The following is a 72,089-nucleotide window of genomic DNA, read 5'->3' as shown; positions in this document are numbered from 1 at the left end:
CAATATACAGGAGATTGCAATAGCATGTATGTTTTTATTACTTAGTTGCATATTTGTAAATCTCTTGTGTATGATAGAGGAATACAGAAGGAAGACCTAGCACTTAGACTTTTTTTTTTTTTTTAAGTTTTTGGCTGGGGCCCTGTTGGAACCACCACCTCTGGTATATGGGGCTGGCGCCCTAAGACCTAGCACCTAGAAAGCAGCACATTAAATATAATAAAAATAAATTAGAAAGAAAAATTTAAAAACCAAAACCCACAATAATGGATAAAATTGAATGTCATAGAATACAACCAATTTATCCAAATCACTGCCTAAAGTTATATAGATTTGTTAGGAATGGTGAAAGAAAACAAAGAATTTAAGACAGCAGAAAGTGCCTTGTTGAAAAGTCAGATTGCTGGTGCAAGGAAACCCCAACTTTATATAATAGTTCTTTAGACTTGACACTCAAATTTAGAAGCACTGTAGGAAAACCACAGTAAAGTCCATTATATACACTTTTCTTAATAGATTGTCTCTTTGGAGTAAGTTTCATATTTGTAACAAAACTGATCAGAAGGTACAGAGATTTGCCAAATATTCCCTGCCCTCATAAATGCACAGCCACTCCTGCTATCTACCATTATCAAAATATACCCCAACAGATTTGTTACCATTGATGAACCTACTTTGATATAACATTTATCACCCAGAGTCCACAGTTCACATTAGGGTTAACTGTTGGTGTTGCATAGTCCATGGGTTTGGACAAATCTATAATGACATGCATCCATCATTATAGTATTATACACTGCAGTTTCACATATAATCTTTTCATATCTGTAATTTTAATGTTTATGCTAAAATACATGAAAAATCTAGGTACATGTTTATATTTGGTTGCTATGTTAAATTGTCCTTTTTTTGCCCAACATTTTAATTTTAAACTTTCTTTGAAAAATTGTTTTTCCAGCTGCTGTTGGGTGGTATAGTTCTTCATATGATCATTTCCATGTGCAAATATTATGAGACCACAAAGATTTTGAATTTATGAACTATTATTTTTTTACTAAATGTTGATGAAAAATTATAATTAGATACTAAGTAGGTAACTCCCTCTGCAACCACACCCCAACCCTAACACTTTTGTGTGAAATATTGACCTGTGATCTTGCCAACCACATAAAATGTTAGTAAGACAACATACAATTCACTAGGAAAACTAGAAAGAGCTCTGTGTTTAATGTTTCAAGAATTAAATGACATTTCTTAGATTTTAGTTATATAATTATACAAATTAAACACATTTTAATAAAATAAGATGTTTAATTTGTGTCTGTAATTTATTTTGAATGGTTTAAGAAAATCTTGCATATTTCATTTTCAAAATAGTAATATACAATTAATGGCCAACCTCAGCTTGAAGTATGTTTAAAAATGACTCAAAAATAAAGCACCATTTATCATAAAATGTACATGGGACAAATGTATTTAGTAGCTTTACCCAGAATGATTAAGATGGAAAAGAAATGGAAAATTTTTAAAAGGAGAAATACTATTCAGCCCTTAAAATAGACAGAGACTTTATGTCCTTTATATAAACCTGGATGGAAGTGGAACATATTATTCTTAGCAAAGCATCACAAGAATGGAGAGGCATGAATCCTATGTACTCAATTTTGATATAGGAACAATTAATGACCTAGTACATGGTGGGGTGGGGAAAGGGGAGAGCAGAAAGAGAGAGAGAAGAAGGAAGGGGATAGGGGAAAGGAAGAGCAGAGAGAGGGAAGGAAGGAGGGGGGTAGGGGTCTCAGTGTGTGACACACCTTTTGGGGGCAAGTCACAATTATAAGAGGGACTTTACTTAACAAATGCAATCAGTGTAACCTGGTTTCTTGTACCCTCAATGAATCCCCAACAATAAAAAAAAATAAAAATAAACATTGATTATATTTTACCCTAATCTATTGTATACATATTTACTTGAGGTCCTTTATAATTAACAAGATTTTCTTATTGATATTGATATAGCCATGAAAGAAAAACAGTGAAACCAGATACACCTATGGGGAGTTAGGCTTAAAGAAACCCAGGAATGTACCAAAAGATGACATTGTTGGCTGTAGATCAACAGTTTAATGAATTTGGAATTCAGAAATGAGATTTGGGGGTAGGTATCAAAGTGAGCAATTTATTTAAAGTACAATTAATGAGATAATTTTAAAACTTGGAAAAATCTAACAAATGCAACCAATGTTAACATAATCATTTGTACCTTCATATTAATATGGAATTAAAAAACAAAAAGAAAAACTTGGGAATGCAATAAAATAAGGGTAAAGGACTTCTGTCTTCAAATCACGTACCATCTAAAGTGATCTGCACTTTGAAGGGTATTGCAGAGTGTGGTAGGTGGACACAGAGATAACGAAATTTAGTCTGCCGTGCATATTTTCCACCCTAGCTTTTTCCACCTCTCTCATTTAGCATCAGCTTGCTCTGTTAAATTTATCTCAATTCAGAGATAAGTAATAATTATAAGTGTATTAAAAATTTCCACAAAGTATTAAAATGCAATGAGACGGGGTAAATCATAAACCAACAAGCAAAAAGATCAAGTATTTCGGTTAGAACAATCGCACTTGAAAATTTCAAAAAATATTTCTATCATCTCAAAATAAGCAGCATAAAAAATATTTTAAAGGAAGTAAAAAATGACACATGAATAATGAAAGAAGAAATAATTACTCTAACAGAAGAGAAGTTTATAGTTAAAATTAAATCTTTTCAAAAATTAATGCCACGGGCAGCACTCGTGACTCAGTGGGTAGGGCACCGGCCACGTACACCGAGGGTGGCAGGTTCAAACCCAGCCCTGCCAAACTGCAACAAAAAATAGGCGTTGTGGCGGATGCTTGTAGTCCAGCTACCTGGGAGGCTGAGGCAAGAGAATCGCCTAACACCAAAAACTGGAGGTTGCTGTGAGCTGTGGCACTCTACTGCAGGCAATAAAGTGAGACTCTGTCTCTAAATAATAATAATAATAATGCCACAATAGGCCAGGCAGGGTGGCTCACACCTGTAATCCTAGCACTCTGGGAGGCGGGAGGCAAGTGGATTTTTGAGCTCAAGAGTTCAAGACCAGCCTGAACAAGAGAGAGACACTGTATATACTTAAAAAATAAAAACAACTAGCTGGGCATTGTGCCAGGTGCCTGTAGTCCCAGCTACTCCAGAGGCTGAGGCAAGAGGATGGCTTGAACCCTGAAGTTTGAAGTCGCTGTGAGCTGTGACACCATGACACTGACACTAACGTTCTAGCCTGGGGCAACAGACTGAGACTTGGTCTCAGAAAAAGAAAAAAAATAAGGCCACATTAGAAGGAAAAAAGAAAATATATTCTGCTGAAAATTGATCTCAGGGGCATGGATAAGAAAAGTCACCTTAAATGAAATAGACGAAGACCAGGCATGGTGGCTCAAGCCTGTAATCCCAGCACTTTGAGGGCCTGATATATAAGAACCCCTTAAACATAGAAGTTCAAAGCTGCAGTGAGCTATGATCATGCCACTGCCGTCCAGCCTGCGTGATAGAGAGAAACCATGCCTAAGAAAGAACAAAAATAAATAAAAATTTAAAAAACACTAAAGATTAAAGCATTTTATGCAAATATACATGTATATATGTAAGGAGATCTTTTCTACATAATTGGCATGTCTATATCAAAGAACAGAATTGAAGAACAATTTTAAAATAATTGTTTTCTTAAAGAATAGAATATATGCATCACAATATACAACGTGTGCTAGGAAAAAATCACTAATGAATAATTCTCACACGTTTATATCTTGGTAAATACTATGAACCTCAAGACAACAAAAACAAAAAAGATCCCTGGTCAATGTAAAGAGAAAACAGGTTGATTTCACCCTATTATAAGAATTGCTCACTAATAGAAGAAAGTGTAACTATGGCTGTAAAGTTTTAGGAAAAAGAAATGCAATCTAAGTGTTTTAATGTTCATATATAAGAACTAACATGTTAGTCGTAAAAAAAATATTCAGCAAATGAAGAAATTAATCAAAATGAAAGACTTGGGAATGGAGAAGTAGAGTTAAAAAGAAAAATAGCAGTGAACACCAAACCCTACTGATTAAAACTAAGACTAAACAATGGAGGAAATTATTAAAAGAATCTGGAAATGTTCCAAACCTGAATAGGGTAAATTTAGAGTAAAGATGACAAATAGAGGTAGATTGAAATACAAGGGTTCAAATTTCTTCCGTTTTCATAGTGAAAAGTTAGTATTTATTAATTAACATAGATTTAACTACAGAAATACAAATTTTAAGTATACTGTTTGTAATTTTGAAAAATAAGAACTATAATCTATATGCTTTCTAAAAGCATATTATTAAAAACATAACACAACATAGCTTTCCCAAAAGATAGAAAACAATCAACAATAAAATACAAAATTCAATTATAACAAAATAAAAAATCAGAAACAATCTTATCTGCAGTGTTTAATTTTTAAAAGACAACATTAAATATCTATCTTAAAAGAGATAGAAAGATGTTTGCTAAATCTAAAATATTTAAAATGTTAATTGCACAACTTTGGTAATGAATATATGGGCATTCAATGTATAATTTTTAAAACTTTTGTGTACATTTGAAAATTTTCATAGTAAAATGCTAAAAAATTACTTAAATTGTTATACTTAATTATTACATAAAATCTATTCAATTACATAAAAATAGATGAAATGTGTAAACATTGAGGTAAAATATAGAAGGCCAATAGGAAATCATGAAGCATTATGGCGCCTGTGGCTCAGTGATTAGGGCATGGGCCCCATATGCTGAGGGTGGCGGGTTCAAACCCAGCCCCGGCCAAACTGCAACAAAAAAGTAGCCGGGCGTTGTGGGCACCTGTAGTCCCAGCTGCTCGGGAGGCTGAGGCAAGAGAATTGCATAAGCCCAGAAGTTGGAAGTTGCTGTGAGCAGTGTGACCTCATGGTACTCTACCCGAGGATGGTACAGTGAGACTCTGTCTCTACAAAAAAAAAAAAAAAAAAAAAGAATTATTGAAAAGATAAGAATTTTCCATTCATGGGACAGAGCACAGAAGCCATGAAAAAAGTGTGAAGAATTACCACTTCAATTAAAACAAAAATTGCATGTAAAAATATATTACAAATCCTATTTTTGTAAAGTAATATTATTGAAACATGAGAAACTATTAATACAGTTAATATGTAATACTACCTTATAAATTAGTAAGGAAAACAACTAACAAGTCAATAAACAAATCATCAAAATAGATAAACTGACAGTTCAATTAAAAGTATAAAATTGACTAACAGAGAAAAATTCTCAATCTTACTCCAATGTAAAGATTTACAAATAAAAATGCAGTTGGAAACTATATTTTCTCTATTATTTTAGGAAAGGTTAAATAAATGTGATAATGCCCATTTTAGGTGAAGGCAGGGAGCAACAGGCACTGTCTTACATTGCTGACAGAGTGTAAACATGTCAACTTTGCCAGAAAATTTGGCAGTCTCTGTTGAATGTAAACTTTTTTTTTTTTTTTTTAAATATGGAACGCTTCACGAATTTGCGTGTCATCCTTGCGCAGGGGCCATGCTAATCTTCTCTGTATCGTTCCAATTTTAGTATATGTGCTGCCGAAGCGAGCACTGAATGTAAACTTTTTATAAGCTCGTTCTGGGAGTTTACACTAGAAAAAAATTACACCATTGTGTAAAGATACTGATTGTAGCACTGATTATAATAGCCCATTCTTAGAAACATTTAATTTTCCTTTCATTAGAGCTATGTTAAATGTGGTTCATTAGGTATATCACATACCTAATGGTTCATCATATATGTAAACAATGTGCAATTAGAAAATCAATGCCTCAGATACAATTTGGCAGTATCTATAAGAGATTTATAAAGAAAACAATAAAGTACTGAACAGAAAAATGGTCATGAACAAAGTAAGACCCCAATTTTGACAACAGGGTGCAAATACATCCTAGACTATTCATAAAACATTTCTGGCAGTATATACAAAAATAATACTAAAAACAATATTTTAGGTATGTGAGAGAGAGAAATGTAATTTAATTCTTTTTACCATGTGCACTTGAATTGGATACAAGCCTTGTAATTTTATAAAGTTTCCCTGATAGTTTTGTTACACCACTGATAAAGATCAGTAGCATATGCCAGTATTATTGAACAATTTGGTCACAAAGGGTTTTGAAAGATTTCAGGATGATCTGAAGCTGGGGGTTCAAAAAAATTATGCACCAGGTAATAACAGTTTTTCAGGAAAAATCAATGCTCTGGGAATGGGAATGCAGGAAGTTATCAATTTTCAAAGAAGAAAAAGACAAAGTTAGTATGTCAAGACATTACGGTGGCACAAATAAAGAGTAAAAAACAGCTACTCAAGAATCAGTCTAGTGATAGGATATTGCTCTACATTCCTCTGGTTAAAAGAGAACCCAACATGTTTTTTGGTTAATATGGAAAGGGACTATGACAATAGGTATATTATCATATAGTTGATTCTGATTCTATTTGAGACAGGAATAAGAAGCTATAGTTATGAATGTGTGGTTATTGGGGTCAATAATTTTTAGCCCAGTCTTTCAAACTGAGATTCTGGTTAATATTAATTTTTTTTTTCTTTTTGCAATTTTTGGCCAGGGCTGCGTTTGAACCCTACACCTCTGACATATGGAGCCGGCGCCATTGAGCCACAAGTGTCGCCCAATATTAAATGTTTGATAGTATATTTTTTAGTTCAATTCTCAAATTAGCCAGACTTATCTCTAATTCTGTTGTAAGGTTTGTCCTACTGTCGACCAAGGACCTCTCGTTGCCTGAACAATTTACCCATACTCACCCCTATAAATTTTAGCATCTAGCAAGTCTAATTATTATTGAGAAAAATTATATATTGACATAGGAAGTTAGAACCCCAAACTGGGGTCTGGCCTGAAGGCCAACTGAGTTCTTGTCTTCACATAGGAAAGAACTCAAGAATAAGCTGACAGGGTAAAGAAAAGCATGCTTGCTGAAGTGACGAAGAAGCAGAAGGAAGGCTTGCTTGTACGCACAGAAGAGGCTCCCAGAACAACAGAGAACAGCATTTTGTGAGTTTGGGGGTCTTATTTTATAGCTACTTTTAAATTTGAGGATTATTCATAAGATTTCTGGGAAAGGGGTACAGATTTCCCAGAATTGAGGATCCCTCTTCTTTATGCTAAACTTCTGGGCATTGTCATTCATTAACTGCATGTCTCTGGTGAAAGTTTCTTTTAGGGTGATCATACATTATAAGCAGGGTATAATGGGCAGTGAGAGTAACCTGAGGTTGTTTTCTGTATGGAGAATCCATATGGCAGAAGGAGGGTGGGCATAAGGCAGGATCTCACCTAATGTGCACATTGTGAGGGTATATAACATGCTCCTTGGGTGAGGGACTCTCCTACAAATAGAACTTTACCCTGGAAGTGAGAATAATGTAACCTAAATATTGTACCCTCATATTAATTTGAATAAAGTTAAAAAAAATGTGGAAAAAGAGGATCCCCTTTGCATTGTTTATAGAGTGTAAATTGGTTTGGCCATCTCAAAAACAATATGGAAATTCCTCAAAAAATTAAAAATGGAGCTATCCGGGGGATGGAGCAAGATGGCAGACCAAAATGATCATTCAGGTGAGTCTCCTAGTACACTGGGGAAAAAAGAAGAACCCAGCCATACCTGCCATGGGGACTGTACCCAGAGTTAAAGCTCAGAGAGCACACAGAGGAAGTGGTGAGATAGACAGAGCATGTGTATAGAAGGTGGAAATTTGACTCAGTAGGTGAATAATTGTGAATTGCTGGGATCAGTCAGCCACTCCACGGAGTTTCTGGATTGCACAAAACCTTTACAGAGTTTTCAGTTTTGATGAGAAGGTAGGTGTTGAATGGAAAGCTTAGAAGAGTGGGTGAACTCAAACAGTATACAGCAACCAGATTAGAACACTGGTTGAACTAGATTTGCCATCTGCTTGGTGTCTGGCAAGACAGCTACACTGGGAAAGCCTCAGCAGGAAGGAGATTGCCATCTTGGGAAGGTTGTGAGAAGGTTTGAGCAGGGGCCTAAACTACAGCTGTCTTAATTATGCCTGCCAGGATTAGAATTCCACTCCTGGGACAAGCTGAGGGACTCCCACACCCTACAGGAACTAGTGTCAGGGCGCACTATCATAACTGTCTCTGAAGGATTCTGGAAAGAATTAAGATCCCAACCCAGGGTCTGAATGCTGAGAAAAAAATCAGGCGATCACCTTGGGCAACTAAGTTAAGAATAAGAATGGCAGAGGTTGCCAGCTGCTTTCTCTGTCTCCTAAAAACCACAGCACCACCTGCTGTCCGGGTGACATATTGCAACATATATATTCCTATTAAAGTTGGTCCCTTCTGCTATATAAATATATATATGTGTGTGTGCATTATATATATATATATTATTTCTTTTTTTTAGCTTTTTATTCTTTATTATTATTTTTTTCCTTTTCTCTTCTTTTCTATGTTGCTGAGGTAGCTGCACATTTTGGCTATTTGAGCTATTTTGTTTTGGTTTTGTTGTGCTGTGTTTTGTTTTTGCTAATTTATTTGTTGGTTGTATTCTTAACTTCCGTTTTTATTTTCATCAAGAGCAAGAACTCCTGTAATTTTTGTCATGGTATTTTAGCCTGATTTATTGTCTCCCTCTATTTTCTTCCTCTTCATTCTCACTTCTAATATAGACTCTTCTTCCTTTCTTTTCTGACCTTTCCTACTTAAATCACTTATGCAGCAGCTAAGATATCACCTCCCTTTTTTTGTTCTTTCTTCTTTCTTTTTCCTTTTCCCTCACTCTCTGTTAATTGATACAACTGTATCTTTAATTATCTTTACCTATTCTTATTTGATTATTATGATTTTTCCTTTTCTTTTTTTCCTTAGTGTTGGGTGGCATGACTGTGGTCTGACGGGGAGGTCACGGCAGTAGTTTGGCTCAAAGAGGAAGTGATCATGGTATAGCAAGCCCTTCTAGCTTTTCCCTGTGAAGACGGTATTGGCAACTCCACACTGTAGAATTTTTCTGTTTCTCTTTCAATTTTATTTATTTCTTCCTTCTCATTTTTAATTTTTGCACTCTTTTTTCTCTTCCTATTTTTCCCAGAGAAAGAGTCTGGCTTTGCATGGGCTGGTAATGAGCTCCTGATTTCATGGAAACAACCAGTCCAGCCTCTCAAAATCCTTCAATTACAGGAGTGGTCTTAACATTGTGCCAATTGATACCATTTCTTCTACCATTCTCATTCTCTCCCATGCTTCAATGCTTTCCTTTCATCTATGTTCTCTTTTTTTAATTTTTATTTTCTCTTTATATTTCCTTCTTTTTTCTTCTTTCTTTCTTTTCCTCTTGTTTCTCCCTCCTTGCAATTCACCCTTCTCTTCCTTTTGATCTGAACCTGAGCAAGGTAATTTGAAGCAAAGGAGTAAGTGAAAAGGAAAAGGGAGGACAAGGAGGTGAACAAGAAGAAAGAACACATGAGGAGGAACCAACAGAAAAATTTGGGTAACAGGAAAAACCAAACAAAGCAATACCCCCAAGAAACCATGAGGAAACTACTGCAAAAGACTCCACCTATAATGAATTAATGGATTTGAGAGAAAGCAAATTTAAAATATGGATGATAAAGACAATAAAAAGAATGGATGAGAAAATGAAAGGACAGAACCAAAAGTCAGATGAGAGATATATAGAATATGGAAAGGATACAGGCAAACTTAAGGAAATTAAGGAAATAATCAGGGAATGTAAAGATATAGTAGAAAGTACCAAAAATAAGCTAGACCATAGACAAGAAAGAATCTCAGAGCTAAAGGATAAAGTTTTTGGGTTAATCCACTAGTCAAAGAGGCAGAAAAGAAGAGAGAGAAAGCAAAACAGTCACTTAGAGAACTATGAGACTCCATGAAGTGTTCAAATGTATGAATAATAGGGATCTCTGAAGGGGAAGAAGATTATACCAGAGGAATGGAAGTCCCACTGGTGACTATGATATATGAAAACTTCCAAAGTTTTGATAAAGATCCTGATACTCCTTTCAGATGGATTTCAAACCCTAGGTCATCTTAACTCTAATAGAGCTTCTTCAAGATAGATTTCAATGAACCCATCCAAAGTAAAGATGAAAGAAACAATTCTGCAAGCAGTCAAGAGTAAGTGCTAACTGACTATAGAGTCAGATCCATTTAGATGACATCAGACTTTTCAACCGAAACTTTCCAAGCCAAAAGAGAATGGTCATCCACCTTCAACAATTTTATTTTATTTTTTTTTTTTTGAGACAGAGTCTCACTGTATCACCCTTGGTAGAGTGCCATGGTATCACACCTCACAGCAACCTCAAACTCTTGGGCTTAAGCTATTCTCTTACCTCAGCATTCTGAGTAGCTGGGATGACAGGTGCCTGCCACAATGCCTGGCTAGTTTTTGGTTGTAGTTGTCATTGTTGTTTGGCAGACCCAGGCTGGGTTTGAACCTGCCAGCTCTGGTGTATGTGGCTGGCCCCCTAGCTTCTGAGCTACAGTGGCTGGCCTCTGAACTACAGGTATGGAGCCAACCTTCAACATTCTTAAACAAAAACAATTCAGCCCAGAATTGTGTATCCTGCTAAATCAGGGGTCCTCAAACTATGCCCTGCGGGCCACATGCAGCCTGCCGAGGACATTTATCTGGCCTGCAAGTGTTTTTGCTGAAGCTGCCTGTCCTGCTTAGCAGCTGACTCATCCCGGGCCACAGTGCACGTGTGTGGAATGTGCACCTCACTCTTCGACTCCCCTTCTTCTCTTTGTCTCCTCTCAGTTTTGGGTGTGGTCAAACTAGTCACCAGCTTGCCTGTGCAGAGCCTGCTACTGCCTGAGGACTGTGGTAAGAATGTTAGGATTTTTTTAAAGTTAGGAGGTCTATTTTTTCTTTTTTTTTTTTTTTGCAGTTAGTAGGGCCTTTCTTTGTGGTTAAGGGGGGCCTTTTTTTTCTGAAGTTAGGAGGTTTTTTTTTTTTTGCAGATGGAGGCTCCTTTTTTTTTTTTTGAAGTTAAGAGAGCCTTTTTCTTTCTTTCTTTTTTCTTTTTTTGTAGAGACAGAGTCTCACTTCATCTTGGTAGAGTGCCATGGGATCACAGCTCACTGCAACCTCCAACTCCTGGGCTTAGGCAATTCTCTTGCCTCAGCCTCCCGAGCAGCTGGGACTACAGGTGCCCGCCACAATGCATGGCTATTTTTTTTGTTGCAGTTTGGCTGGGGCTGGGCTTGAACCTGCCACCCTCAGCATATGCGGCCAGCACCCTATCAACTGAGCCACAGGTGCCGTCCAGAGAGCCTTTTTTTTAAGTTGGTTAGTTGGTTGGGGATGGTTTCTAGGGCTTGCATAACAGTGATAATGCAAATAGTCAGCACTCAGTGATAATGCAAATTGTCAGTACTCAGAGGTAATGCAAATTGTCAGTGCTCAGAGATAATCCGAATAGCCAGTGCTCAAGGATAATGATAATTGTTAAGTGCTCAGTGTTAATGCAAATGGTCAGCACTCAGTATTAATGCAAATTGTCAACAGTCACTGTTATTGCAAATGGTCAGCAGTCAGTGTTAATGCAAATCGTTAGTGCTCAGTATTATAACATGGGGACCCCAAACTGGTAATCTGCCTAGGGCCCCATGGGAACTTAATCCAGCTCTGAAGACAGCTGTGGAGTAGGAAACCCAATTTAATTGACAGTAAGTGCATTTATATTCTGATTGCTATTCAGTTGTGTATTATGTTGTATGTTGTGTGCTGTGTAAGCCCCAGTTCATGCTTTTGCGTTCTCTCAAGCATATACTTGTATGGCTGAACTTGTATTAGATTCAGAAGAAAAAAGGCATATGTGCCTTCTTTTTTCCTGCAGTGGAATCTGATCACATGGGTCTTCTCACCTATGAGATCAGATTCCTGTGCGAGTGTACAGGTTGCAGTGCGGTTCACACAGGGTAGTGTGTACTGGAAAGGTGGTGGAAGAACTGGCTCTGTAATCATGCTGGTTACCACACTGCACTAGGGTGAGCCTGAGGTAAAAGTGGAGTTCCACCAACATGGGCACTGGTGAGGCTGAAATGATGTGGACTGGCAAGGCTGCGCTGATGGACACTGATCAGACTGCATTGATGGGCAATGCAGTCTATGTGTTTCTGTGTGGGCAAAGTTATTGCTGGTATATTGTTTTTGGAGCAATATATATATATATATATATTAGTATTTTGCTAATAGCAATTTGGAATCCCTAGGAAACAATGATATCAAGAAAGAGAAAAACAATCAGAGTGTAGGATATTCAAAGAACAGTGGACTTATGATTAATTTTTCATGCAGTACAACGGAAGTGCTGTGTGTTTGATATGCCAAAATATAGTGTTTGTGTTCAAAGAATACAATTTGGGTCGACACTATAAAACTCAACATAAAGATAAATATGATTGTTTGGTCGGAGAAGTGAGAAAAGATAAAATATTAAAACTGAAAAATACATTGACAACTCAGCAAAATACTTTTGTAAAGCAGTAGGTAAATATTTCATCACTGCAAGCAAGTTTTCAAGTTGCCAAGCTAATAGCATGCATTGGCAGACCATTCATGTACAGAGAATTTGTTAAAGAATGACTTCTTTCTGTTGCCAAAGAGATGTGTCCAGAAAAGGCCAATTTATTTAGTGCAGTGAGTCTTTTAGGACCTACAATTACACGAAGGATTGAAGAAATGGGAGATAATTTGTAACAGCATTTGCAAAACTCCACAAAAAAAACTTTCCTATTTTTCCTTGGCACTCAATGAAAGTAATGATGTTTGTGATTCTGCACAACTTCTCATTTTTATTCATGGGATGAATGACTATTTCGAAGTCACAGAAGAACTTGCTGCACTGCAAAGCATCAAAGGAACAACTACATAGAGAGGATATCTATGAAAACGTTTGCCAAACTGTGAATGGTTTGGAGCTAGACTGGGCTAGACAAGACTGTGTGACAACTGATGGTTCTCCTAGCATGGTGGGGTCTAAGAAAGGAGTAATTTCTGGGGTGGCGCCTGTGGCTCAAAGGAGTAGGGCACTAGCCCCATATGCTGGACGTGGCGGGTTTAATCCTAGCCCTGGCCAAAAAACAGCAAAAAAAAAAAAAAAAAAGAAAGGAATAATTGCTAGCATTAACCAAGAGATGGACAAACATAACCATTCTCATCCAGTAGCCATACACTGCCTCATCCACCAACAAGCGCTGTGTAGTAAATCACTGAAGTGGTACTCTATTATGAAAATTGTGGTATCTGGTGTTAACTTCATTAGAGCTAAAGCACTAAACTAAAGACAATTTCAGAAATTTCTGTCCAAGCTAAATGTTGCCTAGAAGTCCATGGGCTGAGTTGAGGGAGAGTTTTGAAGTATTTCTATGACTTACTTCTACAGATTACAGCTTTTCTGCTTTCAAAAAACAAAGAAGTACCAGAGCTCAATGATTCAGAATGGAAATGGCACCTTGCCTTTCTGACAGATGTAACAGAGCTACTCAACAGTTTCAATGTGCAACTTCAAGGAAAGGGGAAGATCATCTATGATATGCAATCCCATGTGAAAGCATTTGAAGTAAAATCAGGCCTCCTCATCAGACAAGTGAAGGAGGAAAATTTCTGCCATCTCCCCACAACTCAAAATCTGTTAGCAGAGAAACCATTGGTTGCGTTCCCAAATAAAACATGTGTGAGATGTGGAGCAAGATGGCAGCAGAGTAACAGCATCCCTGCAACTGGGTACAGTCAATCTGGGAAGAGAAGACTCCAGGCATTTCTGGCTGGTGGGCCCTGCCTATAATCATCCCTTTGAGGATACAGGGAGTCAGCAAGGAACTTCTGGACCCCAAGAGGAGGACAAAAACAGTGGAAAACTGGCAAGTGGTTGTGTGTGTTCGATTGACATAATCCCCCTACAGCCATAAGTACAAGCAGCAGTGAGACTGAAAACAGGAGGGGCCTTACCTGTGAACTGTTTCCATGTTTTTGGACTTGGCACTCAGTTGAACTGCCTTGGGGAGAGCTTGAGTGGAGTGCGGGGAACTTTGGGCATTGTCTAGGGCCCCAGACTGAGCTGCTGAGCCGGACAGAGCTGATAGTGTTCAGCTGTGGGCTGCAGGGAGCCATTGTGAGAGAACTGCCCCAACAAGCTCTGCCTTCAGGGTTGCAGAGCAAGGATTAGGCGGGAGCTAGTAACCCAGTGACTGAACAGCCTAAAGGCGGGGACTGAGCTGCCTTACAGCCTTAACCCTCAGAGGAAGAGTGAGACTGGTTTTGGCACACTGGAGCCTCAGGCTGTTGCCCTGGGTAGAGTGCCGTGGCGTCACAGATAATAGAAACCTGAAATTCCTGGGATTGGTGCCGCCTGGACCTCCATAGAGCTGTGCTGCAACCCTGACCCTACCAGCGCCCACCGGGCTTGCACATGCCCTGACCAGGAACCGCGAGAGCCACACAACACTGTGTCCTCCCTCCTGTACACTCACTGCCTCCATACCGGCCCACTCATCTGGCCAGGGACTCTGGTAGCCGTGTGCCCTCTGGAGCCATCCCTGCCTCTGTGTAGAGCCCTTGTCCTGCCCAGAGATGGCTAGAGCCTTGGGCTCTCTGTGCCAAAGTCATAGGGCTCCAGGCACTCCTAGGACCATGTGCACTGCCTCCCGTCCTGTTGCTGGACCCAGGTGTGTCAAAATCTGGACCTGCTTCCACAACCAGAACTCCCTGGCTGGGGCAGGCCCAGAGGAACTACACAGTGTCACTACGCACAAAGATCCAGCAACAATAGAGTGATCCCACTGGGGTCTAATCTTGGAAAGACATCTCCCCAACTCTGAGGACAGCCAGAGACAAAAGGGAAAAATAATCATGAGGGGAAATCAACAGAAGAACTCTGGCAATATGGATAATCAGAGTACATCAACTCCCCCAAGGATCAATGGGGCAGACACAGCACAAGATCCCATGCACAAACAAATAGCTGAGATATTAGAAATCGAATTCATAATTTGGATAGCAAATAAGATCAAATTAGAGTTCCAAGCAGTAACACAAAAGATATCTCAAGAATTCAACGAATTCAAAGACTAAATGACCAAAGATTTTGACACATTGAGACAAGAAGTTGCAGTCCTCAAAGATCTGAGAAACACAGTAGAATCCCTCAGTAACAGAATGGAGCAAACAGAAGAAAGGATTTCTGACATTGACGACAAAGCTTTCCAACTCTCCCAAACTCTCAAAGAGGAAGAGAAATGGAGGGCAAAAACAAATCACTTTCTCAGAGAGCACTGGAATAATTTGAAGAAAACCAATATTCATTTTATAGGGATCTCCAAAAGCGACAAAGTGGCTTCAAAAGGCACAGAGTCTCTTCTCCATGAGATTATGAAGGAGAACTTTCCAGACATGCCAAAAGATTCTGAAATTCAGATAACAAACAGTTTCAGAACTCCAGCATGACTCAACTCAAATAAGACATTCCCCAGACACATCATAATCAATTTCACTAAAGTTAATATGAAGAAGAAAATTCTGAAAGCAGCCAGACGAAAGAAAAACATCACCTATAAGAATAAGAATATTAGAATAACTGCAGATCTCTCTGCTGAAACGTCTCAAGATAGAAGAGGATGGTCATCGACTTTTTATCTCCTAAAACAAAATAATTTTCAACCCAGGATCCTGAACCCAGCTAAACTGAGTTTCATTTATGATGGAGAAATTAAATACTTCAATGACATTCACATGTTGAAGAAATTTGCCATAACTAAACCAGCTCTCCAGAATATTCTCAGACCTATCCTCCATAAAGATCGGCATAATCCTCCACCACAAAAGTAAACCCATCCAGAAAATTGTGATCAAATTCCAACTTCCACAGTGGCAAAAGGATTAAAAATGTCCACCGGACTCTCAAAAGGCTTATCAATATTCTCAATTAATGTGAATGGTTTAAACTGTCCTCTAAAAGGGCACAGGTTTGCTGACTGGATACAAAAACTCAAGCCATATATCTGCTGCATACAAGAATCGCATCTGGCATTAAAAGACAAACATAGACACAAGGTGAAGGGATGGTCATCTATACTCTAGGCAGATGGAAAGCAGTAAAAAGCAGGTGTTGCAAACCTATTCGAAGATGCAGTAGGCTTTAAACCAACCAAAATAAGGAAGGAAAAGGATGGGCACTTCATATTCTCAATATGATGAGATTTCAATTATTAATATTTATGCACCCAACAAGAACTCACCTCAATTTATAAGAGAAACTCTAACAGACATGAGCAACTTGATTTCCTCCAGTTCCATAGTAGTTGGAGATTTTAACACCCCTTTAGCAATGCTGGATAGATCCTCCAAAAGGAAGCTAAGCAAAGAAATTTTAGATTTAAACTTAACTATTCAACATCTGGACTTAACAGACATCTATAGAACATTTCTCCCAACAAAACAGAATACACATTCTTCTCATCAGCCCACAGAACATACTACAAAATCGACCACATCCTAGGCCACAAATCTAACCTCAATAAATTTAAAAGAAAATAGAAATTATTCCTTACATCATCTCAGACCATCATGGAATAAAAGTTGAACTAAATAACAACAGGAACCTGCATACCCATACAAAAACATGGAAGCTAAACAACCTTATGCAGAAGGATAGATGGGTTATGGATGAGATTAAGAAGGAAATCACCAAATTTTTGGAACAAAACAACTACCAAGACATGAATTACCAGAACCTCTGGGATTCTGCAAAGGCAGTCCTAAGAGAGAAATTTATAGCACTGCAAGCCTTCCTCAAGAAAACGGAAAGAGAGGAAATTAATAACTTAATGGGACATCTCAAGCAACTGGAGAAGGAAGAATACTCCAACCCCAAACCCAGCAGAAGAAAAGAAATAACCAAAACCAGAGCAGAATTAAATGAAATTGAAAACAAAAGAATTATACAACAGATAAATAAATCCAAAAGTTGGTTTTTTGAAAAGATCAATAAAATAGGTAAAACTTTGGCCAACCTAACCAGGAAAAACAGAGTAAAATCTCTAATTTCATCAATCAGAAATGGTAACCATGAAATAACAACAGACCCCTCAGAAAATCAAAAAATCCTTAATGCATACTACAAGAAACTCTACTCTCACAAATATGAAAATTTGAAAGAAATCGACCAATACCGGGAAGCACGCCACCTTCCAAGACTTAGCCAGAATGAAGTGGAAAAGTTGACAGGCCTATATCAAGTTCTGAAATAGCATCAACTATACAAAATCTCCCTAAAAAGAAAAGCCCAGAACCAGATGGCTTTATGTCAAAATTCTACCAAACCTTCACAAAAGAACTAGTACTTATATTACTAAACCTCTTCCAAAATATAGAAAAAGAAGGAATATTATCCAACACATTCTATGAGGCAAAAATCATCTTGATCCCCAAACCAGGGAAACACCCAACAAAAAGAAAATTATAGACCAATATCGCTAATGAATATTGATGCTAAAATACTCAATAAGATCCTACAAACAGAATCCAGCAACACATCAAAAAAATTATACACTACAACCAAGTGGGATTTATCCCAGGGTCTCAAGGCTGGTTCAATATACATAAACATGTAAATATAATTCAGCACATAAACAAACTAAAAAATATGGACCATATGATTCTTTTAATTGATGCAGAAAAAAGCTTTTGATAATATCCAGCATCTCTTTATGATCAGAATACTTAAGAAAATTGGTATTGAAGGGACATTTCTTAAACTCATAGAAGCCATCTACAGCAAACCCACAGCCAATATCGTATTGAATGGAGTTAAATTGAAATCATTTCCACTTAGATCAGGAACCAGGCATGGTTGCCCATTGTCTTCATTGCTCTTTAACATTCTAATGGAAGTTTCGCCATCGCAATTAGGGAAGAAAGGCGATCAAGGGTAGCCACAAAGGGTCAGAAGAGATCAAACTTTCACTCTTCACAGATGACATGATCGTATATCTGGAAAACACTAGGGATTCTACTACAAAACTTTTAGAAGTGATCTAGGAATACAGCAATGTCTCAGGATACAAAATGAACACCCACAAATCTGTAGCCTTTATATATACCAACAATAGCCAAGCCAAAACAACAGTCAAGGACTCTATTCCTTTCACAGTGGTGCCAAAGAAGATGAAATATTTGGGAGTTTACCTAACAAACGACGTGAAATGTCTCTACAAAGAGAACTATGAAACTTTAAGAAAAGAAATAGCTGAAGATGTTAACAAATGGAAAAACATACCATGCTCATGGCTGGGAAGAATCAACATTGTTAAAATGTCAATACTACCCAAAGCAATATATAATTTTAACGCAATTCTTATGAAAGGTCCATTGTCATATTTTAAAAATCTTGAAAAAATAATACTTCATTTTATATGGAATCAGAAAAACCTCGAAAGACAAAACATTACTGAGCAATAAAAACAAAGCAGGAGGAATCATGTTACCAGACCTGAGACTGTACTATAAATCGATAGTGATCAAAACAGAACGGTATTGGCACAAAAAACAGAGAAGTAGATGTCTGGAACAGAATAGAGGACCAAGAAATGAATCCAGCTACTTAGCATTATTTGATCTTTGACAAGCCAATTAAAAATATTCAGTGGGGAAAAAATTCCCTATTTAACAAATGGTGCTGGGAAAACTGGCTGGCAACCTGTAGAAGATTGAAACTGGACCCACACCTTTCACCATTAACTAAGAAAGACTCTCACTGGATAAAAGATTTAAACTTAAGACATGAAACTATAAAAATACTTGAAGAAAGTTCAGGGAAACTCTTGAAGAAATCGGCCTGGGTGAAAATTTTATGAGGAGGACCCCCCAGGCAATTGAAGCAGTATCAAAAATACACTACTGGGACCTGATCAAACTAAAAAGCTTCTGCATAGCCAAGGACATAGTAAGTAAAACAGTCCTCAGAATGGGAGAAAATATTTGCAGGTTATACCTCCGATAAAGTTCTAATAACCAGAATGCACAGAGAACTCAAACATATTAGCAAGAAAAGAACACGTGATCCCATCTCAGGGTGGGCAAGGGACTTGAAGAGAAACTTCTCTAAAGAAGACAGACGCACAATCTACAAACACATGAAAAAAAGCTCATCATCCTTAATCATCAGAGAAATGCAAATCAAAACTACTTTGAGATATCACCTAGCCCAGTAAGAGTAGCCCACAAAACAAAATCCCAAAACCAGAAATGTTGGCATGGATGTGGAGAAACGGGCACACTTCTACAGTGCTGGTGGGAATGCAAACTAATATGTTCCTTCTAGAAAAATGTTTGGAGAATACTTAGAGGCCTAAAAATAGACCTCCCATTCCATCCTATATTTCCTTTACTAGGTTTATACCCGGAAGACCAAAAATCACAATATAGCAAAGACATCTGTACCAGAATGTTTATTATAGCCCAATTCATAATTGTTAAGTCATGGAAGAAGCCCAAGAGCCCATAGACCCACAAATGGACTAGCAAGTTGTGGTACATGTATCCCATGGAATATTATGCAGCCTTAAAGAAAGATGGAGACTTTACCTCTTTCATGTTTACACGGATGAAACTGAAACATATTCTTCTTAGCAAAGTATCTCAGGAATGGAAGTAAAAGTATCCAATGTACTCAGCCCTACTATGAAGCTAAATTATAGCTTTCACATGAAGGCTATAACCCAGCTATAGCACAAGACTAGGAGGAAAGGGCCAAGGAAGGGGAAGGGAGGGGGGAGGTTAGGGTGGAGGGAGGGTAATGGGTTGGGCCACACCTACTGTGCATGTTAGAATGGGTACAGGCAAAACTTACTAAAGGCAGACTATCAATGTCTACATACAATAACTAAGAAAATGCCATGAAGGCTACATTGAACAGTTTGATCAGAATATTCCAGATTGTATATGAAACCGGCACATTGTACCCCTTGATTGCACTAATGTACAGAGCTATGATTCAACAATAAAAAATAAATAAATAAATAAAGTGTGAATTCACTGGAAACATTGCAAAAGGTTCCAATTTAGATTTAAAGAGCTTCATCCCTATGAACAGGACATACCGCTTTTCTGTAACCCATTTTCTATTGACATTGAAAATGTGGATACAATTTACCAAAAGGAACTGGGTGAACTGCAGAATTGTGACTCTCTGAAAGATGCATTCAAGTCAAGCAGCCTTCCTAATTTCTATGCATCTCTCCCCTCTGAGACATATCATAATCTCAGGAACCATGCACTCAAAATGGCAGCCATCTTTGGCAGCACTTATGTATGTGAACAGACTTTTTCCAGAATGAATCATCTGAAATTTACAACCAGATCTAGACTAACTGATGCACACTTGCATCACTTGTTATGACTAGCAGTGACAAATATGGAACCGGACATTGACCATCTCATTAGCCAAAAGCAGGCCCATAGTTCCCACTGAAATACTGGTAAGTTTGTTGATTTAACTTTACTTGTTCTTCATTTTATTTTATTTATTTATTTTTTTAATTTACACTTTTTTTTTAATCTGATGCAGAACATCATCAGGAAACAACCTTCATTCTAGAGTGGAATCCAAAGTACAGAAATCAGTAGCCAACTATGCCCAAGGACAACCTGTCACAGAGTAAAGTTTGGGCCACACCACCCCTAGTGATGTACATGTATCTACTGAAAGGCTTCTGGAAGTGCACATCTCACCACTACAATCAGAAAATAACAATCGAGATCAGCACCCCAAGGAGATGACATTTGTAGTTCTAAAAAACAAAAATAAGAAATGGAGCTCCAGAAAGGAGATTACAGACCAGTCACAAAAAAGACAGATGGCTGTCAGTGGGCAGACCTCTACTGGGTCTCAAGGGAAATCTGTCACTGGGGCCACCTCACCCTGGCAAGATGGGATTGGGTCCTGGAAGGGGACTGATTGGATCAAAGCATGGTCTGAATGGTGGGAATCGGCTGGGGGTCTCACCAGGCCTTGGGATGAGTGAATTGATTGGGTCCCCAACATAGAGAAGAGTTGGCCTTTCATCATATTCACCCCCATAATTCCTGGAGGAAGGAGGGAACTGGGAGGAAAGGGCCTGAGGTATCAGGGGTTGGGATAGAATGGAACAGGGTGGGGCAGGAACATCGCTTGTTGCCTCTGGACTTCTTTTCTTTGTTTGTGTCTCTTCCTGTAGAGTTCTTTCCAATCTGTGTCTCGAACTCTGACAGTGTTATCTCGAAAATCCCGCAGATATAAACACCTCCACAGGAGTGGGTCATTTGAAGCAATGAACAAGTCAAGACAAAACGCAAAGACAGGACAGAATGGACATCCAAAAGTTGGAAGATCTGTAGTTTTAACTCCAATGGGAGGAAACCAACCCAAATGTGTCTGGCAAGTTCAGTGCTTGTCCGGTAAATGCCAAGAGAGGATACACCAGCTGGTCCTTAAAGAGGCGGGAGAGCTTCGGAAGATCTTTGTAAATCTTGGCTACATTTTCCCCTGGTTCCTCTTTGCAAACAAAAGATTCTGGCAGCAGCTGCAATCTTTTCACACTTCTAATATCATTGTTTATTTTTAGTGTAGTGTTCACAACAATCAGGTTTCCCAAAGGCACACAGGTGAGAGCAGCAGAGCCACCCTCACAGAGAGGATGCAGGTACTGCAGCTTATAGACCCCACTTGACTTCCACTTCTCCATCATGGACACAGCTTTGGCTTCGGTCCCCTAAAGTAGGTAACCTGACTCCAACATGAGAAGATGTATCAACACTATCAAGGCATCACTGGAGTCAGAACAGTCAGCTGATTGATACAAGGTCTCCAAGGAATGTGGCACTTGCCCTTCCTCGGATTCACTGCAGAGCATGGGTTCTGAGGGAGAGAAAACTGTGCCCTCTTCCACATCCACATCTTGCTCCAAAATTGACTCAGCTCCAAAATTTTGACTAGTCCCTGACATACTATCATCATTCCAGACATCAGATTGGGCTGCCTATCCTTGAAATGAATCACTCAGTTGTTCATCCTGTATGCAGGCCTGATTGGAGCTGGCGGCCAAAGAGGATTGGTCATTATTCTGGAGTGAGGAATGTTCTGAATCTGTACCCCAAGGTGGGCAGCAGGCACTTGTTCTTCATTTTAAATATTGTATTTGTTCCCATTTTGTTTTTCTACTTCAAAATATATGTGCAGTGGGCATAGGAATTTGTTCATAGTTTTCTTTTTTTTTTTTAACTATAGTCTGGCCCTCCAACAGTCTGAGGGACAGTGAACTGGCCACCTGTTTAAAAATTTTGAGGACCCCTGTGCTAAACTAAGCTTCAAAATTGATAAAGAAATCGAATCTTTTGTGGATATACAAAGATTGAGGAAATTCACAACAATACCAGGTCCACAGGAAATATTTAGACATTATTCTCAACACTGACCATCACAATGGACCACCATCAAAGAAAACACCCAGAAAATAAAGATCAAAACTTAGCTTCCACAATGGCATAAAGATAACACTACACAACAGACTTTCACAAAATAAGATAAATAGAACTCCACCACACCTATCAAAACTCTCAATAAATGTCAATATAGTGAATACACTACAGAAGAGGCATAGTCTGATTGGATAAAAAAAGCAAAAGCCATGCTTATGCTGTCTCTAGGAGACACACCTCGCCTTGAAGGACAAATCAAGACTCAGAATTACGTAATTGAAAACAGTATTTCAGGGCGGCGCCTGTGGCTCAAGGAGTAGGGTGCCGGTCCCATATGCCGGAGGTGGTGGGTTGGGTTCAAACCTAGCCCCATGTCCAAAAAAACACAAAAAAAAGAAAAAAAAAAGAAAAGAAAACAGTATTTCAAGCAAATGGGAATCAGAAGGAGGAGGGTTGAAAACTTATTTTCAGATACAAGTGGATTTAAAGCAACTGAAGTTAAGAAAGACAAAGATGGACACTTTATACTGGTCAAAGGAAAACACAACAAGAAGATATTTCAATTTTAAATGTTCATGCACCCAACTTAAATGCTCCCAGATTTATGAATCAGACCTTGATGGGTCTGAGCAATATGACATCACATCACATGATAATAGCCAGGGATTTTAACACCCCTCTAACAAAACTGGATATATCTGCTAAACAGAAAATAAACAGAGATACAAAGAAATTAAATGTGACACTAGAACAAGTATATATTAACAGATATATACAGAACATACCATCTCAAAGCATTTTTCTCATTAGCCCATGGCATGTTCTCCAAAACAGACCATATCCTAGGATAAAAATCAAAACTCAGCAAAATTAAAAGAATAGAAATTATGCCTGTATCTCCTCAGAACACAAGGCAAAAAGGTGGCTCTCATCTCTGCAAAGATGTTCATCCTCACACAAAGACATAGAAATTAAACAATCTTATGTTGAGTGGTAGTTGGGTTCAGGAAGAGATAAAGAAGAAAACTATTAAATTCCTCAAACATAAGAACAATGTAGACAAAAGTTATCAAAACCTGTGGAATATAACAAAAGCAGACTTAGGAGAGAAATTTATCTCTCTAGAAACCTACATTTGAAAAACAGAAAGAAAGTGCATCAACAAACTTATGAACCATCTTGTGGTATTGGAGAGCAAACCCAATAGAAGAAAAGAAATAACCAAAATTAAACCAGAGATGAATGAAAGTGAAAACAAAAGAATCATTTAGAAAATTAATAAAATAAAAAGTTGGTTTTTTGAAAAAATAAATAAAATTGATAAACCTTTGAGCATATTAACTATAAACACAAAAGTAAAATCTCTAATAACTTCAATCAGAAACAATAAAGGGGAAATAACAACAGGTCCTACAGAGATACAAGAGATCATCTCTGAGTATTACAAGAAAATCTATATCCAGAAATTTGACAATGTGAAAGAAATGGATCAATATATGGAATTGTACCCTCTCCTAGACTTAATGAAGAAGAAATAGATCTCTTGAACAGACCAATTTCAAGAACTGAGATCGAAGAAACAATAAAAAAAATCCTAATAAAAAAATACCCTGGTCCAGATGGCTTCACACCAGAATTCTATCAAACCTTCAAAGAAGAGCTTATACTCATACTGCAGAAATTGTTCCAAAAAATTGAGAAGGAAGGAATCTTCTCCAACATGTTCTATGAACCAAATATTACCCTGATGCCATAACCAGAAAAAGACCCAACTTAAAAGGAGAATTTCAAAACCAATTTCACTGATGAATATAGATGCAAAAATTCTCAATAAAATCCCAGCCAATTGATTACAGCTACACATTGAAAAAAAATCCTTCATCACAATCAAGTAGTTTTCATCCCAAGGATGCAAGACTGGTTCAACATACGCAAGTCCATAAATACAATTCACTGTATCAACAGAAACAAAAATAAAGATATGATCCTCTCAATAGTTGCACAAAAAGCATTTAATAAAATTCAACATCGTTTTTTAATTAGAACACTAAAGAATATAGGGATAGGTGGCACATTTCTTAAACTGATAGAAGCCATCTACAATAAACCCACAGCTAATATTATACTGAATAGAATAAAACTGAAAGTTTTTCCACTTAGAACTAGAACCAGATAAGGGTGTCATCTATCACTGCTACTATTCAACATAGTGCTAGAAGTTCTAGCCAATACAATCAGGCAAGAGAAGGAAATATGGAGCATTCAAATGGGCACAGAGGAAGTCAAACTCTCACTCTGTGCCAATGATATGATCTTATACTTAGACAACACTAAAGACTCAACCATAAGACTTCTGGAAGTGATCAAGAAATACAGTAATGTCTCAGGACATAAAATCAATGTCCACAAATCAGTAGCCTTTGTATGTGACAATCGCAACCAATGTGAGAAGCTAATAAAAGACACAATTTCCTTCACAGTAGCTTAAAAAAAATCTAGGAAAATACCTAACAAAAAAGGAATGAAATTTCCTCTAAAAGAAAATTGCAAAATCCTAAGAATAGAAATAGAAGAAGGTATTAAGAAATGCAAGACCATACCATGCTCATGGCTGGGAAGAATCAACATTGTCAAAATGTCTATACTTTCCAAAGCAATCTACAGATTCAGTGCAATCCCCATTAAAATATCATCACCATACTTTCAAGATTTGGAAAAAATAATTCTTCATTTTGTATGGAACCAGAAAAAAAGCCCTGTATAATCAAGGAAATTGAAAAACAAAACCAGGAGTACGGTTCTACTAGACTTTCGGCTATGCTACAAGGCCATAGTGATCAAAACAGGATGGTATTAGCACAAAAATTGAGACATTGACCTTTGAAAATGAATAGATGAGAGATAAAATTAACATCTCACAGCCACCCGATCTTTGATAAATCAAATAAAATGTACACTGAGGAACATCCCTATTCAATAAATGGGTTTATCCAGTTGGGAGAACTGGATAAACACATGTAAAAGCACAAATAATGGTTTATCCAGTTGGGAGAACTGGATAAACATATGCAAAAGACTAGAACTGGACACACATCTCTCATCAATTATAAAAAATGATTCAATGTGGATAAAATATTTAAATTTAAGGTATGAAACAATAAAAATCCTCATAGAAAGTGTGGAGATATCGGCCTAGGGAATGTTTTTATGAAGAAGACTTCAATGAAAATTGCAACAACAAAAAGAAATAAATGGGACTTAATTAAATTAAATAGCTTCTGTAGAGTGAAGGAAGCAACAACCAAAGCAAACAGACAACTTTCAGAACGGGAAAAGATATTCAGATATTATGAATTAAACAAAAGCTTGATAACTAGGATCTACAGAGAATTCAAATTAATCAACAAAAAAAAGATCCAACAATCCCATTTATCACTGGGCAAGAGACATAAATAGAACTTTCTTTAAAGAAGACAGATGAATGGCTAACAAACATACAAAAAAAATGCTCTTTGTCCCTAATGCAAATGCAAATCAAAACTACCCTGAGATATCACCTAATCCCAGTGAGAATGGCCAGTATCATAAAATGTCAAAGCTGCAGATGCTGGCATGGATGTGGAGAGAAGGAAACACTTTTACACTGTGGGACTGCAAACTAACACAATCTTTTTGGAAGGAAGTATGGAGAATCCTTAAAGAACTCCAATTAGACTTTTCATTTGATCCTGCAATCCCATTACTAGGCACCTATCCAGAAGAAAAAAAAAAACAACCCTTTTATCATAAGGACATGTGCACTAGACTGTTTATTGTAGCTCAATTTACAATTGCCAAAATGTGGAAACAACTTAAATGCCCACCAACCCAGGAATGGATTAACAAGCTGTGGTATGTAATACTATTCATCCATTAAAAAAGATGGAGACTTTACATCTTTTGTATGAATCTGGAAAGAGGTAGAACACATTCTTTTTAGTAAATCATCACAAAAATGGAGAAGCAAGAATCCAAAATACTTAATTCTAATATGAAAGCAGTAGATGAGTTTATACAAAGAGGGGATAGGGAAATGAGGAAGCAGGGAGGAGGTGGGGGTCACAGAGGGGGTAGGGGGTCACAGTGTCCTGGGGGCAGGACACAATTATAAGAGGGACTTTGTCTAACAAATGCAATCAGTGTGTCCTAATGCTTTGTACCCTCAATGAATCCCAAACAATGAAAAAAAAATTGTTTTTGTTCTCAATTTACACAAAAATAAAGCCCTGACAAGATAACATACTAGTTAAAAAAAATAGAGCTACTGTATAATTTAGCAGCTCTATTTTGGGGTATATATTCAAAAGATTTGAAATAAGTATTTCAAAAAGATATCTGGACTCTCATGTTCATTGCAGCATTATCTCAATAGTCAAGGTATGAGAATAACTTCCATACCCACTGATGAGTAAGTGGATGAAGAAAATGTGGCATATGTATACAACAGAATATTATCCATCTTTATAAAAGAAGTAAATGCTGCCATTTGCAACAACAAAGATGGACCTGAATGACATTTTGCTAAGTAAAATATCAGACAGAAATATAAAAATTGTGTGTATGTTATCACTTACATGTGGAATTTAAAAAAAATGTTTAACTTACAAAACAGAGAGTGAACAGGTAGTTCCCAGGGGTGGAGAAAAGGAAGCAACATGGTCAAAAGGTAACGACTTGCATTTATAATATAAATAATCCTGGAGACCTAGTATCTATCATAGTGACTATTATAAATAAGAATGTATGTATACTAAAAATTTGCTAAGAGAACAGATCTAAAGATTTCACACCGGGCGGCGCCTGTGGCTCAAGGAGTAGGGCGCCGGTCCCATATGCCGGAGGTGGTGGGTTCAAACCCAGCCCCGGCCAAAAAACCAAAAAAAAAAAAAAAAAAAGATTTCACACCTTAAGTATTCACACCGAACACATAGAAAGATAACTATGTGAGGTGATGGATATGTTAATTAGCTTGATTGTGGCAATCATTTTACAGAGCATGTGCATATTATATCACTTTGCAGGTCTGAGGGCATACAATTTTTATTTGTGAACTGTACCTCAGTAAAGCTGAAAAAAACAAATCAAAACAAAACAAAAAGCCCGATGCAGTGGAAGGCACCTATAATTCCAGCTACTCAATAGGCTGAGAATGGAGAATCTTTTGAGCCCATAAATTTGATAGTTTGGGGCTGTAGTGAGTGAGGACCAGGCCACTGCACTCCAGCCTGGGCAGCAACAGAGGACAATCTTGTGACTAAAACAACAACAATGAAAAGAACCAGAAAGGAGATTATTATTGGTTCAAAGGTAATGGACCTGATAGAGATTCAGGTTTTTTTCTTATGATAGAAAAAACATGTCAGCATCATATCTTCATGATAACATAACATTGCCCATGTTTCCATCTAACAAATTATTGAATTTCCAGTAATACATACATGTAATTCCTACTACTTTATCTAATTCAAATATATTTTGTATTATATGAAGGGACCACTTCAAGTAATATTTTTTAATAGATGGCATAGACTGTATCAAAGTGCTTTGTTATTGTTTGTATAAACAGCTGGTCATGTTTAAATCATGAAGACAAAAACTTTTTTTCTATGTTTGTGTAACATAGGTGGACAAATAATTGGAAAATAACTTTAAATTCAGTAAACAATCCTACTTACACAAATTATTGTTTATATTTTTATCTCCTCTGGAATTTCATAGATTTCTAGAATATTTTAGTATTAAGATCTTATTTACATCATAATTTTTTGTATTTATCAATTAAATGTTATAACTTTGAGTTGTCGGGCTTTATATTTGTTCTAATGTTATATCTCACTGTATTTAGTCCAGATTTTTACGTGTTTACCAATGTGTTTACTTGGATTATCATTAATCATTTACCCAGTTCCTAAAGTGAGGTGGATAAAACCATCTGGATCTCAGATCTGGCAGTTCCTGCTGAGTGGCAGTCTTCCCTTTATTATAGAGTCATTTCCTTGATGTAAGAAACCTAGTTTCTTACACCCCAGACAACAGGCTGCCTGTTTGAGGAAAGCCTGTGAAATGTGTTCACAGATTTCTTTCCGTGATCCCTGCAAGATTTCTTCCAGTGAATGACTCGGAAATAAACACAGTTTGCATTATTTTATAATAGCACCTTATTCTTGATGCCTTTTAATGAACCATTCAACTTCTAGTGAATGCCAGCATTTGCTGATTGTGGGAAGTAATGGACTGTGAAGCAGGAATTGCTAGTGAGCTCTTTTTTTTAATAGTTATTATTTTGATTTCCCCAGCATCTTGGAAACAAGTCCATTAGTACAAACAGTAAATAATGCAAGAGTAATGACATTTCAGCATGTAAAATGCAGCTGTCCACCAGAACAATTTAAATACTTTAATTTACACAGGCCAGATTTTGTTGAGAATCAGTGACATAAAGTAAAGTACTCAAGACAGGGAGCAGAAGGGTGGTGGAGAAGAGGCAAGCTTCTCCCTTTTGTGGTAACATAAAAAGAAGAAAGCGCTGAATGATGCCTATGAGCAGTGCCTTTGCCCAATGACATGAGAGCGTTAAACATTTATCTTGAACTTTTACAACAAACTGTGATGGTCAAAGAGATAGCTGGAATAGTTCCACAACCATTTTAAAGAAATAACATAGCGAAGAAAGACTCAGAGCATTCTTTTATAGGATTTGGAAAAAATGGCCAGCAGTTTTCTTATACTTTTTAATTAAGTACTTCAAATGAACAAGATAAAGGCCAAGTATAACATCAGCTAATATTCAAAGAGAAAATGTATCAGAAAATCTTTACATACTAAGTGGTGAGATACAGTTATTACTGATAGGAGCCAAGTGGATTATGAGATAAACTGATAGTTCAGGAAGATTTGTAGGAGGTGTTATTACATAATGTGATATGTTTGTTAGCTTTACAGAATTAGAATTTCCATATTATCTGCAATGATGTTACTTTAAACTCAGGGAGATTAACAATTTAATTAATAAACAAATTTTCAAGAACTTGATACGTACACAGTTTGAAATTTATAATGAGAAACATGAGCTTTAAGTAGATTCAACCTATTCCATTCACCATGGTAGCCTCTAGCCACATGTGCCTATTAAGTGCTTAGTATGTTGCTAATACATTAAATAAATATACAAGTTTTATTCCAATAAGCCATTCTTTATCTCTCTACATTGATCATTCTCTTCTGCTAACCTATTCCATTCACTATGGTAGCCTCTAGCCACATGTGCCTATTAAGTGCTTAGTATGTTGCTAATACATTAAATAAATATACAAGTTTTATTCCAATAAGCCATTCTTTATCTCTCTACATTGATCATTCTCTTCTGCTAACTTATTCTTTCCTTCAATAGTAGTGCCAAAATATTAGATACATATGGGTGTTGATAATCATTTATTGGCTGGTGACTAAAATAAATTAAGAGGTCCACAGGGAAACTCCTATGAATTACTGAGTTCACAAAGTTTTGAGAGATTCTACTCAAAAAAGGGGGGGGGGTTGTGCAGCTATATGGTTGCTAAATTTATTGAATGAATACATAACGTATGGATGAGTTGAATGCTATGAAAATATTGACATATATTTTTGAGTAGGAAATACACATTAGTTAATTCTCCAAAACCTACCCCATCCCCTACCCAGGATTCACTTTCCTTTCTAAAAGTGTACTCCAGAAATCTAGAAGCCTGAGCAATATAGACTTCAACACCAGAATTGGAATGGATGGAAGGCACTGGCAAAAAGAGAACAGAATCAGAGGGACTTAGGTATTGAAATATTATTCCCACATTCATAATATTTTCTCCATTCAAGGAAGTCTTTAATAGAGACCAAAGTTCACCCTTACACAGACCTTCATGGTTACCACTTTTTCTAGGTTGAAGTTAGAATGCATATACACTGCAATTTGCCCTAGGAAAATCCCAGATAATGCTTCCATTAGATGTAGTAAGGGCTGTTAATCTTTTTAATTGAAAGAGGCTTATTCTGAGCCATGTATGTGTTACCATGGCCCGTGGAGCCATGTCCAAGAAGGCTTGAGCAAATGGTCTCTCCATGGTTGGGTTACAATTTGCTTTTCTACATTTCAGGGTGGTGTAAATACAAGTAAATTCAAAAATGGATGGATCATAAAAGGCACTATGTTTGACTAAAAAAAAAGTCACTAGTTTGACTAAAAAAAAGCAGGACATTTTGAAGAGGGACATTATAGGTTATAGGGGTTATAGGTGGGTTTAAAGATTCTTTGATTTGTAATTGGTGAATGAAACAAAAGTTTTTCTAAAGGCTTGGAATATTTTAAGTTAAGATAAGGATGTCTTGTTAATCAGACACAAGCTACTAGCCATGTACTGGACATATAACCAGACTCAAATAATCTTTTAGGTAAATTGATGACCTGTAGGTGTGGTTTAAGCTTTGTTGTGTATAACATCTGGCCTGTTAATGAGTTATAAAGGATATCTCTGTGAAGGGAGAAAGACTTGATGAAGCATGTCTGATTTTACTTCTCATAGCCAGAAACTCAGCTTTAAGGTATTTCCAGGGTCCTTGTGGCCAAGAGCGGTCCATTCAATCATCTTCTAGGGAGCATAAGATTTTATTTTAGTTAACATTAAAAAAGTGAGATATCTTGTCTTGTGGTTTTGTAACCTCTCCCAGATAGTTTCTTGACTCTAAGGCTTTCCTTAAAGTAAGAGATATTTGTTTAAGAAAAATGTTTCTTGAGCCGCTAAAGTTCTTTTGCAAAGAAGTAGAAATTCGTGATAAACAATGTTAGATTTTTCAGGTTTTGGAGGATAAGAATCTTTCCTTGTATTTGTATGCAAGTAAAAATTGCATACAATTTTTCAGGTGCATAAGGCATGTGGCATAAGAGCATGGTGTTTGGACATTCACTTAGGTTTGAATGGTGGGTAACACAACTATTTACAAGTTGTGGACTATGTACAAAATGAGTAACTTCCAGATTATTATACCTACCTCCTGAGGTTTTTATGAGAATGATATATATTTATATCAAAGTTTTATAGGGTACAAATATTTTGTTACATGGATCACTTTTATAATGCTTGAGTAACTATGATAAATGTTCCTATCACTCAGAGAGTGTTCACTGTACATGTTGGGTAGGTTTTCACCCATCTTCTTCTCTCCCATCTGCCCTGGATGACTTACATTGTTTTATTTCCCTCTATGCACTTGTTCTCAACAGTAACAATTTGACATTGAGTGCATGTGGTGTTAGTGTTTTCATCCTTTAGATACTTCACTTAGGATAATGGTCGCTAGTTCCATCCAAATTGTTGCAGCAGGCACTACTAAGTCATCTTGGTGGCTGAGTAGTACTCCACGGTATAATTATATCACATTTTGTAAATCCACTCATGAATTGATGGGCATTTGGGTCGATCTTTGAAATTATGAATTGTGCTTAGATAATTATTCAAATTCAGATTTCTTTTTGATGGAATGACTTCTTTTCTTTTTGCTAAATACCCAACATTGAGACTACTGGATCAAATGTTAGGTTGTTGTTTAGTCTTTTGAAGTACATCTGAGCTATTTTCCATAGAGGTTGTACTAACTTGTACTTCCACCAGTAGTGTATGAGCATTTCTTCTCTCTATATCCACATCAACATCTATTGTTTTTGGACTTTTAATAGAGGCTATTCTGACAGGGGTAAGAACATATCTCATTGTGGTTTTAATTTGCATTTCCCTCATGATTACTGATATTGACAATTTTTTCTTATGTTTATTAGCTAATTATAATCTTATGAAAACTTCTGTTCATGTTTTTTCCTACTTTTTAATGGGGTTGTTTGATTTTTTTCTTCTTATTTGATTGAGCTTTTTGTAGATTCCCTTCATTGGATATATAGCTTACAAATATTTTCTCCCATTCTGGAGGTTGTCTATTTTCTCTGTTAATTATTTTTTTGACTGTGAAGAAGCTTTTTAATATAATCAGGTCCCATTTATTTATTTTTGTCATCACTATTATTGACATTGCTGTAGTCCTCATAAATTCTTTGCTTAGGCTGACCTCTAGAGGAGATTTTCCAACATTTTCTTCTAGAATGGTTTCATGCCTTAAATTTAAGACTTTTCCCTGTCTTAAATTAATTTTTGCCAGGGGTTAGAAATACGAATATTATTTCACTCTTCTGCATGTGGCAATCCAATATTCTCAGCACCAATTATTCAGTGTTCTTTTTCCCCCATGTATATAGTTGTCTGCTTTGTCAAAGATCAAATGGCTGTATGGGAATGGTTTTATAACTGGGTTTTAGGCTCTGTGCCATTGATCTATGTGTCTATTTTCATATCAATACCATACTGATTTAGTTACTACTGCTTTGTGGTATAGTTGGAAGTCTGGTAATATAATGTCTCCCAATTTGTCCCTTTTGCTTAAGATTTCTTTGGCTATTCAGGCTCTTTTCTGGTTCTACATGAAGCATAGAGTTATTTTTTCTAGATTTGAGAAATATGACCTTCCTACTTTGATGGAGATTTTTATAAAGACAGCAGCTGAATTTTTTCTAATGCTTTTTCAGCATCTGTTCAGATGATCATGTGAGCTTTGTTTTGCCTCTGTTTACATAGTAAGTCATATTTATTGATTTATGTATATCGAATCATCTTTGCATCCCTGTGTCAAAGCTCACTTGTTCATGCTGGGTTGTTAGTTTTATTATTATTTATGATATGCTATTGATTTTGGTTCACCAGTATTTTATTGAGGATTTTTGCACCTATATTCATAAAGAATATTAGTTGGTAGTTTTATTTTTTCTTAATTGCATCCTTTCTTGGCTTTGACATCAAGGTAATACTGGTTTTGTAAAATGAATAAGGGAGGATTCCTTCTTTCTCAATGTTATGCAATAATTTCTATAGAATGGATACCAACTCTTCTTTTTAGGTGTGGTAAAAGTCAAGTGGGAATTCATCTGGTCCAGGCCTTTTTTTGTTGTTATTGTTGTTGTTGGAAATATTTTTATTGGTTCTTTAATCTCATCATTATTTGTCCAGAAGTTCTATTACTTCCTGATTGAGTCTTGGAAGATTATGTATTTCCAGACACTTGTCCATTTCATATACGTTTTAGACTTGAGGTGCATAGAGATTTTTATGGTATTCACAGATGATACTGTGTATTTATGTGCCTTCAGTTGAAATATCTCCTTTTTTATTTCTAATTGAGGTTGCTTGAATTCTTTTTCTTTTATTCCTGGTTAATCTAGAAAGAGGTCTATCAATTTTATTTATCTTTGCAAAGAATCACATTTTTGTTTCATTTATCTTTTGTATAATTTTGCTTTTGATTTTGTTTAGCTCTGCTCTGACTTTAGTTATTTCTTTTCTTCTGCTGGCATTGGGCTAGGTTTGGTCTTCCTCTTTTAGTCCCTTGAGATATTTCAGTAGATTGTTAGTTTGTGATTTTTCTGCCTTTTTGGTAGGTATGGAAGGCTGTGAATTTTCCCCTTAAGACCGCTTTTGCTGTACCCTATAGATTTTGATAGCTTGTATCCGCTTTGTCATTGAGTTCAAAGAAAGCTTTAATTTTCTTCTTAATTTTGTCATTGATCCAATAATCATTCAGGAGCAGGTTGTTTAATTTTCATGATTTTATGTAGAATTGAGTGTTTCTCGTGGAGTTTATTTCTAGTTTTATTTCCCTTAGCCTGAAAAGAGCATATGATATAATCAAAGATATGATTTTAATTTTTCTGAAATTATTGAACCATATTGTATGGCATAAAATATCACCAATCTTGGAGAATGTTCCATATGTTGATGTGTAGAATGTATATTCAGTAGCGTTTTGGGTAACTATGATAAATGTTCTATAAATGTTCATTATGGCCAATTGTTCTATGGTCCTTTTTAAGTCCAGTATTTATTTACTTCCTGCTTGGATGATCTGCCCAGTTCCATGAGTGTGGTATTGAAGTCCCTGGCAATCACCCTTGTTGCTGTTTATATCTCTCCTCTTAGATATGGTATAGTTTGCTTTATAAATATGAGTGTTTCTCTGTTCAGTAGATAAATATTTAGGATTTCTATTTCTTCTTATTGAAATACTCTCTTTACCATTATCTAATGACCATCTGTATCTATCTTTACTACTGTTGATTTAAGGTCAATTTTATCTAACATGAGAATGGCTATCCCTGCTTTCTTTTGGCCCCATTTGCATGGAATATTTTTTTTCTGTCATTAATGAGTCTGTAATAGTTCTTGTGGGTAAATGTGTTTCACGCAGCCAATGCCTGGCTTTTATTTTTTTATCCATCCATTCAGCCTATGTTTCTTTATTGGAGAATTTGCTCCACTTGTGTTCTGATAGAGTTGATATAAGGCTTGTTGTGTTCATCCTGTTGGTTAGTACCTTATTGCTTTTTTTTTTTTTTTTTTAACCTCTTATACTATTACTTTACTTGAGCATTGAGCTTTAGCTTTTGGGTGATTTCACACTGGAAGATGACCATTGCACTGACCTATGTATAATGTAGTACTGAGTATTTTCTGCAAGGCCGATTTGGTCTTGAAAAATTTCTTTAGTGTTTTCTTGAATGGAAAAGTCTTTATTTCTCCTTCATTTATGAAACTTCATTTCACACAATACAAAATTTTTAGGCTGGCAGTTGTTCTGTATAAGAAGACTGAAGATAGGGCCCAAATCCTGGTTTGTAAGACCATAGTTGAGAAGTCTGCAGTTAACCTGATGGGTTTTCCTTTGTCTGTTACTTGACAATTTGCACTATAGCTCTTAGGAGTTTCTCCTTCATGATTTCTTTGGCTAGTCTGATGACTATATGTCTTGGTGACTGACTCTTTGCAATGGATCTTCCAGCGTTTGTTGAGCTTCTTGTACCTGGATGTCTGAATCTTTAGCAAAAACAGTGAAATTTTTCTTGATTATTCCCTCAAATAGATTTTTCAGCCCTTGGGCATGTTCTTTTTCTCCCTCTAGGGTACCTATTATTCTTCTCTTTAGGCATTTTACACAATCCCATATAGGCTTTATTTCTCTGTTCATTATTTTTAACTGATTGATTTAATTAGAAAAAAAAAAAATGCCAGGAAGGCTATGTTAACCAGTGTGATGGAAATGTGTCAAACGGTCTATGAAACTAGTGTATGGTGCCCCATGATCACATTAATGTACACAGCTATGATTTAATAAAAAAAAAAAATAAATAAAAAATAAAAAAAAGAAAACTATCTCAAGTATCTTCAAAAAAAAAGAAAGAAAGAAAATTATCTTCAAACTCTGAAAGTCTTTCTTCTACCTGGTCCAGTCTATTCTTAAAATTTTTCACCGTGTTTTGTATTTCCTTAAATGAATCTTTCATTTCCAGAAGTTCTATTTGGTTTTTCCTTATTATGTCAATCTCATTAGTGAATTTTTTATTCATTTCCTGAATTGTTTTTCTGGTTTATTTGAATTGGTTTTCCATATTCTCCTGGATTTTGTTGGGTTACCTTATAATCCATATTTGAAATTCTTAACCTGTCATTTCAATATTTTCACTTTGATTAGTATCCCTTGTTAGAGAGCTGGTGTTCCTGTTTAGGGGTAACCTTTGACTTTGATTTTTAATACTTCTATAGTTGTTACAATGATTCTTTTTCATCTGGAGCAGCTGTTGCTCCTTAATTTTAGACTTAATTTTGTTTAGATGGGGCTTCCCCACCACTCCAAAAAAATACAAAGAGGTGTTCATAGCAAATGTTGAGTAAGAACTTAAGGCTTTGTTTGTGGGTGCCTTGATGATGATCTAGGTCTTTAATAGATTCTTTGTTTATGGTTATCTTTAGTGTGGTGATTTTATCTTTCACCTGTTGTTTGTGTCTGTAGCAGTGGTGCACTGTATGTGGGCAGATTCTTTATCTCTCTTTGATGAGAGAAGATGAAGACCTTTGAAGTCTTTTCTCTTTCCTCAGCCCTATGGTCTTCTTAGCAGTGTGAATTGTAATGGCATGCCCAGTTTAATGTCTCAGACAGTAGGTGGCATTTGTGGGTGAGAAATGACCTTGCCCTGAATGACAAAGTTAGTGAATATTGTAAATGGCCGTGCAAATTGACCTCCCAATCAGTAGATGGTGTTTGTAGGAAGCAACAGCTTTCAGTGAACAATTTTTTTGTGAGGCACACTTAATTACCCCACATAGTGAGGTGCATCTTTATTATTTGCCTCAGTGGAAGCAGATGAAGGAGTGAGGCTGGGTATGGTTGGGTTCTGTGGGCTTAATGAGCTGTTAATTATTTTGAGTATCACATTTTACTGTCAAATAATGTGCCTATTTGATGACAAATTACATGGTCACCATAAATATCCCTTTATACTCTAATTTTCTACCCTTCCATGTCTAGTTACTCTTTCCCTTGCCCTCAATTTCAAGGCAAAAGTCACAATTACATATTTTCCTTCTTTCTTGAAATAGTAAAAGGAATTCTACCCAAAGAACATCACATTCAAATCAAGGAAATTCTTTAGTGTCAGGTTGGAAGATGTCTTTGGAATTCCAGTCCTTCAGGATTTTATAATTCTTATAAACCAGGGGCTACTTGCTATTTCTCATTTTTTCCCCTTCTAAATGAAATATTTTGTTATGATTAACCTCTTATTGAAAACATTGCATTTATTAGATGTGCATATATGTGTTGGAGGAAGGAGGAACCAGACAACATATATTTTAGTTAGAAAATCACTAGTTCATAAAGAACCTCATCTGGGCTGGGCTCAGGGCTCATGCCTATAATCCCAGCACTTGGGAGGCTGAGGTGGGTGGATTGCCTGAGCTCATAAGTATGAGACCAACCTGAGCAAGAGCAAGACCCAGTCTCATAAAAAAAATAGCTAGGCATTGTGGCAGGTGCATATAGTCCCACCTACTTGGGAAGCCAAGGCAAGAGAATCACTATGTCTGGGAGTTTGAGGTTGCTGTGAGCTGTGACACTATAGCACTCTACTGAGAGCAATAGGGTGAGACTCTGTCTCAAAAAAAAAAAAAAAAGGAACCTCATCTGGATTCAATGGAGATTGTTATGCTTTAACTAGAAATCTCAGACCTTGAGTCAGAGTTAGTATCTGGATGTTGAATGGGGTTGTCTTCCTTGGAGACAGTGATTATTTCTATGTATGGAAGGAAAAGTGAATGTACACATTTGAATAAACAAAAAAGTGGTCCCTGGAAGACTGCTAGTCGCACACATCAAACCACTTTCCCCTTCTACAATAGTATTTGTATTATATCTGGGAGCCATACACCCTTGTGGTTAGATATAGCCACATGGGTAAGTTCTTACCCACAGAATATCAGCAGAAGTTTTGTCTGCTATTTTTATGGAATAGGTTGCAGAATTTCATGAATACTATCCATGCCTTCGTTTACTCCTGGCTTTTGCAATATAGAATTTGGCTGAGATACAATGATAAAAATTTAAAAATTTAATCATTTAGAAAAATAATGTCTTGTGAGATGTGAAGATGACTCTTCATGATCTCTTAGAGTAGAGCTATTTTACCAATGAAAATATTAAATATGAGATAGAAATAAACTTATATTCTTCTTTAAATTACTCAGTTATGAAAATGTCTTGTTACATAACAAATACATGATTTTATATAATAGTCAGTATGAATGGTAAACTAGGTATAGGTGAACAATATAGTGGGTGGAAGTTGCCATATGCATAGACTTTTAAATTAACAAAGTGTGAGTCATAACAAAGTTTTCTCAACTAATGTGTGTTTCCTACACACATATAAATATAATGAACATTTTCCATATAGTCATTCCTTTAATAACATGGTCCATAAAAATTTCTCTATACTCAGTATGTACACAGTTTACTTGAATTACTGCTACATGAAAAATTCTGTAATTCATATATTAACTTTATTTAGACAAATCTAACTATTTTAAACTTTACTAAATTTTATAAACTTTACCCTTAGCTAAATGCTCAAATTACTTACTAAATTGGGTAAGTAATTTGACAGTAAGTAATGTGAATATTTTACTAAAAACTCATGATGTATATTTGTGAATAAAAATAACTTTAATTAAAAACTGTGGAAATAGCAGTCACAAATTTATAGGTAAGTTCTGTACATGATGAAGGTAAGACAGGCCAGCCAGCTTTGATAAGATGGCATGGAATCTGAAGGCTGTTTGCTTCTCAATCCTGCTGTTTGGTCATTGTGAGCTGCGGTCTAATTAATTAATCCCCCTGGGATATTTTAAAATGAGAATAATAATGAACTAATTCGTGTAATTGTCATGAGAATTCAAAGATAAATAGTATGAGAAAGAAAAGGAAAATTCTATGTTATATATTACACAAATATAAACTAACCAGGTCGAAGACAATATTAGTATAATTGTACATTTAGTAGGTATGGTTAGAAATTGCCCAAAATCTTTGACCAATTTATAAATTAGAATCTTTGATTTTTGCATTAAAAGTATTTCCATTTCATTTCACTCTGTAGGTAGACATAAGAAAAAAAATTAAGAGTAATGTATAGACATATGACTTTTTCTTGTAAATCACTCTTGATTTTCAATTAGTAGGCAATAGATGAATACTATAAAGTTATTACTTATATGGCTATTATTTATATTCTATGAAAATTAGTAGTGTCCAGAAGTTTTCTAAAGTAACTCTTTAAGGGTTCGGGATAGAGAATTGTGGGTTAAGAGTAGATTTAAAGTCAGAGAGTGATAGATTTGTAAAGTCAGTTTTGTCATTTTTAATTTTATAAATTAGGAAGTGTTCCTTAATCCCTCTAGGACTCCTTTACAATTTATTTAAATATAAATCAAGTCAATGTATATTAATGAATCAAATTTTGTGCTAGACTTAGAAGAATGCATGGATACTTCTAAATTTTCCCTTGCTAATATCTGATAACACCTTAAAAATTATTAATAAAAACACAATCAAAACTCAATGCATACTACTTACTACTACCTGTGATTTTTCTTTTAAAATATTAAAATAGAAATTTTGCAAAGATGTGACATTTTTGGTTTCATTTCTTTCTAGTATCATTGTTTCACTTTTTCAATGTAGTCCCTCTAAGATGCACTCTCAAATGAGTAGGATCTCTTTTGTAAACAAAGTTGTTTTATTATTAGAAGAAATAATGACAAATTACAAAGATCAACTTTTCCTATTATATTTTAACTATATTAAGTAATTTTAGTTTATAATAACCATTTGAGTTATTTTCACAATTTTTGATTTAAACCATGTAATATTATTAAGTATCTATACATGCATTGTACAGATTTTCAAAGAGGGAAAATATCTGTAAAATTTTGCTCCTTAAGGTTTAAGAATTCTTTTCTCACAATAAATGACATACCCTATTTTTGAAAAGAAAAACATGCCCAGAATTAATATTTTTGATTTAACTTATACTTTTGAAGTGCCTTTATGAAATTTTCTTCAATACCACAGAATGGATTAATGCATTAAATGTTAATTTTTTTTTTTTTAAAAAGGCAGATTTGGGGCGGCACCTGTGGCTCAAAGGAGTATGGAGCCAGCCCCATATGCTGGAGGTGGCAGGTTCAAACCCAGCCCCGGCCGAAAAAAAAAAAAATAGCATAAAAAAAGACAGATTTGACATTTTACATTGAGCTTGAAAATTGTGAGCAATTACCAGATTGAATACTTTGTGTTGATTATCTTAACCTTTTAGTCTGAATATAAAAATGTGTGAATAAATGCATACATAAATAAACCTAAGTTCTGCATTTATGTTTTAGCTCTTATGGAAATACATCACTATGAAGTTTGCCTGACATATCTTCTACCAGAGAATCTTTCTGTTACTTTACAATCTTTGAGCTAAATTTCTATCAATCATTTTAATTTCCACTCCTTCCATGGCTCTGCTTAGCTTCTTGGGATCTGTGTAGGATGGGGGATGGCACTACTAATGTGGGAGAAACTGTTTGCCACAGTTGCTTCACCAATAGGAGCTTTATTTTTCATCTTTGAAATGTTTATTTTCTAGAAGACTTTAATTTAAAAAAAGTGTTTGGGAGCAAAAAATAAAGAAACAACATTAAAATTGCAGGTACCACAAAACTGATTGATTTTATTTAATAATTACTCAATTGGCTTATTTTTCTCCCCAAAATAATTATAAATTCTGTTGATCAAGAAACCATATTTCCTACTTTATCACTATATATACTTGTATATACACGTGTGTGTATACAAATACACACCATGGATTATGGGGGGTGTGTGTGTGTATGCCAAAGAGGGAACTTGTTTTAAACTTTGACTTTACCCAGAGATCCAATTTACCACAGAGTAGAATTATAGAAATTTCCATTCAGTTAAATTTTCTTAAATGCTCAGGAGGCTAGTATGATTCGGACATACATGAAGAAATCTAGGAATGGTTTCTTAAAGTCTACTTTGAGAGGTTATTGAATTTTAATGGTTAGGGAAACAATAGGAGTCAGATATTAAGCTCAGAAATATTCTAGAATTTCTTTTTTTTTAAATGTTAAATCATAGCTGTGTACATTTGTGCAATCAAGGGGTACAATGCGCTGGTTTCATATACAATCTGAAATATTCTCATCAAACTGTTCAATGTAGCCTTCATGGCATTTTCTTAGTTATTGTATGTAGACATTTGTATTCTGCATTTAGTAGGTTTCACCTGTACCCATTCTAAGATGCACCATAGGTGTGGCCCCACCCATTACCCTCCCTTCCCTTCCCTTGGCCCTTTCCCCATATTCTTGTGCTATAGTTGGGTTATAGCCTTCATATGAAAGCTATAATTTAGCTTCACAGTAGGGCTGAGTAATTTGGATACTTTTTCTTCCATTTCTGAGATACTTTGCTAAGAAGAATATGTTCCAGCTCCATCCATGTAAGCATGAAAGATGTAAAGTCTCCATCTTTCTTTAAGGCTGCATAATTATCCATGCTAGACATATACTACAATTTGTTAGTCCATTCATGAGTTGATGGGTACTTGGGCTTCTTCCATGACTTAGCAATTATGATGTGGGCTGCAATAAACTTTCTGGTACAGATGTCTTTGTTATATTGTGATTTTTGGTGTTCTGGGTATATACATAGTAAAGAAATTATAGAATCGAATGGCAGGTCTATTTTTAGATCTCTGAGTATTCTCCAAACATCCTTCCAAAAGGTACATATTAGTGTGCATTCCCACCAGCAGTGTAGAAGTTTGCCCTTTTCTCTGCATCCACACCAACATCTCTGGTTTTGGGATTTTGTTATGTGGGCTACTCTTACTGAGGTTAGGTGATATCCCAAAGTAGTTTTGATTTGCATTTCCCTGATGATTGAGGATGATGAGCTTTTTTTTACGTGTCTGTAGATTGTGCGTCTGTCTTCTTTGGAGAAGTTTCTCTTCAAGCCCTTGCCCACCCTGAGATGGTATCACATGTTCTTTTCTTGCTAATACGTTTGAGTTCTCTGTGAATTCTGGTTATTAGAACTTTAACGGAGGTATAATCTGCAAACAGTTTTTTCCCATTCTGAGGGTGTCTGCTTGCCCTACTTACTATGTTCTTGGCTGTGCAGAAGCTTTTTAGTTTGATCAGGTCGCAGTAAGGTATTTTTTATACTGCTTCAATTGCCTAGGGAGTCCTCCTTATAAAATATTCACCCAGGCCGATTCCTTCAAGAGTTTTCCCTGCACTTTCTTCAAGTATTTTTATGGTTTCATGTCTTAAGTTTAAATCTTTAATCCAGTGAGAGTCTATCTTAGTTAATGGTGAAAGGTGTGGGTCCAGTTTCAGTCTTTTACAGATCACCACCCAGTTCACCCAGCACCATTTGTTAAATAGGGAATCTTTTCCCCAATGAATGTTTTTAATTGGCTTGTCAAAGATCAAATAATGGTAAGTAGCTGGATTCATCTCTTGGTTCTCTATTCTGTTCCAGACATCTATGTCTCTGTTTTTGTGCCAGTACCATGTTGTTTTGATCACTATTGATTTATAGTACAGTCTCAGGTCTGGTAGCATGAATCCTCCTGCTTTGTTTTTATTGCTGAGTAATGTTTTGGCTATTTGAGTTTTTTCTGATTCCATATAAAACAAAGTATTATTTTTTCAAGATCTTTAAAATGTGACAGTGGAGCTCTGATAGGAATTGCATTAAAATTATATATTGCTTTGGGTAGTATAGACATTTTAACAATGTTGATTCTTCCCAGCCATGAGCATGGTATGTTTTTCCATTTGTTAATATTTTCAGCTATTTCTTTTCTTAAAGTTTTATAGTTCTCTTTGTAGAGACCTTTCACGTCCTTTGTTAGATAAACTCCCAAATATTTCATCTTCTTTGGCACTACTGTGAAAGGAATAGAGTCCTTGATTGTTTTTTCGGCTTGGCTATTGTTGGTAAATATAAAGGCTACAGATTTATGGGTGTTGATTTTGTAGCCTGAGACATTGCTGTATTCCTTGATCACATCTAAAAGTTTTGTAGTAGAGAATCCCTAGTGTTTTCCAGATACACGATTATGTCATCTGCAAAGAGTGAAAGTTTGATCTCTTCTGACCCCATGTGGATACGCTTGATCACCTTTTCTTCCCTAATTGCAATGGCTAAAACTTCCATTACAATGTTAAAGAGCAATGGAGACAATGGGTAACCTTGCCTGGTTCCTGATCTAAGTGGAAATGATTTTAATTTAACTTTATTCAATATGATATTGGCTGTGGGTTTGTCATTTAAGAAATGTCCCTTCTATACCAATTTTCTTAAGTGTTCTGATCATGAACGGTTGCTGGATATTATCAAAAGCTTTTCCTGTATCAATTGAGGGAATCATATGGTCTTTATTTTTTAGTTTGTTTATGTGCTGAATTATATTTATAGATTTATGTATATTGAACCAGCCTTGAGACCCTGGGATAAATCCCACTTGGTCATGGTGTATAATTTTTTGATGTGTTGTTGGATTCTGTTAGGATCTTATTGAATATTTTTGAATCAATATTCATTAGTGTTATTGGTCTATAATTTTCTTTCCTTGTTGGGTCTTTCCCTGGTTTAGGGATCAAGGTGATGTTTGCTTCACAGAATTGTGTTTGTTGGGTAGTATTCCTTCTTTTTCTATATTTTGGAAGAGGTTTAGTAATATAGGTACTAGTTCTTCTTTAAAGGTTTGTTAGAATTCTGAGGTAAAGCCATCTGGTCCTGGGCTTTTCTTTTTAGGGAGATTTTGTATAGTTGATGCTATTTCAGAACTTGATATAGGCCTATTCAACATTTCCACTTCGTTGTGGGTAAGTCTTGGTATGTGGCGTACTTCCAAGTATTGGTCGATTTCTTTCAGATTTTCATATTTCTGAGAGTAAAGTTTCTTGTAAATTTTGTTAAGGATTTTTTGACTTTCTGAGGGGTCTATTGTTATCTCATCTTTACCATTTCTGATTGATGAAATTAGAGATTTACTATTTCTTTCCTGGTTAGGCTGGCAAAATGTTTATCTATTTTATTGACCTTTTAAAAAAACCAACTTTTGAATTTACTTATCTGTTGTATAATTCTGTTGTTTTCAATTTCATTTAATTCTGCTCTGGTTTTGGTTATTTCTTTTCTTCTGCTGGGTTTGGTGTTGGGATGTTCTTCCTTCTCCAGTTGCTTGAGATGTCCCATTAAGTTATTAACTTCTTCTCTATCCGTTTTTTTGAGGAAGGCTTGCAGTGCCTCTTAGGACTGCCTTTGCAGTATCCAAGAGGTTCTGATAATTCCTGTCTTCATTCTTGTTTTGTTTCAAAAATTTGGTGATTTCCTTCTTTGTCTCATCTATAACCCATCTATCCTTCAGCATAAGGTTATTTAGCTTCCTAGTTCTGGTATGGGTATGCAGATTCCTGTTGTTATTGAGTTTAACTTTTATTCCATTATGGTCTGAGAAGATGCGAGGGATAATTTCTATTTTTTTAAATTTGCTGAGGTTAGATTTGTGGCCCAGGATGTGGTCGATTTTGGAGTATGTTCTGTGGGCTGATGAGAAGAATGTGTATTCAGTTTTGTTGGGATGAAATGTTGGGCAGGGGGTGGCGCACACAGTTCTGGGAGTGCCTGGAGCCCAGTGACTTTGGCAAAGAGGGCCCAAGGCTCTGACAGTCTCTGGCCAGAGACTTAACAGATGTTAAGATGTCTGTTAAGTCCAGATGTTGAATGGTTAAGTTTAAATCTAAAATTTCTTTGCTTAGCTTCTCTTGGAGGATCTATCCTGCACTGCTTAAGGGTGTTAAAATCTCCAACTACTATGGAATGGAGGAAATCAAGTTGGTCATGTCTATTAGAGTTTCTCTTATAAATTGAGGTGCGTTCTGGTTGGGTGCATAAATATTAATAACTGAAATCTAATCATATTGAGTTTTACCTTTAACAAATATAAAGTGTCCTTCCTTATCCTTCCTTATTTTGGTTGGTTTAAAGCCTATTGCATCTGTGAATAGGATTGAAATGCCTGCTTTTTTCTGCTTTCCATTTACCTGGAGTATAGATGATCATCCCTTCACCTTGAGTCTATATTTGTCTTTTAATGTAAGATGCGATTCTTGTATGCAGCAGATATCTGGCTTGAGTTTTGTATCCAGTCAGCTAACCTGTGCCTCTTTAGAGGACAATTTAAACCATTCACATTAATTGAGAATTTGATAAGCCTTTCGAGAGTCCAGTGGACATTTTTAATCCTTTTGCAACTGTGGAAGTTGGAATTTGATCACAATTTTCTGGGTGGGTTTAGTCTTGTGGTGGAGGATTATGCTGGTCTTTATGGAGTATAGGTCTGAGAATATCCTGGAGAGCTGGTTTAGTTGTGACAAATTTATTCAACATGTGAATGTCATTAAAGTATTTAATTTCTCCATCATAAATGAAATTCAGTTTAGCTGGGTACAGGATCCTAGGTTGAAAGTTATTTTGTTTTTGGATATTAAAAGTCAATGACCATCCTCTTCTAGCTTGAAAAGTTTCAGCAGAGAGATCTACAGTTATTCTAATATTCCCCTTGTAGGTGATGTTTTTCTTTCATCTGGCTGCTTTCAGAATTTTCTCATTCATATTTACTTTAGCAAAATTGATTATGATGTGTCTGGGAGATGTCTTATTCGTGTTGAGTCATGCTGGAGTTCTGAAACTGTCTGCTATCTGAATTTCAGAATCTCTTGGCATGTCTGGGAAGTTCTCATTCATAATCTCATGGAGAAGAGACTCTGTGCCTTGTGAAACCACTTCATCACTTTCGGGGATCCCTATAAGACGAATATTGGTTTTCTTCAAATTATCCCAGAGCTCTCTGAGAGAGTGATCTGTTTTTGCCCTCCATTTCTCTTCCTCTTTGAGAGTTTGGGAGTGTTCGAAAGCTTTGTCTTCAATGTCAGAAATACTTTCTTCTGCTTGGTTTATTCTGTTACTGAGGGATTCTACTGTGTTTCTCAGATCTTTGAGGGCTGCAACTTCTTGTCTCAATATGTCAAAATATTTGGTCATTTGGTCTTTGGATTCGTTGAATTCTTGAGACATCTTTTGGGTTACTGCTTGGAATTCTAATTCGGTCTTATTTGCTATCCAGATTCTGAATTCAATTTCCGACATCTCAGCTATTTGTTTGTGCATGGGATCTTTTGCTGTGTCTGCCCATTGAACCTTGGTGGAGTTGATCTACTCTGATTATTCATATTGCCAGAGTATTTCCTTTGATTTCGTCTCATGACTGTTTTTCGCCATTGCCTCTGGCCATCCTCAGAGTTGGGGTCATGTCTCTCAGAGATTAGACCAGGGGGAATCACTCTATTGTTGCTGGATCTTTGTAGGGAGTAACCCTGTGTAGGTCTTCTGGGGCTGCCCCACCAGGGAGTTCTTGTGGGAGCAGATCCAGAGTGCGACACCCCCAGTTCCAGCAACAGTGCGAGGGGTGGTGCACACAGTTCTGGGTGTGCCTGGTGCCCAGTGACTTTGGCACAGAGGGCCCAAGGCTCCGGCAGTCTCTGGCCGGGAGAATGGCTCTGCTCAGAGGCAGGGAGGGCTCCAGAGGTCATGCGGCTACCAGAGTCCCTGGCCAGATGGGAGGGTGGTATGGAGGAAGGGAGGGTACAGGAGGGAGGATCCAGGATTGCAGCGGCTCCTGGAGTTCCTGGTTAGGGCGTGAGGAGGCCCGGTCGGTGGGGTAGCGAGTCCCTGTGCAGCTGTTCCCAAGGTCCGGGAGGGTCCCTGCACAGTTCTTACTGGGTCCAGGAGAGTGCTGATCACGGGTCCCAGTGCAACTCTTCCAGAGGCGGGAGGGTGCGGATCCAAGCAATTCTCTTGCCTCAGCCTCCCAATTAGCTGGGACTACAGGCACCTGCCACAATACCTGACTATTTTTTGAGATGAGGTCTTGCTGTAGCTCAGGTTGGTCTGGAACCCATGATCTCAGGCAATCCACCCACCTTGGCGTCCCAGAGTGCTGGGATTACAGGCAAGTGCCACCACTTCTGGCTCTGAAAATGGTCAATATCATGTATGTTTCATGACAACAAAGTGTGCCAGCAGAAACTCTTGGTGAGGCAAGGGTTAGCTTCAGAATAATGATGGAGCTCTGTCCTCAGGAGGACAGGGGAGGAAGAGCAACCACAAAGTCCAGATGGAAGGCAGCAGAGAAAAGACAGTCCAGAGCTAGAATTTCTGTATTCAGTTATAAGTTATTTAAAGTTTGTATAGATCATATCTCTCTTTTTCTTCCTGTGGCTCCTATACTGAGATTCTGTAATAATTCAAACATATTTTTATTTTCTATGTCTAATGCAATCAGACTTCTTATACCATTCAGAAAAAAATCCTACAGCTAGTTATTTCATTGACTCTATGAAGTTATTGGTGACCAAAGTAACTAATATTATAAATCTCCTGAACTTTCTCAATGTACCTCTAGAAAACTGAATAGATTTCAGTTTTCCAAGAGTATGGAACAATACCTAATGAAGAGCAGTACATTAGCTCTGTAATTGTCTCCGTAAATTTCTTCAGCTTATTTAACTGTTCTTGTCCCAGTTTCTCCATTTGTAAAGCAGAAATAATAATTAAACATGCCTCATAGTTGTTATGGAAATCAGGAAAATTAACATTCGTAAAACACGTAGCATTGTACTTGGCAAATAGCAAACAACATCTGTGTCTCAAATAATCATGCTCTGCCCCCTTATTGTTCATTGTTGTTCATAACATCTATTCAATAAACTGCCTTATTTCACATCCCAGGCAGCTGATTCTTCAAAACTCCCTTTCCCTACCAGTACATCCAGTCTCCTCCCCCTGAAACATCAGACTAAAAATAGACTTTTTTACTCTTTTCAGGTGACAGCTTATTCTGTATTAGTCCACTACAGGCACTAGTGTACATAATTAAAGGTTTTGTTTTGTTCTCAAGAAAGGACTCACCAATTTTTATTCACTTATCCAAATAAATAGACAATTTATGTAATATACAACAAAATATTATCCCATAGCAAAATAGTAAAAGGTGATGATCTTCTCCATAGGTACTAAGTAGTAGCCCTCAAATAAAACTCTTCAAAGGCAAAACACTTTGAGAACCTACTACATCTATTTCCCATATAATCAATCCTTAGAATTCCTTTCCTTTTCTAGAAGGTGGAAACCTAGGATTAAATTTCATGTGCTTGGGAGTAAAAATCTTTCCATCAGTTCTATATATTTTGAAGCAATCTCTCAAACCTAGCTATCTACAAATGCACACATGGTCTAGTGTAAATTAATAATTATAAATTAATTTCACTATTCTTATGTAGTAATTTTATATCATTTAACAATTATTTTATGTAAACCACTGAAAGTTTGGGATATTGAGGTTATCTAAATTAAGACTTAAACAATAAAAATGCTAAGGTCATCAGGGGCAAAGCCAAGTTTTTTTTTTCTCCCATGCTATAGTAGATTAGCAGGCTATTGTTCTGGAGACTGATTCTCAATTATGCTGAGCCAGAACAGTTTGAATTAGTTTCATTTATTTTAGCCAGTCAAGAATCCTGGATGAAAATCAACTGTGACTTTTACTCCAGATCAGCAAGTCAAATGATTACTCATCAGACAGTATATAATCCAAGTATTTAAATTTATTTAGTGATTTTTTTTTAAGAATCCCCCAAATAAGACTTCCCATCTTTCTCTAAACTGAATTTACCCATTTTATGCATTCCATTTATTAAAACTAATAAGAAGTACTTTCTTACATATCTGCACATCTAGACTCCACCATTTTGGAATGTCCTCTGGACATCATTAAAACCAGATGTTTTTAAATGTCATCATGTGTATACTGAAATGATTATAAAATTAGAATTTTTTTCCAGACTGTTTCTGTTCAGACAAGAATGCCAGTTTCCATTGGTTTGGAGGACACTTTTATTTCTAATAGCATGAAGTTGGTTTATGATTCAAAATATAGATTTATTTTTAATGTTAAGCACAGTACAACATTTCCTATAAAATGTTTTTTAAAATAACACTGATCTTATTATAATTCATGTGTTTTTGTGCACATAATAGTATTTCTGATGTTTGATTTTTATTTATAGGAATTATAATTTTGTCTTGATTTATACATTCAGGGATTTAACCAAGAAAACAAAAATGATACATGGTAATTCCTAGGAATGGAGAAGTATTATTTTCCCTGTCTGTTATGTTTTAGAAATTAATATAGCTTGACCACTGAAATGTGTCTGAAAGGAAGTTTTTGAAATTACTCTCTGCTTGTGTGCTCAATCTTATCATACTCAGTGGGATATTCTGTACTATTTAAATGTTTATAGATTTTTGCTGTTGACCAACCTGGAGAGGCAACTAGTTTTGAGTCCTTTTCTCTGTGCTGTGCATACACTGTTAGCTGAGACTGGTTTTCACATATCCCACATGTAGCTATGGACCATTAAAATAGAATGGTGTATAAACAAGAAAAATATAGTTTTGTGAAACATTTGGAAATGATTAATGGAGAAAGCTACTAATCATCTTTTTTATAGCAGATTCAAGGAAAATGCATCTAAAAGTTAAAATATTTCTACCCATGATGAGAAAAAAGAAACCTTGATTTTCCTTCTACGGGTAAGAATATATGATTCAAATTTAAACTAGCAATGATAAATAAAACAGTTATTGCTTTTGAATAACTCACCTATACTTTTTATTTTTAATGTTATATCGAATAGTTAAGATATTAGTTATCTCACTTTCCTCTTTTATTTTAATCTGTTAGCAGGCATAATGCAAAAAAAAAAAAGAAAATCTACTGAATTATCATTGAGTTTTCAAAATGATATTAATTAAGAAAAAAGGGAAGGGGCAGCTAGAAAATTTAGATCAAAATATTTATTGAGAAATCTAGAGAAATAGCTTAAAAACATTCTCTATGTAAAATCCGATTTCATTAGAGAAAAGTGAAAAACATATATGATATAAAGAAAGTGGTAAAATTTATACTTTTTTAATTACCTAGAAATTATCATTGCTATCATTTTCTAAGTAGGTAGATGTAGGTATATCCATAATTTTAAAATAATATTTATATGAAAAATAATATAAATGTTTATAAAGTTCATAATTTGATTTCTTTTCAGTTGCCATGTCTTAAAGAAAAATACAAATAAAAGCTTAATTTTTAACATATTTAATAAAATTATATATAGTTTATTAAAATTGAGAAGCTTTAGATAAAAATTATTCTGAAAAGTACTTCCAAGATGATCTTCATTGTAAAACTGCCCATGTTACTCATTTGGATCCCTTCCTATAATTATTTTCATATTCTAGGCAAAAAAATATCACATGTGAGTGAGTGGCTAATATGTGTTTGGAAAATTATATTGCTGAAAGTATTTTTGTGGACTTCTTCTGAAATAGTTTATACATTTTATAAAAGTAGTAAAGATATCATTTCTTTGCTAATGTCTTTTTATATGACTTTCCTTGAAAATAATCAGCATATGTACATGTTATAAATAGTCATTGTTCAGGAAAGCCTAAATGAAATCCTGATCATCTAAATTCTTCAACAGCTAGAAAATACTTAACTAATATGAGGTGATACAAAAAGCTGAGATTGCCAGTAATAACTACACCAACAGATTCACATTCAAAAATTAAGGTATTATATAGTGTTGTCCTTAATTTCAAACAGTGCAATAGAAATGGGGTAATATACATCTCTCTCTCTCTCTTTTTTTTTTTTTGAGACAGAGTCTCACTGTGTCACCCTTGATAGAGTGCTGTGATGTCACAGCTCACAGCAGCCCAAACTCTTGGGCTTAAGCGAATCTCTTGCCTCAGCCTCCCAAGTAGCTGGGACTACAGGCGTTGGCCACAAGTTGTTGCAGTTATCATTGTTGTTTAACTGGCCAGGGCTAGGTTCGATCCTGCCTACTTTCGGTGAATGTGGCTGGCGTTGTAACCATTGTGCTATGGGCACCGAGCCATAAGTTCTTTTTTAAAAGATAGGTTTTCACTTGACTACATGATCAAATAATAAAAATCAATGGTATCATGTACTTCCAAGAAAAAGTAGTGCCATCTGTAGACTCCGCTACTTCAGAGACTGAGTGGAAGGATCACTAGAGCCGAGGCTTTCAAAGCCTTAGTATGCTATTACTGCCCAGGAAATACCCGCTGTACTCCTGTCTGGATAACAAAGTGAGTCACTGTCTCTAAAAATAATAGGAAAAATAAATGAATAAAAAGGTCATTGACATGCTTTAGTGGAAGTGTTTCAGAGATAGCTCGTAAAAAAAGCATAATATAGACCATACAATCACAATCCCAGAAAATTGGATGTTGTGTATGTACACTTAGGACCTAGAAGGACATGTCAAACTATAAACTCCTTATGACTGTGGGTGATTTTGTGTTTTGCTTCTTGTGTTTTTCAGTTTCCTATACTGCATATGGTAACCTTTTAAAAAATAAAAGTTATTGTAAAAACTTGAAAAAAATCAAGATAGTTTTTCCTGTACCACTTTTCATAATTACATAAATAGAAAGTATGCTTTTCATGTTATTTGCATAAGAAGTGCATTTTCAAATAAGGAAAGATAAGATTCAACCATTACCTTAGTCCATTTGTACTGCTGTTACAGAATACCACACGTACCGATAATTTTCTTTTTTCAGTATTTTTTTTCTCAAAATATTAAGGGGTACAACTGCTTTTGCTTATGTGAATTGCTTTTGTAATGCTTTACTCAGGGCTATCAGTGTACCCATCACCCAGATACTCTTCAGTGCACCCTGGGTGATTTATAGACGATAGAAATTTAATTCTCCCAGTTCAGGGGGCTAGGAGTCCAGGAATAAGGTGCCAGCAGATGTGGTGTCTGGTGAGAGGCTGATTTTTCCTTTCGAGATGGCACCTTGTTGCCATGTCCTCTGGAGGAGAGCAACATTGTAGTTTCACACACAGGAAGAGACAGAAAGGAAATAAAATGCTAAACTCATTCTTTAATGCTCTTTAATAAGGGCACTTAATGCCATTCACGAGGGCAAAGTCCTCATGACTTAATCAGTTCATAGCAGGCTCCACTTCTTCATCCCGTGTTATTATTGGCCATGAAGTTTCCACATAAGAATTTTGGAGGCAGTGCATTCAAACCGTGGCAGCCTGATGTTTTCTCGTCAGAATCAGTTGGTAGAAAGTATTTTTATTTTTCATCGTCACACTAGCACATGAGATTAAGTATGAGAGAATAAGACAGGGTTGTAGAGGACCTGGAAACCTGCATATGTGGGAAACACCCGAAGAAACTGGCTAATTTTTACTTGGAATGAAACATGTGTAAGGAGAATGATAACAGTTTCAAATACTTATAAGGATGCCTGTGGCTCAAAGGAGTAGGGCGCAGGCCCTATATTCCAGAGGTGGTGGGTTCAAACCCAGCCCCGGTCAAAAACTGCGGGGGAGGGGGGGAACCCAAAACAAACAAACAAACAAAAACCAAATACTTCTAAGGATTATCACACTGAAGACCGCTAATAAGACTTTTTAATAGAAAATTAGCTATCCTAACCAAGACAAGAGGTTGAGAATGAAATGAATAGCTTTACTAAGACTGAGACATTTTGAAGACTGGAGATGCTTACACTATAGATGGCCAGAGGCATGAAGTAACTGGAGGAGTAACCTTGAGATGTGTTTGAGAGGGAATTACTGATTAATCTGAGAGAAAGGAGTGAAAAAGTTATCCCTCTTAACTAATTCATAAATCACTGAAAAAAAAAAGATTGATTTTCATACTGTTTCCTCTACTTTTAACATTTCAGTGTGCCATCATTAGAGTTATTAACAGGGCATCTGTGATAATGGGAAAGTGGGAAAGAAATAAAAAATGTTGAACAAACTTTTCACAATGAAGTCCTCGCCAGAAGAAAATCATCTGCTCTTTTATATCTCTCAGCACTGACTGTTTACAGCAGAAGCTGCTTTGGCAAATTTCTCTTTGGGGGAGTTTTGAGTGGATTTATTTTATTATTGACTACAATATTGCTTTGTTTTACATGCTTCAGTTATATGGTTTCTGGCAATGAAAATAGCCCATTAGACATTTGTATTCTTTTTACCTAAGACTCAATATCAGAAGTGGGTCAGTACTTCGTGGATAACTAAAAACATTTTGGTAGGTTTGATTAAAACCTGTCAAACATGGTCCCAAGAAACATGTAATTTTCTATGGATTTGGCAACATTAAACTGCTGGTTTATATTTTAAAACCTAGAAATTGTATTATTTGCAGAACTTTGTTTATGCAAGTGCTTTTCTTTAAGGATATTTCAGAAAATCTGAAAGAAATTATATGTTAAATATTTAGAGAAAACATGACTGAATATTTAAGTTACAAACATAGCACTAGACTCTGATGCCAACTTGAATTATTTTTTGCTAATGGTTTTAATTAAATATATACCGCTCATTATTTCATGTAAGTATGTGTTGTTGGTAGGCTACATAATGTACGAAGTAGAGTTCTGTGCTTAGATTGTAATTTTCAAGGAATGTTTATCATGCTGGAGAGTATTTTAGCAACACTTTTTAAAAATTAGGTCCAAATGTTTCAAATATTGCATACACAAAGTTATGTCTACATTTTATAATTATCAGTTTTATAAAAGCAATTAACAATAACGGATTATAAGTAAATTACTATGAGTAATAGTGAAATGACTGACTATTAATATACTTGCAGTAATTTTTTAATGAATTTTTTTTTTTTCAAGACAGTCTCTCTTGGTCACACTCAGTAGAATGCCTTGGCATCTTAGCTCACAGCAACCTCAAACTCTTGGGCTCAAGTGATCCTCTTGCCTCAGCCTCTCTTGCTTACCACAATGCTGGGCTATTTTTTTTTTTTTTTTTGGAAACAGTCTCACTATGTCACACTCCCTAGTGCCGTGGCACCTAGGTCATGGCAGCCTCCGACACTTGGACTCAAGCAATTCTCTTGCTTCACCCTCCCAAGTAGCTAGGACTACAGGTGCCCAGCTATTTTTAGAGATTGGGTCTTGCTCTTGCTCAGGCTAGTCTCAAACCTGTGAGCTCAGGGCAATCCACCCGTCTCGGCCTCCCAGAGTGCTGGAATTACAGGAGTGAGCCACTGCACCTGGCCTTGCCCGGCTACCTTTTAGAGACAGGGTCTCGCTCTTGCTTAGGCTAGTCTTGAACCTGTGAGTTCAGGCAATCTCCACTAGGGATTTTATTTGATTTTTTTTTTTTTATATTTTTCAATTTTATCAGATTGAATGAAGACATTTAAGTGACTACATTTTTCAGGGTTTGTGGTGAAAGCAGCAGTACCTATAAAGGGAGCATCAGAGTTTACTGAATCGAAAGCATTCTTTGGCATTGGATAGCAGTGAATAGGCCAGCTCCTTCTATTACTTTTGTTTTCTAGTGGTTCTAGATCTCTAACTCACCCCCCTTTTTTTGATTCTTATGCATTCTTTTCAGTGATGATTGCAAGTTAATATAGGACGCATATATTTATTATTATACTTACTATATTGTTGTATGTTATATTCATTTTATTATTAACTATGTGTAAACTTATTTGATATATAAGCAGAATGCTTAGCTCTAGATCTCATCAGATGAGTGTCCCTCATCACCCATCTTACTTACTGATACTATGATTAAATGGACTTAACCAACTGCCTGTATGAAATTTCTAATCATACAGAAAGAATTCTTCAATATTCATCTAAACTTATTTTAGTATATTTTGAGTAAATCTGCCAAGGAAGAAACAAACCACCAATATTCCATGAAAGTGAAACTGTTCCAATTTTCTGGGTATTTTATTGAGTGAGTGAATGAAAGTCACATTAAAGTTATTGAGACAACAGTATTTTTTCTGGCTGCAATAGGCAGTATTGGGAATATCTACTCAAATATTTGTATGGACTTGATTTTCAATATCTGGAGTATCAAGGAAATGTCAAAATTATTCAAATTAATGTAGAAATTACTATGAATACAGGTTGGGAAATATAGTAAGATCCTATCTCTATAAAAAATGAAAAAATTAGCCTGGTATAGTGGTTCAGGCCCATTGCTCCCCTATTTGGGAGGCTATGGCAAGAGGATGTCTTGAACCCAGGAATTCTAGGCTGCAGTGAGTATAATCATGCCACTAGACACCCCAGACTGGATGACAGACAAAGACTATCTCAAACAAAAACAAAAACAAAAAACACTCTTGGAGGCCAAGGCCTGTGGATTGTTTGAGCTCAGGAGTTGGAGAATAGAGAAAGAGAGAGATCCCATTTCTACTAAAAAGAGAACAAAACTAGCTAGCGTGGAGGCTCACTCATGTAGTCCCAGCCATTCAAGAGGCTGAGGTAAGAAAAAGAGAAATTACTATGAACTTGAAACAGAAGTAGAAATTGCATATATAAAGTACTGGGGCTTCTAATTGCCAATAAGGTAATTTTCAGAGTCACATTGAACTTAATTTTATCAAACCATCCTAGGTATTTCTGATGTTGAAAGAATTTCTGCTCTAAAGAGACAGACAAGATTGTTTTCACTCAAGAAGTATTTAGGAACAAAACAGATTTTGATTATAATTTTGCATTAAAATACTAAAGCCTGCCTTAGGCAGAATATGATTTGGGAAAGAGTTTTTTCTTGGTGACTTTGTTTACTCTCTATCACAAGTCATGTATTATACTGGTTTTAATAGAAAGCCAAGACTTTACAAGTCTTTTCTAAACAAAAGGTGAATTTTCTGTTTTCAGTTGTGTTCACAGGTATTAAAGTGGTAAGTAGGTGAATTAAGTATTCAAACTGATAGCAAGAAAGAAGTTTACTGTCTTTGATAAATCAACATTTCACATGTTTGAAAGGCATGTTACTTGTATTAAATTATTTTGGGATGTGAGACAATATAAGAGAGAGTATTGAAGAAGTGAATGTGAGCGAAGGTGAAATTAGAACCATTGTCTGTTCTGACAGTACTATGAGCAATTCTTAACTACTGAGTTAACTTTTAAATGTGGATAAATCCTATAACCCAGTTACAACTTAACAATAGGGGGAAGTGGGAAAGGGGAGGTGGGTAGAGGGAGGGGGATCGGTGGGATCACACCTGTGGTGCATCTTACAGGGGTATTTGCGAAACTTGGTAGATGTAGAATGTAAAGGTTTTGGCACAGTAACTGAGATAACACCAGAAAGGCTATGTTAACCACTGTGATAAAAATGTGTCAAATGGTCTATGAAGCGAGTGTATGATGCCCCATGATCATATCAATGTATACAGTTCTGATTTAATAAAAAAAAAAAAGAAAAAAGAAAAAAAAAAGAAACATGAAAAAATAAATAAATAAAATAAAATAAAATATATAAAAAATAAATAAAAATAAAAAAAAAATAAATGTGGATAAATCTGGATTTATCAGAGTGTCTTAAAAATGAGGAAATCTGGCTCAGTGCCCATAGCACAGTGATTACTGCGCCAGCCACATACACCAAAGCTGGCGGATTTGAACCCAGCCTGGGCCAGCTAAACAACAATGACAACTGCAACAAAAAAATAGCTGGGCATTGTGGTGGGCTTCTATAGGCCCAGCTACTTGGGAGGCTGAGGGAAGAGAACCGCTGAAGCCCAAGAGTTTGAGGTTGCTGTGAGCTATGACTCCACAGTACTCTACCCAGAGCGACATAGTGAGACTCTGTCACAAAATAAATAAATGAAATAAAATAGAATAAAATATAAAATAAGTAAATAAATAAAAGAAAAATGGGGAGAAAATCTAACCTTTATAATTGACTATCTTAAGGAGTACATTATAAATGAAATCTGTTCATTGATAATATTGTTTAACATGTCAAAGCTATTTTTCTTGGCTTAAGAAACAGCAATATATATCCAGCCAAGTTCTGGTCAATTAAGTTTATACGTTTGCATGTAAGTGCAAAATAAGGTACATCATAACAAATATTAGTTATAATTAATTTGATTCTACAGGAACATTTTAACTGGAATAAATGTGAGGACAGTCATGCAGGTGTTGATTTAAGTTTTGAAAGCATAAAAACAAGAATCCAAAGAGATGACTGACCATTTGCACACTCAACGCAAATGATGATAAACTTCAGGAAATCAAACATGGACAAGTCCAGAGATTAAAATTATAGGGGGAAAATCCCTCATGAAAATAGTCATGCTTTAGGAAAACTGACCAAAAGAAACATGTGGAGTCATTTTTAAATTAGACAATTACCTGGGAGTCACAAGGAATCTAAATCAGTACCTGTCATCCTCCTTACTACACTAAAATGAATAATCCGCACCAGCCAACATACATGTGTGGATCGTACCACTTCTTTATCACTCTGCCTTCAGTACCTTCAGTAGTCTTCCTGTTTCTGAGGCTAGAGTAGGAAGTAGTAAATATAAAAATAAATAGTCACATATTTTAACTGCCATTTTATTTGTGTTAGTTTCTTTGTGGCTTATGTTTCTCTAAGGAAGTGGGAGAATGGAGGGTATTGAGACATTAAGTGAAGAAATTCAGTTAAGTGTAAGTGAGGGAAAGCACAGCAAATACTTTGAAGAATGGTACCAAGATATGGCTTCACCATTCTAACAATTACACCTACCTGAGACTACTCCAAAGCATAGCTTTTAAGCCTAGATTAAGCCACACAAAATTCTTGGAATGAGAATTATCTTGATCCATAATGGCATTCACACTGGGAAGTATTCATGAAGAGGAGGCTGTTAACTTCTTGTTTCCTTATTTCTAAATTGTGTGGGATGAATGATACAGATACTTAAATCTGACACTTAGGTATTAAGTACAAATAACATGCCACACGTAGTTTAGAAACTAAAGTATAGTAGAGAATTAAACCAATTTCTTCTCCTTATGTAGCATATAATCTACTTGTGAATATACAGAATGAGTGAAAAAATAATATAATATCCAGAAGCATCATTTTCATGGAGAAATGTTAAAAGCTAAAAAGAAATGTTAAAAGCTAAAAAGATAAAGAGTGCATTCTCTTTAACATAGAGAAAGCAAAAAACTCACTAAAAATATAAAATACGAGCTTTCTCTGTGCAGAAGAGAATGTATCCTTTATCTTCTTAGCCTTAAGATTAAACAAAATGAATCAGAAACTATAAATATATTTTGGCCAAAGATCAACCCATAGTTAGATGACTCAATTCTAGGATAATTGCCTTGGTGAAGACTTCTGAGAAAGTCATTGGCCTATATGACCACCTTCTTAATGAAATCCTAGGGAGCTCTACCATTAGCAGGCTGTTAAGGAGACAGTTCTTTGAACTGATTATAGTTTCTGGGCAATAAAACCCTTAGAATTGGTCAACATTTAGTTAACTATCATAGGACAAAAATTTTCATGATCAGAAAAGTAGCTTTAGCTGCTGATTATGGACATGTTACTCATTATTTGATAGCCTAGGTCAGTGCTTCTTATATATTAATGTGTAGACATCAACTGAGAATATTGTTTAAAATGTGGATTCTGATTCAATAAGTTTAGCATGGGGCTTGAGATTCTGCGTTGCTAACAAACTACCAGATAATAACCATGTTTCAGGTCCACCGCCAACACTTTAATTAGCAAGGATCCAGCAGTGTGGAGCAGAGGTGATACAGAGTCTCAGAAATGAAGAGTGATGTCTTAACACTGTGATTAAGTAAATGAGGTGAAAGCTATGTTAATTAGTAGGATGTAAGCACTCCAATTTGTACAAATAATCAACACATTGAATCCTGCAAAGGCATAAATGTATTCCTGATCTATGTACATATGACTTAATAAAAAAAAAAAAGAAGAAGAAGAGTGAAAAATAGGATGAGTGATTCAGGCCTGGATATGATTCTAAACAGATAATGTAGGAGAATGAAGAGAGATGGAAACACACACTGGCTTTAGGGGGTCAATCCAAGGAAAAGAGATAAAATCAAATTATTAATCTATGTAACAGATTACGATAGAAAAATAATTTTATGTGTAAACAGGGAAAGTCAGAATTGAATCACAGTGCTAAGATATAAAAAAAGGTTGTAATATTCTAAGTTTTTAATTAGTAACTGGTATGTTTCTATGTGTATTAGCAGAACTAAGTAAAAATACCAAAATAATATCAGCTTTTTTTTTTTTTTTTTTTTTTGCCAGGGCTGGGTTTGAACCCGCCACCTCCGGGCATATGGGACTGGCGCCCTACTCACTGAGCCACAGGCGCTGCCCATAATATCAGCTTTAATGAATTTAGTAAGATAAATCAAGACAAAATTTCTGAGGACCAGGATAAGGAAATTCATAAATGAAGAGAAGGAAAACTTTTTAAAAATATTAGATAAGAAAGATGCTTATTGATGTGGTAAAAGGCTAAAAAGAAAATACATTGGAAACTGCATCATGAAAAAAGAGCAAAAACATTAACATATTCTGGGGCAACACAGTGAATTTACAAAACTATGTATCAGGAAATATGAGCTACTTCTGACTTTCTTTACCAATTTAAAATAATGCATTTATCAGATCAAGAACCAGTGAAAAGCTGATTAAAACAATTCAGCACCGTAGTAGTATTATCATGATATTACATTATATACCATTTTTCATCTATGTACTGAAGGGATTACCATGATGAATGCAAAGAGAATAGGAGAGAGACAGATAATTAATCCATTCTACAATGCCCATCTTTGCATCTTTGAGAGTGACATCATTCTTCACCACTGCATTTGAGAAAATAATACTCATGGCTTAAAAACTCTGTGTGTATGTGTGTGTTGAGGGGAAGTTTCTGTTATCATTACTTAGATTTTCAGTCATTGTAGCTTTTGCATATCATGGAAACAATCAGAGTTCTGTCTAACCAGTCATGTCAATATAATCATTCACTCAGCAACTATAGAAATTAAACACAGTGTGGGCTTGGGGTCTACTGGACCCACTGATTTCACTGCCAGATCAACATGGCTCAGAACTCCATTTATCCCCTGACTGGTGGCTAACCATACTCTAACAAAGAAAACATGATGATATTTTGGTGTCAGGATCGTGTGTCCCAGAGCCCTTGATAATAAAGAGCATTTTATATAAACCTTTTACCCCAGGGTACAGTTCCTCAGGTAAATGTCAATTGCCCTTTTGAGAACAGATTGGAATAATACGTATTTCGTATTCCTCCTGTAGCATTGCAAAGTACTTCCTCAAGTGGCCCTCACTTCCCTTTAGTCTATAACCTCTTCATCTGAGCACAGACTTAGATATGTGGGTGAGGGATACTGATTTTTCACTGCCATGGCTGATTTTACTCTTCTGCTTTCCACATATTAATCTTGGTTAAGTAAGTCAAGCATTAACATTATTGGCTCTTATATCTAGCTTTATGAATAGCGTGAGCATCCAAAGATCCTAGAAGATCAAAGTTTCCTGATCTCCATTATGCCTTGCTGTCCATTATGATAATCATAAAAGCTTCCCTCTCGTGATTGAATGCTACTATGTACCTTCTAAGTTTTCAAAATCATAGCATTCCTATTGACAGTTTAAATCCCAGGTTGATAAAAATGTTTCCTACGATTAATTTTGGCCTGCAGTAAACAGCTACCACTGAGCTTCTTAATGATCACAGTGCCTCCTTTCTCACCATTTTAGGGAACAGAGAGTCTTCTGTGCTCTCTTAGGAAACATAAACATGGTGGTTATCTAAGAGCCCTACATAATTAACCCATTCTACAATGCCCATTTTTGTATGTTTCTATATCCTTCAATATTTTGCCATGGCATTACACCATTGCTAATTTTACTACGAAGTAAAAGTATTTCCTTGAGTGTAGTAGAACTAAATGCAGTCATCCTCAGCATGGCATAAAATACTGAATTACTGGAGATTGTTACCATGCCAATAGCTCTCCTATCTGACCTTAAGTTATGTCCCTTAACTGACAGCACTCTAACATTTCGTCTCTGTGTATTCCCTCCCAGTTCCTGTAAGTACATATTAGCAAGACTGTAATATGTACTCTGAGTAATTTCTTCTCCCAAGCAGCATAACACTTCCTTTCTCAACTCATCCTAAGATCTGAATCTAGAAGAAATGAGGAAGGAAGTGGGAGGTGTCAATGAGGATAAACATCAGTATTGTCATAAGTCGGCCTCAAATGAGTCTTTTGCATAATCTCCTGGAAGAGGAAAACTGTTTTTCACTAGCAAGGGACAAGGGTAATGAACTTGTTCAAGGACATCCATTCAGATGACATCATCCCGACTCTCAGGCTCCCTATTCCTATATGGTCTCCACCTTTAACATAAGACTTTGCTGAGGCTGTGAATTAATTTTTCCTTGTAAATCATCCACCATAAAGGATCAATCTTGTCCTGGACTTTCAACACAGTCTGTCCTCTGAATATGAGATAGAACTGCTGCCATGTGAACACTCTGGTTTTCACAGCGCATCCTGAATAGAGGTTAGTTAACCTGAGTTTTTCTTTCTCTTCCTTAATAGCTTCTTTGTGACTTAACACAAGCCAAAAAATTCCATAGTCCCCACAATTGCTTTCCCTTAATAACTTTCAAGAAATTGTGATCTTGCCTAAGTCATTGCTTCCCTTTTTCTTTGTGTATCATTTCAATGGCCATCATATGTGACAATCTAAACCTTATTTTGGTACTCCAGGATATCCAAAGTATCACAATACTACTTATCAACAACATAATGAAGATCATTGACATATGACTGATAAGTCCAGCTCCAGAATTCTATTTTCAGCATGTGATTCCCTAGGTACATGCCAGAAGCCACATGACTAAGGTTGGATTAACTGAAAGCAGAACCTGAAATCAGTAACTGAGGACATTCATTTGGAAGGTAAATCCAGGAAGCGTTGGAAGGAAGTGGGAGCGTGGAATACAGAGGAATGTCAGGGGCATGTTAATGGGTGAGTTATGCTTGTAGTTAATTGGAGCTTAATCCCACAGGAGAACTTCTGGGAGGCTGTGTGGAACATGTTTCAGAACTATGCCAGTGCTTGTTCCTAGTTGATTGAACATCGCTCCAGAGTGAGCCAAGCATAGCTTGTAGCCAGAGAGCATCCCAATACACAGAGATCCAGGAAGATTTTCATGAGTATATGAATTGTCTGGACTACCTCCAAGTAAGCCAAAATGATATGGTGAATCACTGGCAGAGCCTGCTCCAGTAATTTAGCACTTCCTGTTACTTGTCTAGTCCTGGTTTCCCTAGTTGCAAATTATAAATAACAATAGTGACTACATCATCAGGATGCAAACAAGTTGCTGAGACTTTTTAAGTAGAATGCTTTACAAGATGTCTTGGACATAGAGTGTGTTTACTAAAGTGCTCGCTTTTATGGTCATTTACATCTTTCCTCCCTGCCCTTCCTACACAGCGACCAAACATTCTGAATGTGAGCCTGAAATTTTACTACGTCTTTCCTCAACTTGCTCTTGAATTCTTGTTTAAATCTTACTTATTCTTTTCTCCATAAAGATTTCTGTTTCCTAAATGTTATTTTCTTAACCTTGAAGTATTAAACTACTGATTTTGTGCTTTCATTTATTATACATTAATAAATGTATAATGCATTATAATAAATGTATATGTGTATAATATCATGCATTAAGATAGATACTTATCTTTCCATATATTATATATGCCCATTATATAATGACATAAAATATTCTAGGTTTTAAGTTTTTGAAGGATAAATTTTCTTATCATTCATGCATCTCCTATAGTATATAGCTTAATGTGCACTAATTAAAGTAAATCTGGCTTTCTGACTCAATCCAGTGTGTCTCACATGAAAAACCATTGATTCACTAACAATATTGCAGTTTTAAATATAGGAAGTGAATATTATTATTGATGAATTTCTATGGATGCCATATCACAATATATGAATGAAATGTTATGCACAATTAAACAGAACAGTTAAATGGTAAATGTAATAGTTATGAGGAGACATTTAGAAATAATTCAAAAGCAGAGTATGAATTAAGAAAGGGAAGCAAAATCCAGTACAAGATTATTATTGTAGTTTTCCTTCTTTGAATGTGTTGAAGGGCTCAACAAGAAAAATCTGTGATCATGGAAAGATTATTTTAAATGATAATTTAAAAAAGACATGACTCTAGCTGATTGTATGTAGGATCAAATGAAAAGACTTGCTAAATGACTCCATTGACTGAAATAAAGATGCTGTAGGAGAAATAAAGTAGAAACGGAGAGCAGATCATTAGATTTTTAATTGAGGTAAAGGTGGTTGCCCAAGCTATGTCATAAACAGATGTTTATAAAGAATTGCTGACTGTATTCTAAAGATCTTTTGCTCCCTTCCCATCTGTATTCCCACTGCCATTATGCAAGTTCAGCTCTAAATTGCATCCCACATTCATTGCAGAAATTGTCTCCTACATGTTGTTTCCTAATTCTGGTTTAGTTCCTTTTGGATATACTTAATTACCTTGTAGATGACTCCCACTTAGGTACCTATTTTATTAAATGATTTATTTCCACAAAATCTCCTAAAGTTTCATGAAATAAAACTACCTTTATCTATTTTACTGGGTTCTGTCCTATTGTTCTATCTTAACACGATTTCGTATTTTTATAATTTTCAAACTCTTCTTCCTTTCTCCTCCTTTTTGTTATATTTTTTCCTCCCTTTCCTTCCTTCCTTACAAAGGCTAACCTTTTGCATCCTCTTACTACTCCCATATGGTTAATAGGCAGCTGCAGCATTACCATTGGAACTTTACATGTTGACTCTGGAACCCGTCTGCCTGACTTCCAGTCCCCAATGTACCATTTAATATCCATGTAATCATGGGCAAGCTATTTACCTTTTCTGAGGGTGGTAATAACATTTATTCTCTTACAGTGGTTGCAAGTATTAGTTGAGATAGAACATATTAGGAAAATGGCATAGAATAAGCAATAAAGACTAGTTATTATTATATTATCACTAACTATATTGTTATTCTTCTTTGAACCATTTCATTGAAGGAAAATATACGCATATCACCTTGATGTGTTGATGAATGTTTAATGTACATTGCTATTAAGTTCCAAAATATATTGTAAAGCCTTGAGTTATATTTTATTTTCATTACAGATAAATACAAAGATGTTTATACTTTTATTTTCATTACAGATAAATACAAAGATATGCTAGACAAATAACAGACCACATAAAGGTTAGACTTAAAAATTGGGCTGAACATCACAACTTTCTTGATTGTTCAAGAAAGGAAATAGTCATATAAAATAACTCAAAGAAGTAGGTAGAAAATTATAAAATCCATGCAGTAAAATTAAAATTTTTTGTTTTAACACATCTTATTTGATTTTTGAATAGTGAAGGGGGAAAAGAAATGTTCTTGGTAAAAAGAAACACAAAAGTGTTTTTGTACCTTCTGAGTAATGGTCCTTCGATTTTCTTTTTTGCCATCACAATGTTTTCAAGATGTTAAAATATGTAGATGAACCAGGAATGGTAGCACACACCTATAGCCTCAGTTTCTTGGGAAGCTGAGGAGAGATCACTTGAAGTCAGGAGCTTAAAACTAGCCCCAGCAACATAGCAAGACCCCCATCTAAAAAAAAAAAAAAAAAATATATATATATATATATATATATATACACACAAACACAGGCACACACATATATATGTATATATGTACATATAAATATATAAAATGATGCACAATTGAAAAGGCAAATCTAATGTCAGTCAGAAAAGTAGTGTCAAATTAATTATATCTCAAATTTGTGTCTACCATTTGAACTTTCCACATTCAATTCACCTTGAAAAAATGTAGTGGAAGATAAATGTCTTCAAACTTTTTAAGTGCAATAGTAAGCTTTTATATTTTTGTGATTATGTTTTTAATTTCCATTACTTTTACATGAGTTCGTCAAAAAATAATTAGATCATTTATATCTTTAAGAGGTAAAGCAATGGTATTTTAGGAAAAATAAATGTGTTTTTTAATATGTGTTTTTATACAAATAAGAGATATATTGAATTATTAAAGGTGAACACACTGTGACAGTATACATGTGATTACATCTCACAAAATCAAGTTCATGAACTTGTTCAACATTGAACCTTTTACATACATTGACAGAGCCTGTTATTTGTTAAAAGCTAAAATTAAATTAGGACTTGCCATGAAATATTTAAATTCTCAAATAAAATTTTAAAAAATATATTTCCAATGCAGAATAGTGTACTTAACTAGCACTCATCAAGCCTTTATTATGTGCCAAGTGTTTTATGTATGTTAACACATTTAAGTACAGAAATAATTAATGATATAGGTACCATCATACTTACTTTGAAGCTAAGGGATAAGGTTCATTGAGATTAAGTAACTTCTGAAAATTTACACAGTTACCAAATGCTAGGACTTAGATTCGAAACCAGTTTCCCTGAAATAAAAAAAATGCACATTTAATCTTTGAATTGCATAAAATCCCAAACACCTCAGTAATTGGCTCAATGAGTTTAAGAAATGTATTCAGTGCTTCATGTAGTGTGTGGTGGTTTTACTATTAGTCATTTTTTAAAATTTAGTCCTATACAGAACCTCTGGGATACTGCAAAGGCAGTCCTAAGAGGGAAATTTATAGCACTGCAAGCCTTCCTCAAGAAAATGGAAAGAGAGGATGTTAATAACTTAATGGGACATCTCAAGCAACTGGAGAAGGAAGAACACTCCAACCCCATACCCAGCAGAAGAAAAGAAATAACCAAAATCAGAGCAGAGCTAAATGAAATTGAAAACAAAAGAATTATATGACAGATCAATAAATCCAAAAGTTGGTTTTTTGAAAAGATCAATAAACCTTTGGCCAACTTAACCAGGAAAAAAGAGTAAAATATCTAATTTCATCAATCAGAAATGGTAATGATGAAATAACAACAGACCCCTCAGAAATTCAAAAAATCCTTAACGAATACTACAAGAAACTCTACTCTCAGAAATACGAAAATCTGAAAGAAATAGACCAATACCTGGAAGTACGCCACCTACCAAGACTTAGCCAGAATGAAGTGGAAATGTTGAACAGGCCTATATCAAGTTCTGAAATAGCATCAACTATACAAAATCTCCCTAAAAAGAAAAGCCCAGGACCAGATGGCTTTACGTCAGAATTCTACCAAAAATTTAAAGAAGAACTAAAGAACTAAAGAAGAACTAAATTCTACCAAAAATTTAAAGAAGTACCTATACTACTAAACCTCTTTCAAAATATAGTAAAAGAAGGAATATTACCCAACACATTCTATGAAGCAAACATCACCTTGATTCCCAAACCAGGGAAAGACCCAACAAGACAAGAAAATTATAGACCAATATCACTAATGAATATTGATGCTAAAATACTCAATAAGATCCTAACAAACAGAATCCAACAACAAATAAAAAAAATTATACACCATGACCAAGTGGGATTTATCCCAGGGTCTCAAGGCTGGTTCAATATCCCTAAATCTATAAATATAATTCAACACATAAACAAACTAAAAAATAAGGACCATATGCTTCTTTCAATTGATGCAGAAAAAGCTTTTGATAATATCCAGCATCACTTCATGATCAGAACACTTAAGAAAATTGGTATAGAAGGGACAAGCCAATTAAAAACATTCATTGGGGAAAAGATTCCCTATTTAACAAATGGTGCTGGGAAAACTGGCTGGCAACCTGTAGAAGATTGAAACTGGACCCACACCTTTGACCATTAACTAAGATAGACTCTCACTGGATAAAAGATTTAAACTTAAGACATGAAACTATAAAAATACTTGAAGAAAGTGCAGGGAAACTCTTGAAGGAATCGGCCTGGGTGAATATTTTATGAGGAGGACTCCCCAGGCAATTGAAGCAGTGTCAAAAATACACTACTGGGACTGATCAAACTAAAAAGCTTCTGCACCACAAAGAACATAGTAAGTAAAGCAAGCAGACAGCCCTCAGAATGGGAGAAAATATGTGCAGGTTATACCTCCGATAAAGGTCTAATAACCAGAATCCACAGAAAACTCAAACGTATTAGCAAGAAAAGAACATGTGATCCCATCTCAGGGTGGGAAAGGGACTTGAAGAGAAACTTCTCTAAAGAAGACAGATGCACAATCTACAAACATATGAAAAAAAGCTCATCATCCTTAATCATCAGAGAAATGCAAATCAAAACTACTTTGAGATACCACCTAACCCCAGTAAGAGTAGCCCACATAACAAAATCCCAAAGCCAGAGATGTTGGCGTGGATGTGGAGAAAAGGGCATACTTCTACACTGCTGGTGGGAATGCACACTAATATGTTCCTTCTGGAAGGATGTTTGGAGAATACTTAGAGACCTAAAAATAGACCTGCCATTCGATCCTATAATTCCTTTACTAGGTTTATACCCAAACGACCAAAAGTCACAATGTAACAAAGACATCTGTACCAGAATGTTTATTGCAGCCCAATTCATAATCGCTAAGTCATGGAAGAAGCCCAAGTGTCCATTGACCCACGAATGGACTAGCAAGTTGTGGTACCTGTATACCATGGAATATTATGCAGCCTTAAAGAAAGATGGAGACTTTACCTCTTTCATGTTTACATGGATGGAGGTGGAATATATTCTTCTTAGCAAAGTATCTCAGGAATGGAAGAAAAGGTATCCTATGTACTCAGCTCTGCTATGAAGCTAAATTATAGCTTTCACATGAAGGCTATAACCTAACTATAGCACAAGACTATGGGGAAAGGGCCAAGGAAGGGGAAGGGAGGCGGGAGGTTTTGGTGGAGGGAAGGTAATGGGTAGGGCCACATGTAGGGTGCATCTTAGAATGGGAACAGGCGAAACTTACTAAATGCAGAATACAAATGCCTACATACAGTAACTAAGAAAATGCCATGAAGGCTACGTTGAACAGTTTGATGAGAATATTTCAGATTGTATATGAAACAAGCACATTGTACCCCTTGCTTGCACTAATGTACACAGCTATGATTTAACAATAAAAAAAAATGCTCTCAAAAAATAAAATTAGTCCTATAAATACAATATAATCATTCAGGCTTTAACTCTACAGCCATACACATCCTTTGTCTGAATATCATATCTTGTATTTGCTGTGTGGATAACCTTGTATGAAATATTTAAATTCTCCTTGCCTCAATTTTCTCATGTATAACACCAAGGTAATCACATACTACCTTATGGAATTATTTGGTAAAACATTTAATATTTTTGAAATTGGTAAAATGGTTTTTGGAGCATAATAACAATTATAGAAGCATAGGCAATTATAATCTATAAAATGCAAGTAACATTGACTATTTTCATTTATTTTACAGGATTTCATATAAAAATAAATGAGTTTGTGGTTGCCATTGTGTCTTATATAATGGAAAGTATATTATTAATTTAAGATATGATTATATGAGTTGTCTACATGTATGCCAATAGCAAGTGAAATAAATTTGATCAGATATCCATTTAAGTATAGATTTACATATTAGCACAGAACTGAGAACACTCAATATTGCTCTATTTCATGTTTTGTACATCTATTGAAATGCAAGTTTATGTTACATAAATATGTATATTATATGCCAACTAAAAAGAAAAGAGAAAATATTACATTATATAAAAAATTTTAAAAAGTTCATTAAACTTTTAAAATTATGTTGAGGCTGGTGGATTGCTTGAGCTCAAGAGTTTGAGACCAGCTTAAGCAAGTGCGAGACCCCTTCTCTAAAAAGTAGCGGGGCACCTGTAGTCCCAGCTACTAGGGAAGCTCAAGGAAGAGGATCATTTGAGCCCAAGAGTTTGAGGTTGCTGTGAGCTATCACTCTAAGGCACTCTACCTGGGGCAATAAAGTGAGACTCAGTCTCCAAAAAAAAAAAAAAAAAAAAAATTTAAAATTGACTGGCTTCGAATAAGTCATGTTGGATTACATAGAAATCTTTTATTGGCTTTGAAAGTAAAATTTAAATTTTTTTTTTTTTTGGCCGGGGCTGGGTTTGAACCCGCCACCTCTGGCATATGGGACCAGCGCCCTACTCCTCAAGCCACAGGCGCCGCCCTTGAAAGTAAAATTTAAAAGTAAATTTTATCATTAAACTTTTCTGATACAAAACCAGGACTAAAGATAAAATGTAGAGACATCTACTTATGTTTCACCTAATAATTTCTTTTGTGTCTTCCTAAAGGTGTTTAAGAATTTATTTATTGCTCATATACACTTAAGATCTTCACACATGTATGTACAGTTATTTATGTACAAGCTCCACCATTCATACATCATTTCAACCATCTGATGGCTTGTAGGGATGAGACACATGGAACACACGTGAAAATAATTTCCTTTAACAAGAACCATAGCTCTTTTTTCACAGCTTTCGCTGTAGACACTAACTCCAGCTGTCTGTGGTGCTTCGCATTGACTAGGATGCAAGCAGATAAAATATGTTTAGATTTTCCCAAAGCAAATTATTTGAATTCATGGCCATGTGCCTGAAAGGTAAAAACACTTCCAGTTTAGACATGCAAAAATAATCTGTTTATTTTTTAATTTATGAGTGGATAAATACAGCATCATCAACCTGAAATCTCCAAAATGTTGGATATGGAATTAAAGGGAAGCATGGTGAGGAATAGTGGGGATAAAGGTAGTGTAGGGGAGAATTAAATTGGAGACTGCCTAGTTCAGAATTTCCTATACCTGGCTCATTGGTGTCTGTGACCACCAACAGTGTTTCCACCACTGAAGCAGTCTGGCTTAAATCTGTCTGCTGTGCATTGTAGCTGACCTGAGAAGTCTGGTAAAGAGATTTATCTGGCAAATGACATAGAGACTGCCAGATTCAACATATGACACTTTAAGTATGTAGCATCACATACTGCCAGCGGTAGGTTATTTGATTTCTTTTCCTGTTTAGTCTTTTCTTTTGAGGATGTTCCAAGAATATTGATTACCTTCATTAAAAATGTGTTCTTTCCATGGAGAATTTTATTGCTCCCTCCTACTAGTGAGTATATATGTTTAATACAGATTTTTATAATAAATATGTATAGTGGAGCTGAAGGTTTGAATAAAATTAATTTTTCTCAGTGAATTTTTTAATGCTCTACCATAAATTGCCACCATCTTTGTTAATATAATAATAAACCTAACATGTTTTCTTAAAGATGTCTGCATGGAGTGAAGAAATTATCATTGTGGAACACATGTTTTTGTGCCAGACAATTTGTTTTTGACTTCACACATTCATTTTTAATTTTCTTTCTCCATACTCTTGCAAAATGAGAAAAAACAATGAGAGTCAGTCATTCTTGATTAAATATGGTCTGATATAAAATAATCCATATATTCACTTTTTATTTTGACTTTTTAATAATAAACATATCATTTTAAAAGAATTTTGATTTACAAAATATTTGTAAAGACTGTACAAGAAGTTCTCCTATTATACCTTACCATGAAGTTCCCCTCTTAATATATTACATTTGTATGGCACTTCTACCACAACTAACGCATTAATTTTCTAGTTTTACTAATTAAAGATCATTATTTATTCAGATTTCTTAGTTTTTACCTAATGCTTTTTTTTTTAATTACGAAATCCCATCTAGCATACTACAGTACACTTAGACATCATTTTTTCTTAGGTTCCTCTACACCATGGTAGTTTCTAAGACCTTTGTATTTTTAATGGGCTTGGCAGTTTTGAGGAGTACTGATCAAGTATTTTGTAGAATGTTCATCTATTGGAGTTTTTCAGCTGTTTTTCTTGTGATTAGTGTGAGTTTTGTGGTTATGGAGAGGAGACCAAAGACATAAAGTGCTATTTTTATCACATCATATCAAGGATTCATACTGAAAGGTTATGGAGCCACAGATGAAAGATTATTCCGAGGCACAAGATGAAAGGAAAACCAAGGCTCAGTTTGTGCAATTAAAATGGCTTTATTCCATCTGGGTACAGTTGGGGAGAGATCTCCATCTGGGAAAAACATCCACACGTGGGTAATGGTGGACAGGGGATTTAGAGGGCTAGGGAGAGAAGGATTGGTTTGTCCACCACTTCCTGGAAGGGACATATGCTCAGTTCTTTCTGGGTGGGTTAGTTCTACCTGGGCAAGTCAATCTCACCTGGGCAGGGCAGGTCTATTTGGGTGGGTACACTTGATTCTGTCATGCCCATCTTTTCGGTTTATTATAAGGATGCAGGGTGATGGGCGTGGTGTCTCTTTAACTGCTTCTTTTAGGAGGAGGGATATGTGGGCTGCCTGAAAAGAGAATGTGAGAGGGAGGAGCATGGAGCAGGGAGAGGTATCCACACGAACTCTTTGGCTTTTTCAGTCTGAGGATAGGATAGGAGTCAGGTGAGGATAGGAGGAATTTTTGGGTGAATGGTTAATAAATCAAAACATGAGGTGGAGTGTCACTGGTTCAAAACTGAAAATGAGAAAAAATAATAATTAGTAACTTTATCAGAGAATAACCAAAGAGGAAGATGGATAGTGAGAGGCAGGTACCATTTGGAGTTGCCAGGGCTGCCAGTAATCCTAAGAGGACATCTAATACCCATTACCGAGATTGCTGCCCATTTTTAAAGGATTTTTACAAGGTGGTAGCATGGATGAAGTTGCTCCTGTGTTTGTTAGAAAAGAGAAAAACCGGGCGGCACCTGTGGTTCATTGAGTAGGGCGCCGGCCCCATATGCCGAGGGTGGCGGGTTCAAACCCAGCCTCGGCCAAACTGCGA

General features: G+C 35.8%; 1 non-coding gene and 1 pseudogene across 1 annotated transcript; both read right to left on the bottom strand.

Moving 5' to 3' along the window:
• Positions 1 to 5,587: 5,587 nt before the first annotated feature.
• On the bottom strand, positions 5,588 to 5,694 carry LOC128592030 (U6 spliceosomal RNA). Its single transcript, XR_008381747.1, has one exon. It is a non-coding gene; the product is annotated as a U6 spliceosomal RNA (small nuclear RNA).
• Positions 5,695 to 20,700: 15,006 nt separating this feature from the next.
• Positions 20,701 to 71,526, bottom strand: LOC128590270 (F-box only protein 7-like; annotated as a pseudogene).
• Between the last annotated feature and the right edge of the window lie 563 nt (positions 71,527 to 72,089).

The sequence above is a fragment of the Nycticebus coucang genome, chromosome 1 (assembly GCF_027406575.1).
Source record: "Nycticebus coucang isolate mNycCou1 chromosome 1, mNycCou1.pri, whole genome shotgun sequence".
Taxonomy (NCBI): Eukaryota; Metazoa; Chordata; class Mammalia; order Primates; family Lorisidae; genus Nycticebus; species Nycticebus coucang.
This window is presented reverse-complemented; position numbering and strand designations above follow the sequence as displayed.